Source organism: Schistocerca americana, chromosome 11 (genome assembly GCF_021461395.2).
Source record: "Schistocerca americana isolate TAMUIC-IGC-003095 chromosome 11, iqSchAmer2.1, whole genome shotgun sequence".
In the NCBI taxonomy this organism is placed as follows: domain Eukaryota; kingdom Metazoa; phylum Arthropoda; class Insecta; order Orthoptera; family Acrididae; genus Schistocerca; species Schistocerca americana.
This window is the reverse complement of record NC_060129.1, coordinates 89,474,259-89,546,347: the sequence shown is the minus strand read 5'-3', so window position 1 is coordinate 89,546,347 and position 72,089 is coordinate 89,474,259. Positions and strand designations below refer to the sequence as shown.

Below are 72,089 nucleotides of genomic sequence, written 5' to 3'. Positions count from 1 at the left end.
AAGCCGCCATTTTGATTGACGTGGCACCCACCATCTTGGACAACGTCATTACCTCCATCTTGAATGAATTCATCAGCGCCATTTTAGGTAATGGTACTTTGGGGTAGCAATGACCTTGATCCAGTACTACTAGTGAATGGTACATGAAGATTTTAGAACATGATTTCATCAACATTAACCAAAGTGATTCTGATTTCGACAAGGTCTGGTTCATGCAAGGCGGAGCTCGATCCCATCGAAGCAGGAGAGTGTTTAATGTCCTGGAGGACCACTGTTGGGGAATGCATTCGGGCTCTGGAGTAGTCAGAGACCACTGGCATGGGCCTCGAATGGCTGCCATATTATCCAGATCAGAACACATACGACTCCTTTCTTTGGGGCTGTATTAAAGACAGCAATAACCTCAAAACCATTGCTGAGCTGAAAACAGCCCTTCAGGACGTCGTCGACAGCATCGATATTCCAGCGCATCAGTGGGTCATGCAGAATTTCGCTATTCGGGGCGCCACATCATCGCTAATGATGACAGGCATGTCGATCATGTCATAAACTAAATTTAAAAAAAAAACTATAGTGACGTTTACATGGTGAATAAAGTGTGTGCATGCGGTTGTTTGAGTCCATTCACGTTTTTTTTTCAGGTGTCCTGTAGAAAAAAGCAAATAAAATACACTATGTGATGAGAAGTATCCGGACACCCCCCACAAACATACGTTTTTCATATTACGTGCAGTGTGCTGCCACCTACTGCCAGCTACTCCATAGGAGCAACCTCAGTAGTCATTAGACATCATGAGAGAGCAGAATGGCAGCTCCCTGGAGCTCACGGACTTCGAACGAGGTCAGGTGATTGAGTGTCACTTGTGTCATACGTCTGTACGCGAGATTTCCACACTCCTAAACATCCGTAGGTCCATTGTTTCCGGTGTGATAGTGAAGTGGAAACGTGAAGGGACTTATACAGCACAAAAGCGTACAGGCCGACTTCGTCTGGCAGAGACCGCCGACAGTTGAAGAGCGTCGTAAAGTGTAATAGGCAGATATCTATCCAGACCATCACAGAGGAATTGGAAACTGCATCAGGATCAAAGCGGCCATGTCTGACGTCACACTGGCAGGCGGATGCGTCTGGTATGGCTTTGAGAGGCGGTGGTGGTTTCTGACGACGGCGTAGCGACGTAGCGAGCATGGCAACCGGGGACTGCTTCTCACAGAGCAGCCCTTTCGTCTTCTACTCTAGTACTTTCTTCTTTAATCTTTGTTGTCCTGTCGTCCTTAATTGCGTGTAATGCCAGGTTCTTTCAATAACATAGAGACAAATTGGTCTGGGGAAAAAACTGTTAGTACGACAAGCTTGGTACTTTCATGGCTTTTGCTATGGTGGCAGATTCGAATCCTGCCCCGGCATGGATGTGTGTGTGATGTCCTTAGGTTGGTTAGGTTTAAGTAGTTCTAAGTTCTGAGAACATACGTTCACCGAGGAGTCAAGCAGTATATTGCTCCCTCCTACATGTATCTCGCGAAGAGACCATGAGGATAAAATCTGAGAGATTAGAGCCCACAAACAGGCATACCGAAAATCTTTTTTCCACGAACAATACGAGATTGGAATAGAAGAGAGGACCAATAGAGGTACCTCAGCCACACACCGTCAGGTGACTTCCGGTGTATGGATGTAGATGTAGGTCTAGAAGGTGAGCACTTCCTCAACAAAATTTTAAATTGTGGTGAAACATGCCTTCACTAATGTGAGCCAGAATCAAAATATACGTGGACTGGAATCCCACTAACTCAACTGTCAAGAAAAAATTCAAAACCTAAGCATCAGCAGGTCCAGTTTTTTTCTGAGAGCAGCGTACAATGAACAACCAATACTACTCGGAATTGCTTTTAAACAAGGTGAAGGCAGCCATGAGAGAGAGACGTCGTGGATCTCAGTGGAGAGGTGTGATTCTCCAGCAAGACAACGCACGTCGTCGTATTGCTCAAATAACCCGTGAAACCATCGACAAAATGGCCTGGGAAGTACTGCCTCATCCCCCTTACAGTCCTGATTTAGAAGCTAGGGATTTCAATTTGCCTAGGTGCGTTGAAGGAGGCGTTACGTGGGAAGTGGTTCCAGGACAACGAGACGTAAAAAAGTTTTTGAGAAATTGGGTCGCGACATCAAGATATAGAGTTCTTTGCTGCCGGAATGAAAAAGTTTATAGTCCATTGGAAAAAGTGCATTAATGTTCAGGGTGATTATACTGAAAAATAGAAAAAGTGTTCTTTGGTAGAGATAAACGCTTTTTCTCTAACCAGTTTGTTTCTTTAACTAGTGAATGACCCTCGTATTATGTTACTAATTGTCACATTAGGTCCCTTATATACAACTGGATAAATCAATTTCGTGGCTTAAATGTTTCGCCTATACTTCTTTAAAAGGCAGAGGGTGACAATTATGAAACAACATGATCAAAAACGTAAATTAGTTACAAACCACGACGTGCCCACGCATTATTCAGCATGTAAACGTCACTAAAGATATTCGGATTTAGGCTGTCACATGTTCCATATGCCTGCCACCATGGGCGATGATACGGCGCAGACGAATAGCGAATTTCTGCATGACCCGCTGAAGTGTCAGAACATAGATGCAGTCGATGACCCCCTGAATGACCCAGGAATGGTTTTGGAGTTGTTGATCTACAGCGTGTCATTAGTATAGGCCCACAAAGAGGAGTTTCATGTGTTCGGATCCAGAGAATATGGCGACCACTCTAGGCCCATGCCAGTGGCCTCTGGGTACCCCAGAGCCAGAATGCAGTCCCCAAAGTGCTCCTCCAGGGTGTCACTCTCCTGCTTCTAAAGGGTCGAAGGTAGTTTAGAAACTCGGTAACCTACCGTACAAGTTCAAAGAAATCTTTCGACTTTGTTGATTCAACTACGATCTCAGAGTTTTGAAGATAGAAGGAATAAAATGCGCCCAGCGGAAATTTGTTTCCAGCATGAACACAGACCTGACTGCACTTAATAGAGTCTATAGACACTAGAATGAACACGTAGATGAGAAGAGAGTGAGATAGTGTTGAGAATACTCCCGAAGTTATTCTATCTTCAGGGCGAGAAAGCTTTGAAAGAAACCAGTAAGCAACTTGTTAAGGAGATTAAAGTTCAAGATGAAGAAATATATACTTTGAGGTTTACCAGTAAGATTGTAATTATGTCAGTGATGCAGAAGAAGCAAAAGATTAACTAAATGGAATGGATACAGTTTCGAGGAGAGGTTACAAGATGAGCATCAATAAAAGAACTACAGGATATAGGAATGCTATTAACTAAATCAAGCCATCGTCAGGGAATTATGTTTGGAAAAGAAACTGTAAAGGCTGTATATATCGTTTGCTATTTGAGCTTAAGAGTAACTGATGATGGCTGAAGTAGAGATGATATAAATATGGAATGGAAATAGAAAAAGAAGCATTTCTGAAAAACAATAATGCTTTTAATGTATAATATAAATTTAAGCGATAAAAAATCCTTCATGAACATATTTGTCTGGAGTGCAGTCTTTTATGGAAGTGTATCGTCGACGATGAGCAGTCAAGAAGAGAACAGAAGCTTATCAAATTCAGTGCTGCAGAACAGTGTTGAAGATTACATGGATAGATCTAAGAAAAGATGAGGATACAATAAAGTGAATTGCGAAAAAAAATTGTAGTGCAACGTGACCAAATATTGGGTAATAACCAATGGGACTCGGGGCAAGTAAGGCTAGTAACCTGCTTCCCTGGTACTTTAAATATGATGCTGACAACAATCAGAGCAATATGCCTCGGATCTTCGGAGGTGACGGAGTCCCACCTCTAACTGACAAACCAGGGACTCCTAAGATATGACTTGGCAAACAAATGGTAATGAGATGGCGAGCTATTAATATCAATGGGGGCTACTCTGGGAAGAAAGTAGAGCTGACAGAGGCTGCAAGTAAGATGGGGTTGGACGTTTTAGTTGTTAGTGACATTCGGGTAAGGGGGTGAGAAAGAAGAGGAAGTGGGAGAATACAAGGTTTACCTGTCAGGAGTCAAAGCAGGAATAGCACAATGGGGTGTAGGGCTTTACATCAGGAAATAAATGGAATCCAGCGTAGTTACAGTAAGATACGTAAACGAACGACTGATGTGGATAGATTTGACAGTGTCTAACAAGAAAATTAGGATTGTGTCAGTACATTTGCAATTGTGAAGGGACAGATCAAGATAAGATGGATAGTTTATATGACGCACTCAGTGACATAGTTGTTAGAGTAAAGGACAAGGACAGTGTTCTCATGGGTGATTTTAATGCCAGGATTGGAAAATGGAACAGAAGGGTATGTAAAGGTTATGGGTAAATTTGGAGAGGATATGGAGGCCAACAGGAACGGGAAACAACTCTTGGATTTCTGTGCCAGTATGGGCTTAGTAATCACAAACTCATTTTTTAAACATAAGAACATTCACCGGTATACTTGGGAAGGCAGGGGAGCCAGCTCTGTCATTGTATAATAACAGACCAGGAATTCAGGAAGGCTGTGAGGGACACACGTGTATTCAGAGGATTCTTTGATGACACTGATCATTATTTAATCTGCAGTTATATTGCGATTGTGAGGCCGAAAATACAGCAGGTCAGGTCCATATGTAGGTGGATAAGAGTGGAGAAACTTCAGGATAAGGAAATCAGGCACAAGTACATAACAGCGATCTCAGAAAGGTACCAGTTAGTTGAATGTAGTCAATTACAGTCATTGGAAAAGGAATGGACAAGGTACAGGGACACAGTACTAGAAGTGGCTAAAGAATGTCTTGGAACTGTGTAAAAGAAGGATGAAGCAAACAGCTTGGTGGAATGACACAGTCAAGGCAGCCTGTAAAAGGAAATAGAAGGTGTATCAAAAATGGCTACATACTAGAACTCAGGTAGACAGAGAAAGTTATGTTGAAGAAAGAAACAAAGCCAAACAGATAATTGCAGCATCCAAGAAGAAATCTTGGGAAGACAGGCTGGAGACAATGGGTCAAACTGCTGGAAAACCATTCTGGAGTGTAATTAGCGGTCTTCGAAAAGGAGGTAAGAAGGAAATGACAAGTATTTTGGACAGGTCAGGAAAACTGCTGGTGAACCCTGTGGATGCCTTGGGCAGATGGAGGGAATATTTGGAAGAGTTGCTCAATGTAGGTGAAAATTCGATCAGTAATGTTTCAGATTTCGAGGTAGAATGGGATAGGAATGACGATGGAAATAGCATTACATTTGAGGAAGTGGAGAAAATGGTCAATAGATTGCAGTGCAATAAAGCAGCCGGGGTGGATGAAATTAAGTCGGAACTCATCAAATACAGTGGAATGTCAGGTCTTAAATGGCCACACAGGATAATTGAAATGGCCTGGGAGTCGGGACAGGTTCCATCAGACTGGACAAAAGCAGTAATCACACCAATCTTTAAACATGGAAACAGAAATGATTGTAACAACTACAGAGGTATCTCTTTAATCAGCGTTGTGGGTAAAATCTTCTCAGGTATTGTTGAAAGGAAAGTGCGAGTATTAGTTGAGGACAAATTGGATGAAAATCAGTGTGGGTTTAGGCCTCTTAGAGGTTGTCAGGACCAGATCTTTAGCATACGGCAAATAATGGAGAAGTGTTATGAGTGAAACAGGGAATTGTATCTATGCTTTATAGAACTAGAAAAGACATATGACCGGGTTCCTAGGAGGAAGTTATTGTCTGTTCTACGAGATTATGGAATAGGAGGCAAACTTTTGCAAGCAATTAAAGGTCTTTACATGGATAGTCAATCAGCAGTTAGAGTTGACAGTAAATTGAGTTCATGGTTCAGAGTAGTTTCAGGGGTAAGACAAGGCTGCAACCTTTCTCCACTGTTGTTCATATTATTTATGGATCATATGTTGAAAACAATAGGCTGGCTGGGTGAGATCAAGATATGTGAACACAAAATAAGCAGTCTTGCATATGCGGATGACTTAGTTGTGATGGCAGATTCGATTGAAAGTTTGCAAAGTAATATTTCAGAGCTAGATCAGAAATGTAAGGACTGTGGTATGAAGATTAGCATCTCCAAAACGAAAGTAATGTCAGTGGGAAAGAAATATAAACGGATGGAGTGCCAAATAGGAGGAACAAAGTTAGAACAGGTGGACGGTTTCAAGTACTTAGGATGCATATTCTCACAGGATGGCAACATAGTGAAAGAACTGGAAGCGAGGTGTAGCAAAGCTAATGCAGTGAGCGCTCAGCTACGATCTACTCTCTTCTGCAAGAAGGAAGTCAGTACCAAGACTAGGTTGTCTGTGCACCGTTCAATCTTTCGACCAACTTTGTTGTATGGGAGCGAAAGCTGGGTAGATTCAGGTTACCTTATCAACAAGGTTGAGGTTACGGATATGAAAGTAGCTAGGATGATTGCAGGTACTAGTAGATGGGAACAACGGCAGGAGGGTGTCCACAATGAGGAAATCAAAGAAAAACTGGGAATGAACTCTATAGATGTAGCAGTCAGGGCGAACAGGCTTAGATGGTGGGGTCATGTTACACGCATGGGAGAAGCAAGGTTGCCCAAGAGACTCGTGGGTTCAGCAGTAGAGGGTAGGAGGAGTCGGGGCAGACCAAGGAGAAGGTACCTGGATACGGTTAAGAATGATTTTGAAGTAATAGGTTTAACATCAGAAGAGGCACCAATGTTAGCACTGAATAGGGGATCATGGAGGATTTTTATAAGGGGGGCTATGCTCCAGACTGAACGCTGAAAGGCATAATCAGTCTTAAATGATGATGATGATGATCATGATGATGAACTAGACCAAATGAAGGGATCGGCTGGTAGGACACAGCCTGAGCCATCAAAAACTGGTCAGTATGGAAAGAGAAGGAAGTGTCGAGCGGGAGGGACAGGGAGGGCGGATAAATAGTAAAATTGTAGCAGGTGACAAAGCCTTGAATACAGTAAGCAGGTTGAAAGGTATGTAGGTTGCAGCAGTTATACAGAGATGATGAGGCTTGTCTAGTATAATGTGGTGAGTTGCTGTAAAGCAATCTTCTGACTGAAGACTACAACACTTTTATTTTATTTGTTCACTTATATATTTCTTTGTGCTCTGTAGAACCAGTATCAGCAAAGTTGTATGGATTTGGAACGAGTCATAATTATACATGAGAACGGTAGTCTACTTATAGATGCTGATAGATACAAATTGCAATATGTGTAAAGGAACAAAATGTGGTAACAATTACAAGCTTAGGCACTTCCTAATGTAAAACACAGGTATAACACAATACTATAATAAAGTACCATTATTCCATAATAAGCTACAACTTTTCTAGAAATGAAGTACATTCTTATTCTGACAAACACCATGTGATCAAAAGTATCCTGACACCCACAAAAACGTATGTTTTTCTTATTAGGTGCATTATGCTGCCACGTACTGCCAGATACTCCATATCAGTGACCTTAGTAGTCGTTATACATCGTGAGAGAGCAGACTGGGCGATCCAGGTTACTCACGGATATCGAACGTGGTCAGGTGACTGGGTGTCAGTTGTGCCATACGTCTGTACGCGATATTTCCACTCTCCTAAACATCCCTAGGTCCACTGTTTCCGATGTGATAGTGAAGTGGAAACGTGAAGGGACACGTACAGCACAAAAGCGTAAGGGTGGACCTCATCTGTTGACAGACAGAGACCGCCAAGGCAGACATCTATCCAGAACATCACACAGGAGTTCCAAACTGCAATACGATCCACTCCAAGTAACATGACAGCTAGGAGGGGGGTGAGAAAACTTGGATTTCATGGTCGAGTGGCTGCTCATAAGCCACACACCACGCCAGTAAATGCCAAGCGACGCCTCGCTTGATGTAAGGAGCGTAAACGTTGAGTGGACTGACGAATCACGGTACACAATATGGCGATCTGATGGTAAGATGTGGGTAAGGTGAATGCCCGGGTGAACGTTATCTGCCAACGTGAGTAGCGTCAACAGTAAAATTCGGTTATGGTGTAGTCGGGTTTTTCATGGAGGGGGCTAGCACCCATTGTTGTTTCACGTTGCACTATCTCAACACAGTCCTACATTGATTTTTTACGCATCTTCTTGCTTCCCACTGTTGAGCAATTCGGGGATGGCGATTGCATCTTTCTACACGATCGAGCATCAGTTGATAATGCACGGCCTGTGATGGAGTGGTTACACAACAGTAACATCCCTGCAGTGGATTGGCCTTTATAGAGTCCATACCTGAATCCTTTGCAACACCTTTGGGATAGTATGGAACGCCGACTTCGTACCAGGCCTCACTGATCGACATCGATACCTCTCCTCAGTTTAGCAGTCCGTGAAGAATGGACTGCCATTCCCCAAGAAACCTGATTGAACGTATACCTGCGAGAGTGGAAGCTGTCATTAAGGCTAAGGGTGGGCCAACAGCATATTGAATTCCAGCATTACCGATGGAGGGCGCCACGGACTTTTAAGTCATTCCCAGCCAGGTGTCAAGATACTTTTAATTACATGGTGTAGGTCATGATGTCATGTCATGGCAACAGTGAATATTAGAAATCCATGCGCCATATCTGGTTTACAATATAGTAGCGTTTATGAGAAAGAATTCAAGGGAGTAAAAAGAGGGATCAAGAAGATATTCTTATAATTTTGTGGTGTTACTCTAGTAAGATCTTTAATTTTCATAAAAAGTACATTATACACCTTTTAGTACGAGGCTCAAGTTTTTGCATCCACATGCAACTCGTGTTTTGATGTTGTGTGATAGTCATGATAGTCACTGTTAGTTTTGTGCATCGTTAGGTTCTTAACTAAACAGGACACGAGAGATATGAGATATTGTGAGGTCACTGTTAATATTTCATGTCTTTTAACAAGATTTCTGCATCTATAATTTACACTCACTCCTCTTAGAATTCCGATTGCCCCTTTCGGAGTGACATATATTTCATTTTCCATTGGTTGATTGCCCCAAAACATTATGCCATATAATAACAATGAATGAAAATAGCCAAAATAAGCACCATTTACAGCGTCAGTATTTTTCATCGCCGCTATAGAGCATAAGTCCTAATCTAAATCTTTTTCTCAAGTCCAGAATGTGGCACAAGGAATGTAATTCATTGTGGGCGTGGAGGCCTGAAAATTTAGAACGATATACTTCATGTAGATCTTGATCATTACAGCATAGGCGTGTGTCCTCCTGCACTTTCTGAGACCCAAGGAAATGACTGTACTGTCTTTTTTTTGCTTTATTTTATTTAAAGTCAGGCCATTGCAGGCAAACCATTTATAGAGAGCGTTGAACACGAAGTTGACAGATGATGCAATGTCTCTGTCAGGTGTCTTTTTTTCCAACTAAAAGAGCTGTATGATTTGCAAAGAGAGTATAACGATCAAAAGGCTATTAATGAGGACCCTACGATGCCGTGTGACAACAGATGAGACAGTAACATAATGACGCCTTGGCTGTTTGGACGTGCTTCTGACTACACTTGGATTGAAATTACCTAAATTCTCGGTGTATCAGCGTGGGCTGTCCAACGTGTCTACAAGGAATATTACGAGGGTGGTTTGAAAAGAATCAACACGAGAGGTCAGCACTAGCGTCATGAGTTCTTCACGTGATGTTCATTGGACTGTAGCCTGTACACACGTGCCACGTCAGTGCTCTCGGAAGAGAGCTGTGGCGGTGACATGGCTCTGTTGTTGTTTCCGTTTTGTGATTTGCGAAGATGGAAATAATCGAGATAAGAGCAGTGGTTAAGCACTTCGTTAAAAAAAGGTATGAAAGCAAAGGACATTCATGCCGATTTACCGAATACACTGGGGGACTCTGCTCCTTCATATTCAACTGTTGCCAAGTGGGCAAATGAATTTAAATTTGGTCGGGAGAGCTTAGACGAAGATCCGCGCAGTGGTCAGCCAAGACATATCACTACTTCACAAATCATTGCAAAATTGCACAAAATGGTCACGGGGGATCGCCGATTGAAAATATTGCCATATGTCATCTGAAATGTTATATCACATTTTAACAGAAGAGTTAGAAACGAAAAATTATCTGCAAGATGGGTGCCGCGACTCTTGACGCTGGATCAAACACGCATGAGAATGGACATATCGGAACAAATTTTGGCCAGTTTTACGAGAAACGAACAAGATTTTTAGCTTCGGGCTGAGACCACAGATGAAATTTGGGTGCACTGCTATACCCTAGAGACCAAACAACAGTCAAAGCAGTGGAAACATGTTGATTCTCTGCACGAAAGAAAGCAAAGACAATTCCTTCGGCGGGAAATGTTATGGCATCAGTGTTGTGGGATGCAAAGGGGATTCCGTTTGTAGATTATCTTCCCACTGATGAAACAATTAATGGAGAATACTATGCTAACCTCCTGGGCAAACTGCAACAAAAGATACGCGAAGAAAGGCCAAGTTTAGCAAGGAAGAAAGTCATCTTCCATGAAGGCAACGCCCGCCTGGACACATATATGTCGCCATGGCCAAATTACACGAACTAAAGAACGAATTGTTGCCACACCCACCTTATTCACCTGATATGGCTCCGACAGACTTACATCTCTTCCCAAAACAAAATTTTTCTTGGTGTACGAAGATTCACTTTAAATGTAGAATTGATAGTCGGAGTGAACAACTACGAGTATTTTGCTGCCCTGGAGGAAACTCATTTTCGGGATGGTATCAAGGCATTCTAATACCTATGGACCAAGTGCTTTAATCTACAAGGAGAGTACATTGAAAAATAAAAAAAGTTTCACTGATGTGAGTGCTTTTTTTCTATTCCGTTCCGAGAACTTTTCAAACCACCGTTGTATACCACCGGCAAGCACATAAGGTGACGTAAGACCAGTGATTTTTAAACGATTCTCACTGCAGGGATCGAAGACGAGAACCAATGACAGTCAGTTTCAAACCAAACAGGAATTTCTCCTGTCAGAGAATACTGAGCAGTAAGTTTCCGAGAGAATATTTCGGGTGTCTCGTGAAAGGACATTTCTCACAGGAAGACCTAATCCTGCGGGTCTCCAGTCCGCCAAACCACACAGAAAGTGGAGAGTAACAGGCTGGAGGCGTTTAGTGTGGTCCCCCGTGTCACGGTTTCGCCTCTCATCAAGCGAATGCGCGGCGCCAAGTGCAGCGATAGCGCAGTGACGCGCCCAACTCGTCAAGTATGGGGCAAGTGGCAGGGGCTCGAGGTGTTTCTGCGATATGTCGGTGGTGTTTTTTCGTACTATTACTATAACCTTTTCATTCGGGTTAATGCTGACATGAACCAAGAAGTTGCCCAGGAATTTCTCATTCTTTTGAATATTCGTCATGAGAATGTTGTGGACACACTGTCTTCCAAGATGACAGCCGTGTTCGCAGAGCTGCGTGGAACGTTCCTTGTATGATGCACACTCGGATATCCAATTCTACATCGACTGGACCGCTAAATCGACAGATCTTAGTCCCATAACCTCGGGGATAATTTAGGACAGCGTGTGAAATGTAGCAATTAGGAGTCCTTCAGTTTTGTATGTATACAAATATACACTCAAGAGACGATAGTCATGACATACCTTCTTTTCCGGCATAGTGCGGCTACTCGATGTGGTATAGGCCCAACAAATCATTGGACGTCTCCTGCAGCAATATTAAGCCATGCTGTCTCTATAGCAATCCGTAGTCCCAAAAGTGTTTCCAGTGTAGGATTTTGTGCCCCAATTGACATCCGCAATACAGGACATAAATGTTTTGTAGCATTCATACCGGGAGATATGGAAGGCCAAATAATTCGCTTGAATTGTGCACAATGTTATTCACCCCGGTGACATGACGCATTGTCGCCCACAAAAATTCCATTGTTGTTCGGGGACAGAGAAGCCATGGATGGCTGCAAGTAGTCTTCAGATTTCTTTTTTGAGTCATCAGTCTTCTGCGTGTTTTGATGAGGCCAGCCACGAATTCCACTGGCTTTTGCCCTCTACAGCTCCCACTAGCTCCCTGGTGTATTAACAAATGTCCTATCACCCTGCCCGTTTTCCACATATTCGTTTCCTCTCCGATTCAGCGCAGAACCTCCTCATTCCTTATCTTACCAATCCACCTAATTTTCAACGTTCGCCTGTAGTACCACATTTCAAATGCTTCGATTCTCTTGCGTTCCGGTTTTTCCATAGTCCATGTTTCACTTCCATACAACTCTGTGCTCTAAACGCACATTCTCAGAAATTTCTTCCTCAAATTAAGACTTATGTTTGATACTAGCAGAATTTCTTTCTCGCTGTTCTCATTTCTTGCTACTTCTCATTACCTCCGTCTTTCTTCTATTTACTCTCAATCCATATTCTGTACTAATTGTTCATTCCATTCAGCAGATCATCTAATTCTTCCTCACTTTCACTCAGGATAGCAATGTCATCAGCGAGCCGTATCACTGATATCCATTCACCTTGAATTTTAATTCCACTCCTGAACCCGTCTTACATTTCCATCATAGCTTCTTAGGTGTAGCGATTGATATGTGGGGGCGAAAGACTATACCCCTGTCTTAAACCCATTTAAATACGAGCACTTCGTTCTCAGTCGTCCACTCTTATTATTCCCTCTTGGCTCTATGGCATGTTGTGTATTACCCGTCTCTCCCTACAGCTTGCCCTATTTTCTTCGGAATATCGGACATTTTGCACCATTTTACATTGTCGAACACTTTTTCTAGGACGACAGATCCTATGAACGTGTCCTGATTTTTCTTTAATCTAGCTTCCATCGTCTAACACATCTTAAATTTTCTTTTCCATTCTTCTATATATTATTCTTGTCAGCAACTTGAAGGCATGAGGTCCATGCTGACTGTGCGATGATTCTCGTACTTGTTATCTCTTGCATTCTTCGGAATTGTGTGGATGATATTTTTCCGCATGTCAGATGGTTTGTCACCATACTCATACATTTTACACACAACGTGAATAGTCGTTTTGTTGCCACGTCCCCCAACTATTTTAGAAATACTGAGGGAATATTATCTGTCCCTTCTGCCTTATTTGATCTGAGGTCCTCGAAAGCTCTCTTCTAATTCTGATACTGGATCCCCTATCTCTTCTAAATGGACTCCTGTTACTTCTTCTGTCACATCAGTCAAATCTTTCCCCTTGTAGAGGCCTTCACTGTACTCTTGCCACCTATACGCTTTCTCGCCCGCATTTAACAGTTAAATTCCCTCCACACTCATAATGTTAACTCCCATGTTTTAGTTTCATTGAAGTTTACTTTCATTTTCCCATATGTTGAGTCAGTTCTTCCGATAATAGTTTCTTTATCGAGTTCTGCACGTTGTTCATGCAGCTATTTCGTCTTAGCTTCCTTGGATTTCATATTTATTTGATTTCTTAGCGACTTGTATTTCTGTACTCCTGAATTTCTCTGAACATTTTTGTAGTTCCATCATTCATCGATCAACTGAAGCATTTCTTCCGTCACCCATGGTTTCTTCGAGTTACTTTCTTTGTACCAATGTTTTTCTTCTGAAGTTCTGAGATTGCCATTTTTAGAGATGCCCTTTCTTCTTCAGCTGTAGTGCCTACTGATCTACTCCTTATTGCTCTCTGTGTAGCCTTAGAGATCATCGAGCAGATCCCATTATTTCTTAGTACTTCTGTATTGCACTTCTTTGCGTACTGATTCTTCCAGACTAATCTCTTAAACTTCAGCCTACTCTTCATCACTACTACATTTTGATCTGAGTCTATGTCTATTCCTGGATACGCCTTACAATCCAGAATCTGATTTCGGCATCTCTGTCTGACCATGATGTAATCTAACGGAAATCCTCCCGTATCACCCGACCTTTTCCAATTATACTTCCACCTCTTGTGATTCTTGAAGAGAGTATTCGCTGTTACTAGCTGAAATTTATGACAGACCCGAATTAGTCTTTCTCCTGTCTCATTCCTTGTCCCAAGCCCATATTCTCCTATAGTATTTTCTTCTACTCCTTCCCCTATAACTGCATTCCAGTCCCTTATGACTATTAGATTTTCATCTCCCCTTACATACCATATTACCCTTTCAATATACTCATACTTTCTCTATCTCTTCATCTTCGGCTCACGACGTTGGCACGTATACCTGAATTATCGTTGTTGGTGTTCGTTTACTGTCCATTCTGATGAAAACAACCGTATCTCTGAACTGTTTACATTGGCACACTCTCTGTCCTACATTCCTATTTATGACGAATCCTAGTCCCATTCTACCATTTTCTGCTACTGTTGATATTATCCTATACTCACCTTACCAGAAATCCTTATCGCCTTTTTATTTCGCTTCATCGAGCCCTACTTTATCTAGACTGAGCGTTTATATTTCCCTTTTCAAAGTTTATAGGTTCTGTACCACGTTCAAGCTTCTGAGATTCCACGGTCCAACTCGTAGAACATTATCCTGTCGTTGGTTATTGAATCTTTTTCTCATGGTCACCTCGTCTTTGGCAGTCGCCTCTTGGAGATCCGAATGAGGAACTATTCCGGAATCGTTTACCGATAAAGAGATCACCATGACACTTTCTCAGTTATAAGCAACACGTATTGTGGATACACATTATATGTCTTTAATGGAGTGGTGTCCATTGTCTTCTGTATCCTCATGCCGTTGGTAATTCCTGATTTTTCTGCCCGGAGGAGCAGTTTCCCACCCCAAGAACAAGAAGGTGCCCTGAACCTCTGTCTGCTGCTCCGCCCTCTTTGACAAGGTCATTGGCAGAATGAGGGTTACTTCCGATCCCAGAAGATTTTGGCCGCCAATGCTGATTATTAATCAAAATTTCAGTAGTGAAGTGTTTAGAACCCGAGATCGAACACGTTTTGATTACTGATCAAAGGAGCTACCCCTAGAAAGGCCTTCAGATAGCTGAACATAACGATGATCGGTTCAGTTGGAGTAGAGAACCCAGTCCGTTCCGTGTAAACATAGATCACATGCTAATGGAGCCACCACCAACTTGCACAGCGCCTTGTTGACAATTTGTGTCCATAGCTTCGTGGGGTCTGCACCACACACAAACACTACCATCAGCTCTTATCAGCTGAATCCGGAATTCATCCGACCAGACCACGGTTTTCCAGTCATCTAGGATCACGAGCCGAGGAGAGGCGCTGTAGGCGATGTCATGCTGTTACCAAAGGCACTCACGTCCGTCGTCTGATACCATAGCCCATTAACTACAGACTTCACCCCACTGTCCTAGTGGAAACGTTCGTTGTACGCCCCACATCGATTTATGCGGCTATTTCGTGAAGTGTTGCTTGTCTGGTGGCACTGACAACTCTTCTCCAATACTGATGATCTTGGTCGTTAAGTGACGGCCGTCGGCTACTGCCTTGCCAGTGGTGAAAGGGAATGTCTGAACTGTGGTATTCTCAGCAGACTCTTGAGATGGGTGGACTTTGGAATATTGGATTCCCTAACGACTTCAGAAATGGAATGTCCCGTGCGCCTGTCTCCAACTTTCATTCCTAATTCAAAGTCTGTGACTCCCGTTCTCCGACTATAACCTCGTCGGAAAGTTTTTCGTATGAATTACCAGAGTACAAATTACTGCTCCGCAAATGCACTGCCGTTTTATACCCTGTGTACGTAAAAGTACTGCCATCTGTACATAGTCCTATCCCCAGCCCACGACTTTTGTCATGTCTCGTGTAATAGTGAGTTACCGGTTGACAATTATTGAACAATAGGAAAAAATCGTATACTAGTTAGAAACAACGGTGTGCACTAAGTATATTCAACATTTAAACGTCACCATAGATATTCGAATTTACCTTACAACATGCTCTTTATGCTGCGATAATTTGCGATGATGTGGCGCAGACAAATAGCTAAATTCTGCAAGACCCGCTGAAGTGTTGGAACATCGATGCTGTCGATCACCTACTGTATGGCTCTGTTCAGCTCAGCAATGGTTTTGGGGTTATTGGTGTACACCTTGGCTTTAGTCCTTCAGTAGGGTGCGGTGTTTTACGCAACGAGATCGGCGCCGTGTATCAAATTGACTATATCGCTTATTCACGTGGTTAATTATTGAATTTCACTAACAAAACACACAATAAATTAAAAAATCTTCAAAGAAAGACAAAGAAAACATAATAGCATAACAGCAATTTAAGTATTATTAATTAAGATTTCTTTTCGTCAGTTTTGGATTGTTGCACCGAATGATAACATTGCCTTCTTTTCACTTGCTTCTTTATTACAATTCACTAGTTAAACTCATTATAAATGACAAATATCTCTACAGAAAGGCAAAGATGACGTTATAGGACAATGAGAATGGTAACATTACTTATTCAGTCATCGTAACTTTGGGGCTGCGGTAACACAAGAGGAATTTTACCAGTGAGAACGAAAAGGTTCAATGTGCATCAAGCAGATTGGCTTTTGACACATTTTGCAACGCTATTTTGTCATGTTTTCTTCACTGCGCAGGAATCACACCTTTTCCTCTTGCTTGCAGTTGTTTTTTCTCCTTTTCTGCTTCCATCTTCTGCTTCACCTTCACACGTTGACCTATATTGTTGTAGCCTCAGTTGCAGATCCCTGTGATGTCCAGACTTCTTCGAGCCAAGTGAGGTTGAACTAATGCATGAGACTGTTGTTTCAGGAATCCTTTTCTTATGATACAATTCTCATTGCTGCCATAGTAGATTACTTTTGCATTGATTCCATTCACATTGATCACTGAAAAAAATATAACCATCGGCCAACGGCGCATGTTTCTTGCAACATTGTACGAAGTGGTCAGCTTATCCATAGTGTCAACTCCACCTTTGGCGCCATTAATAAATGTTACAATCGATGCCTTTAGTTTATCTCCAGTGTCAGCACTTACTGATTTATCGTCATGCAAACTTGATCCTAGGATCAGATATTTCCCCTTTCTAGGAACGTAGGAAACTAGAGTACATCCATTCCGGAAGCCAAAAAGTGAACTGTTGGCAACCGTTTGTTTACTAGTAGCAAACTCCGGAGGAATCTCACGCTTGTTTTCCTTCATAGTTCCAACAAAAGAAACAGTTTTCCTCCATAACTCTTCTGTCAAGCAAATACTAGTAAGTCAGTTTTCTGAGGTCACATTTCGACCTGACTGATAAATAGGTTCACATAGTCGCAGAACATCATCGGAATGTTTATTGCTTACGTGATATAATCCTTATGGTCGTAACCCAGAGTATATTTCCAAATCATACAGGTAAAATACTTGGGAATCCACAAAATCATATATCTTATTCCCATATTCATTTGTTTTGCTAGATATCACAGAATCCTTCCAGTTTCTCATGTACTGTAACATTTTCTCCGATAGGATTACTGTCAGTTCGATACAAATATAGAAAATATTTCCCAAATCGTTGCTATCTTGTCTAATCGTCTCCCTTCATCGAGAGTTGCACGATTGTCAAATCTAAGACACCGCATAAAGAATTTGAAATGTTTTATGTTCATTACGAGGGAAAATTTCTCAGTGACATCCCCATTACTTCTCCACAGATCCTCTAAGCTTTCTCTGTTGCTTTTGTTTACTCCAGCTAGAAAGAAGTGACCGATGAAGGCTTTCAATTCAATTATGTCTATTTTTTTACGTCTCTTTCACGCTGGAATGAAGCTTTGACGCTCCCAATATACTGATTTGTACACAAAAATATAAAAGACAAAATTTTGTCATCTATAAGGCAATTCGAGAATTCCAAAGGTGTTCTCGCTGCATTTGCTACTCCTATATGTCCAGTAATTTCCGAATAATATTGAGAGCCCTGCGATGGTGGAGCTTCATTCCATTTTGTCTCTTTGTCCCTTCCAATATAGTAATGGCCGTTTTCCTCAAGTACTTCCTCATCTTCTTCACTGTCGTCTTCTCCTGTTCCTGAATCTTCCAGCCAGACTTCTATTACGTCATCACCATCTGTGTCCACTTCAAAATCCTCTTGAAATTCGTTAATATCCTCTTCGAATAGCATCTATTGGATTTGTGCAACATGATTTAGGTCCAGGAGTTTATATGTCTTACTGTAGCCTGAAGTCACGAAACATATCCCACCTAAAATCATAACGTTCTATAAAAAACGCAATCGGGAGCGTGTTATCAACTTGAAACGTGATTATCAGACAACTTAAAATACGACTAAACGCTCCAAAAAGAATATAAGTGCATTTTACATTCTCAATTAGCTTTCTACTACTTACCTAGTTAGGTTGATAATCAAAGAAACTACCTGTTGAAATGTAATGGGAATGGGCGTGGTGTATCAAACTAAGCAATGAGCAAATATCTCGACAACACAGCAGTCACGTTGATACTGAAGCGTACAACAACGGATAACGTCTGGGGAAGGGAAGCCACTAGCGAGAAGGTGCCGGTGCTGCCAAATGCTGACAAATAATTTACAGAAACTATCGACGTGTATCAATTTTAACGGCCCGCCCGACGGAAGGTTAATGTAGCCACACGAAAGGGAGATGCATGTGTTCACACCCGGAGAATATGGCGGTCAGTCGATGACCATGCCAGTGGTCTCCGGGTACCCCAGAACCAAAACGCGGTCCCCAAAGTGCTCCTCCAGGACATCACGCTCCTGCTTCCATGACGCCGAGATGCGTCTTACACGAACCACGTCTTGTCGAAATTAGGGTCACTTTGAACAATGGCGATGGAATCATCTTCCAGAACCTTCACTACCGTTCGATACTAACGATACCAGCAAGCAGTATCGCCTCTATCATTCCGTGACTGGACATTGCACACCACACAGCCACCCGTTTAGGGTGAAGAGACTTCTCTATCGCGAAACGCGGATTCTCAATCCCTCAAATGCGCCAATTTTGCATATTGACGAACTCTTCCAAATGAAAGTGGGCTTCGTCGCTAAACGAAACCAAAATGCGCATACTAATTCCCACCATGCCCTCCGGCTAACCGTGCATATTCAACGTCCTAACACAAACCGTTCAGAAGTTATGAAGATTTTATCTCACACAGTGCAATGATTGCCACCCTGCATATGGCTAATGTGAAGGACGTTGTTGTCTGTATGTTCCACGGAACAGAAGCCACAGACACGGGAAGAGACAGTGTCGACATTATAATGACCCTCCCTGGGCCACTAGAAAAATGAGCAAAAAGAACAGACAGTCAGGCAGCCTCGAAACTTTTCGTTGCGAAATTGATTGCTCTCGCTATTCCCTACTCTTACCGGGTCATCTTTCCTTCCTAGTATTAAATGATTCAATTAAATCTGTCCTTCGGTGTTACTTTTGAATATGAAAAGTGAAACTGGTTTTTTCAAGAAAAATAATATGTTTAGTGCTGTGGATCTTAATTGCTGTCTTCTTGGCTGGAAAAGAGTGCAATCAAGTAAATTCAAGGTTAAAGTTCTTCCTAACAGCTAGCGTAAGAAACAGTTTGTCAAGATCTGCGTCGTGATATAGGTCTGAAAATTTCTTGACGCTGTTATTGAAGAGCAAGTTAGACGGATACGATTCTGAACAACTGTGACAGTCTGTGTCGTTAGGGCAAGTTCCACGAAATTTCGCTTTTCATTATAGAGAATTTGTTCATTCCAAAAGATCGTGTTATTAAACAGGAATCGCACAGTAGTACCAAGCACTGAAAATCCTAAGTCTTCTGCTTGCATGCACTTTGTATCGTAATTACTATGAGGGAAGAGAGCATAGTATTCGGTTCGGAAAAGAGAAAAAATTTATCTTTTAAGATAATAATTATTATTTAATACACTACTGGCCATTAAAATTGCTACACCAAGAAGAAATGCAGATGATAAACGGGTATCACTGGAAAAATATATTATACTAGAACTGACATGTGATTACATTTTCACGGAATTTGGGTGCATACATCCTGAGAAATCAGTACCCAGAACAACCACATCTGGCCGTAATAACGGCCTCGATACGCCTGGGCATTGAGTCAAACAGTGCTTGGATGGCGTGTAGAGCTGCCGATGCAGCTTCAACACAATACCACAGTTCATCAAGACTAGTGACTGGCGTATTGTTACGAGTCAGTTACTCGGCAACCATTGACAAGACGTTTTCAATTGGTGAGAGATCTGGAGAATGTGCTGGCCAGGGCAGCAGTCGAACATTTTCTGTATCCAGGAAGGCCCGTACAGGACCTGCAACATGTGGTCGTGCATTATCCTGCTGAAATGTAGGGTTTCGCAGGGATCGAGTGAAGGGTAGAGCCACAGGTCGTAATACATCTCAAATGTAGCGTCCACTGTTCAAAGTGCTGTCAATGCGAACAAGAGGTGACCGAGACGTGTAACCAATGGCACCCCATACCATCACGCCAGGTGATACGCCAGTATGGCGATGACGAATACACGATTCCAATGTGCGTTCACCGCGATGTCGCCAAACACGGATGTGATCATCATCATGCTGTAAACAGAACCTGGATTCATCCGAAAAATTAACGTTTTGCTATTCGTGCACCCAGGTTCGTCGTTGAGTACACCATCGCAGGCGCTCCTGCCTGTGATGCAGCGTCAAGGGTAACCGCAGCCACGGTCTCCGAGCTGATAGTCCGTGCTGCTGCAATCGTCGTCGAACTGTTCGTGCAGATGGTTGTTGTCTTGCAAACGTCCCCATCGACTCAGGGATCGAGACGTGGCGGCTCGATCCGTTACACCAGTGTGGATAACATGTCTGTCATCTCGACTGCTAGCGATACGAGGCTGTTGAGATCCAGCACAGCGTTCCGTATTATCCTCCTGAACCCACCTGTTCCATATTCTGCGAACAGTCATTGGATCTCGACGAACGCGAGCAGAAATGTCGCGATACGATAAACCACAGTTGCGATAGGCTACAATCCGACCTTTATCAAAGTCGGAAACGTGATGGTACGCATTGCTCCTCCTTACACGAGGTATCACAACAACCTTTCACCAGGCAACGACGGTCAACTGCTTTTTGTGTATGAGGAATCGGTTGGAAACTTTCCTCATGTCAGCACGTTGTAGGTGTCGCCACCGGCGCCAACCTTGTGTGAATGGTCTGAAAAGCTAATCACTTGCATATCACAGCATCTTCTTCCTGTTGGTTATATGTCGCGTCTGTAGCACGTCCTCTTCATGGTGTAACAGTTTTAATGGCCAGTAGTGTAGGAATGTTCTTCTCAGTGCTCAACTATTACAATATATATTCAGCTTCTTACAAGAGCGTATATTGACAAAAATTAATATTTTCTGATATCTCGCATCAATGGTGGCTGTCGTTTCTTTTTCTAACAGTAGAGGTACACCTGATTTGAAAATACGTCCTTCGTTGTCAAGCCCACTATCAGGAAACAAAAATTGTTAGTTAAGTCACGCAGTCCACAAATTTGTTAAAAGTCACAGAACGCCAACGATTTTATTTACAATCTGCGCTCTCGCAGGTGAAAGCGATAATACTGGTTATTTATAACTAGCGCAGAAAAATGTTGTTCTGTGAAATAGGTTCCTACAGTGTTGCCAATGTTATATTAAGTATAATAAAATTCATTTATGTCCAGCAACCTCTAGTATTTCGAAATGTTAACTCGCAGTCAAATTATTACCACATGTAGAATGGCAACTCAATAACAATTCGGTGGCGGTATGTCAGACATTATTACATTTTAAACAATGTACAACAGGACTGATATTGTTCCTACAGTGTTGCCAATGTTATATTAAGTATAATAAAATTCATTTATGTCCAGCAACCTCTAGTATTTCGAAATGTTAACTCGCAGTCAAATTATTACCACATGCAGAATGGCAACTCAATAACAATTCGGTGGCGGTATGTCAGACATTATTACATTTTAAACAATGTACAACAGGACTGATATTGTTCCTACAGTGTTGCCAATGTTATATTAAGTATAATAAAATTCATTTACGTCCAGCAACCTCTAGTATTTCGAAATGTTAACTCGCAGTCAAATTATTACCACATGCAGAATGGCAACTCAATAACAATTCGGTGGCGGTATGTCAGACATTATTACGTTTTAAACAATGTACAACAGGACTGATATTGAGTTACTGCGTGAGTAGATTGTTTCATGACCTCTAGTTCGCCTGAGTTTTATTGTATTTTCAGTGATTATAAATTGGTGAAAGTTATGTTGTGATGGATTACATAATGGATTTACCGCAGAAGAAGAAGAAGCAGTACACTCAAAAATATCGGTATGCGTGGGAAGCAGAACCTGAATTCGTTGGAGACTTATCCAAGGCAAGGTGTCAGGTATGTGCAACAGAGTTTTATGCTAAATTGTGTTACATTAGAAAGCATTCGAAAACTATTAAGCATAAACCAAAAATTGATTTAAAAAAAAACGCAAACCACCTTACCTGTGAAAGTTGTTCCGAAAACTACAGTTAGAACAGCAAGCAGAGTGGAAGGCGCCCTTTATTTATTGCTGAACATTGTTCTATTTTAGCTGTAGATCATTTAGGAATACTGTGCAAGAAGGTGTTTTCCGGTGATGAGGGCGCTAAAAACATGCAATTACATCGTACAAAGTGCACTAACATTATAACTGAAGTTTTGGCTCCATATTTTACACAATCATTGGTTGAAGATCCAGGTAACCAAAAATACAGTGTACTAATAGATGAATCCACAGATGTATCAATATCTAAAATGCTAGGTATCATTATACGGTAGTATAGTGTAAACAACCAAACCATTAGATCAGCATTTCTCAAACTCGCTGTAGTAGAAACTGCAGATGCAAGAAATCGGGATGCTGTTCTTGTGAATTCTATGAAAGATCTCAAACTTCCAATCGCTAATATGGTAGGAATTGGCACAGATAAAGCTCCTGCAATGGTTGGAATAAACAATGCGCTTTTCGAACAACTCAAGAGAGAATATGGTTTGAAGCATTTGGTATTGATCCGTTGCATTTGTCACTCTCTTCAGCTTGCAGTTTCGCACGCCTCAGTGAATACCATACCTAGAAACATAGCGTTTCTTGTACGGGAAATCTGCAATTGGTTCTCCATTTCACCCAAAAGACAAGAGGAGTATAAAAAGGTTTATGAGACAATAAATTGTGGAAAACAGTCACAAAAAATTTGGACGGTCTGTGCAACACGTTGGCTTTCAATTGAACCAGCAATACGAAGAATTCTGGAGCAGTGGGAAGAACTAAAGCTACATTTTTCGCCTGCCATGGTTCAAGACAATTGTTACACTGCCTATCTTTTGTACAAGATGTGTCGTGATGACTCAAATCATCTTTACATGTTTTACCTTAAACATGCTTTAATAGACGTACAAATAGCAATAAAAGCTTTTGAAGAAGAATACAATGACCCAACTAAATTACTAAATACACTTATTTCTCATGCAGTCAGTAGGACAAAACATAGTTTTTCCAACTGTTGATTTGTTGACAACACCACTTCTAAGCGAATTTATGTACACAAATGCGAACCTTGGCTTTATGTTTGAACAGAAATTGTCTGAGTCAAGTTTGTCTGAAGAAAATAAAATTTAGTTGAAGAAGAGATGCATTCAGTTTAGTCTGAAACTCATAAAAGAAATTCAACAAAGACTGCCAAGTAACGTTACGATCCTGAAAAAAAGTCAATGCTGAATGTTGATGAAACACTAAAAGTGAATGGAAATAATGCTGTAACGGATGTAGCCAAAGAATTGGGTTTCAGTGGCGATTTCATAGACGGTATGCTGCAAGAATGGCATAATATCAACTTCATTACGTGGAATAACACTACTAACACTGTTCGATTTTGGAGTGAGGTTTTGCAGTGTAAAAATGCCGTAGGGGAGAACCCTTTTTCTTTGATTTCACAGCTAGCAATGACTGCTCTATGCCTACCACATTCAAATGCAGAAGAGGAAAGAACATTCAGTTCTATGAACACTATAAAAACTAAACAACATAACACGTTATCGTTAAAGACAATTAATGTTTTGATCATACTGAGAGACCAGCTGAAGAAACAAAATAAATATTGTGCATTTTTTGACATACCGTCAGACGTATTGGAGCTTATTGGAACGAACAAAAGTTACTCTTTCGCGACAAAACCAGTCGAACTGCATCATCATCTTTTGAGCGATAGTCAACCCTCTACATCAACTACAGTTCTGCCAGAGCATGAAACAGAAGAGTTATTCGATCTTCTGAGTGACGACGATAAATAGCTCACATACCGGTATGTATATATTTTGTAACCTAATTTGAGTTCTTGCATTCTTTGTTACAACTATAGTTTTATATTTCTAGTATATTTGACTACTGTGATTGAAGCAACAATTTATGTGTTGCGTCAATTATGATAACATGTTTATTTAAACGTTAGCATATTTTATGTTGTTGCAAGTGATGCGTCATTTAATTAAGACAATATAGCAATTACATGTGAGAATTTTTATTAATATTTTATTACCCCTACCTTTGAAAGTCAAACATGGAAGGAAATCTTTCAAGGAATAATCCACCGCTTGGCATTAACCAAGGAAGACTGCACTCGGATACGGTGGGCAGTCACCTGAAAGATAACTTGTATGAGTCGGAGCATCTGAAAATACCCAAAACGGACAGACGACCAAAACTCAAGACAGGACAAATAAACTACATTGCGACACACAATATAAATTCCCTCATACAACCGGGCAAACTCAAAATTCTGACGGATGAAATGGATCGCAAGGGGATTCTCATAACCGGACTTCAAGAAATGAGAAATACTGATCAGGAGCCGATAGAATCACAAGGATATAGGATTTATAAGGGAATACCAGGGAAAAGAGTCATGAAACAGTGTCCACAATTTGGAACAGGATTCGTGGTGAGTCTGAAAATAATAGAGTCCATAATAGAATTTAAAGCACAATCGCCCAGGCTCTCAACATTAACTCTAAAAGCTGCAAATAAAATGTACACAATAATAAATGCCCATGCCATGACAAATGATAAAAATAATAAAAAAGAACACAGAGAAGAGGTAGAAAAATTTTGGGAGCTCTTAGATCAAACGACGAATAACATTAATAAAAATCACATCAAAATTTTAATTGGAGACTTCAATGCCCAGTTAGGAAGGGAAAAGAGATATAGAGACATAATAGTGAAATGGACAGCACAAAGAAGAACAAACAAAAATGGCATAAGACTAGTGGAATTTTGCAGAAACCATGACATGATCTCAAAGTCGACGTATTTTAAGAGAAGACCAAGTAAACTAAAACCTGGGAAACATCCAGACTGGAAAAAAGGAGAATGGCAACTGGACCATGTCTGCATGGATAAGAATTACCACAAGGAAATTTACATTGTGAAAATACTGAGAGGGACAGATACCGGATCAGATCATTACATGATAAAAATTAAAATTAAATTAACCCTATTAGCAAAGAAAAAATCCCACCAGAAGAAGAAGAGAACCTATGACCCACATAAACTGATACAAAATGAGGATTATGAAGCACAAACCAGGGATATAAAAATAACAGATGATCTGGAAGAAATAATTCCCAAATTGAAACAAATAGCTGAACAAGTTGCCCCTATAAATCCAAGGAAAAAACACCAGTGGTGGAACGATGAATGTGATGAAGCAGTGTTGGATGGACACCAAGCCTGGTTAAGGCATCAAAATGAAAAAACAGAAAAATCATATTTGGAACTCACAAAACAAAGGAAGACAACACAAAAAATAATAAGGAGAGTTAAACGTCAGTACCAAAAAGATATACTTCTAATGATAGAAACAAATAGTGAAAAAACAAACTCAAGAGACTATTACAAAATATTTGGCAGACAATTACAAAGATATGATCCTCCAACATTAATGTTAAAAGATAAAGATAATAACCTAGCCCATAGCAATAGTAAAAATACAGAAATTCTAGCAGAAACATTTAACAAGTTACTAAATTGTGAAGATACCCCAGAACTTCTTCAGATAAACACAGAAACCCCAATTAAAACACCAGCAGAAAATATAAATCCACCCACAATTAATGAGGTCTACAGAGCTTTGAAAGAACTCAAAAAGTACAAAGCAAGTGAAGAAGATCAAACATTTGCTGAACTTTGGAAATATGCAGCAGAACCAGTAAAGATAGCATTACACCAATGCATAGTAAAAATCTGGAATGAAGAGAAATTACCACAAAATGGGACTACTGCTATAATACATCCATTACATAAGAAAGGAGAAAAATCAAATCCAGACAACTATAGAGGAATTTCCCATTTGGACTGCACGTATAAGATCATGTCAAGAATACTATACAACCGCTGTAAAGATCAACTAGAACTGGAACTGGGAGAATATCAAGGAGGATTTAGATCCTGGAAAAGCTGCCCAGAACAGATAATCACCTTGAAGTTAGTTATGGATGTCTACAAAAGAAGGCAAAAACAACTAGTCATAACCTTTGTAGATTTCAAAAAGGTGTATGATTGCATCCATAGATCTTCAATGATGAAAATATTAAGGAATTTTGGACTTCATCCTAAATTAATAAAAATGATACAGTTAACATTAACAAACACCAAATCCAAAGTAAAATTTAGAGGAGAAATATCTGAACCATTTACGATTAAAACAGGGTTGAGACAGGGAGATTGTTTATCACCATTGCTATTCAATTGTGCTCTTGAATATGTAATGAGAGAATGGTAGAAGGAAAATCCTATGAATATTAAAATTGGAACTAAGAAAGATAAAATAAACCTAAATTGCTTGGGATTTGCTGATGACCTAGCATTACTAGCTAATAATATTCAGGAAGCCACGAAACAAATAACAAGCTTACAAAATATAGCACAAAAATTAGGACTCCAGATATCATTTGAAAAGACTGAAATAATGGTAACGGATCCACTTGTAATAGATCACATCACAGTGAACAATAGGGAAATTAAAATAGTGAAACAATTTAAATACCTGGGTGAAATTATAACACATAAATTGGACGAGAAACCTGCATGGCGAGCAAGAACTAATAAAATGATAAAAGCTCAAAAACTAACATGGTCTACGTACAATAAAAAATGTCTATCAATTAAAACAAAATTAAAACATTACAAGACGGTGGTTCAACCAGAGGTTACATACGGAAGTGAAACTCTTTTTAAAGTCACCCAGAAAAACAGAATTGACAAAATTTTAAAGGTAGAGAGAAGAATTGCTAGGACACGCATAAATAAGAAATATCAAAAAGCTGGGCAATGGCGGATAGTTCCAAATGAAGTGGTATACAGAGAACTGGAGCCCATCACTGATACTATTTGAAAGAAAAGGATCTCTTTTTGTGGTCACATTCTGAGGACACCAGAAACCAGATTATCAAGGAAAATTATTGAGAAACTCTGGAATTTGAAACAACAAGGAGGATGGCTTAAGGAAATAAGAGAGGATATGGAAGAACTGGAAATAACTCTGGATGATTTGCAGAACAAAACGCCAAATTTAAAGAAGTTGAGGGACACAGAAATAAGATTTAAACCAAAAATTGACAAACGACATACAATGAAAAGGGTATTTACAGATAAGGAACGACGAAAAGCATCGGAACGAATGAAGAGATACTGGGCCACTCGGAAGGGGAAAATACCAAAGAAGAGGACCAGAAATGATTGACTGAAGTGGTCCAATGAGGCCATAAAAGCAGAAGAAGAAGAAGAAGAATTTTATTACCCCGTCCCCTCCCCACTGGCTTATTGCACCATTCACAGCACGAAATTTTCAGTACACCCTTAGTGAAATCAGTTTTAGCGACTTTCTACCGACTTTTGATATTGAATCTAGCGACTTGGGTTTTTTAGAGTTGGCAACACTGGGTTCCTATACGAGTTGGTAAACAGAATATTAATATTTACAAATGTGTATCTAGCTGTCTTACCTCTGAGCATTTACATTCATATCGCAGTTTGCGTTACACGTTATGAAGTGATACTGTAACTTCATGTACATGACTTCTTCTATGAGTATTCCTCAGCCTGGCGTATGTATTTCAGAGGAGAGGACTGAAATGCACTAAAAATAAGTTCGTGGTGGGCAAGTCTGTGGCCGCCACGGAGTCGCATCGGCAGAGCCCGCCGGTTCACAATGCGGAGGAGAGCAATTGTAGTAATCATCAGCGTGGCCTTGGCGGCTGTGGTGTGAGGTGTTGCTCAAACGCGCGATGCTGGAGGCCGTGGGGGGGGGGGGGGGCGACGGCTGGAGCAGGGGGCAGGCAGCGGACGAAGGAGGCGGGGGCCGGCCCAGCCGTGGCCAGGGTAGGAGGAAGGAGGACAAAAGGCGGGAGTCGCGACCGACCGCCACTGCGCTGGTTGCTGCATCGCGGGACGTGTCTGGTGAGTGGCCACGTACTTCTGTCACCACCGTGCGCTGTGATTGCCTCTCACTTCACTCGACTTAGTAGCCTCCTGTTTCCTGTTCTCTATGTTACACACACTTAAAAGTGGTGACAGTGGAACTGAGGGAATCCAAAGAAAGAATGGAGATTTTTTTCTGTTTTTCTTAACTTCTCTCCACGACCTGTAGCACCACAGCTCTTGTGATTGATCCCTGTATCCTTTCACTTCTGGTCGTGCAGTTTTAAAGCACAGTTTAAATAATAGCGCCACTAGCAATATTCACGTGTCGCATGTTTTTCGAACAGGTTTCTAGGCGAATGTTATTTTGATGTAAGTTCGTGCGATATGTAACGCTCTCGCGATGGCTAAATGTACCAGTCACGAACCTTGCTGCTCTTCTTTGGACATTATCAATCTCTTGAATCAGGCACAGCTGGTAAGGGTCCCACACAGACGAACAATAAGACCGGACGAACTAACGTATTGTATGCTATTTCCTTTGTTGAAATACTGCATCGGTTCAGGATTCTACCATGGAACCGCAATCTAGAGTTCGCCTTGCCACTTACTTGTGTAATCTGATCATTTCAGTTAAGATCATTTCGAATAGTCACTACCAGATAATTGATGGATGTTACCGCTTCCAAAGACTGGACATTTATTTTGTACATTAATGAGGATTTTCGCCTTGTTATACACAGTAGGTTACACCTACTAATATTCAGAGATAACTGCCAGTCATTACACCAAGCATTTATTTTCTGCAAATCCTCATTGATTTGTTCACAACTTTCGTGTGACACTATTTTTCTGTAGACTAAAGCATCATCGGCAAACAGTGTAATGCCGCTGTCAATACCATCAACCAGATCCTTTATGTAAATCGTAAAAAGCAGTGAACCTATTACGCTGCCCTGGGCACACCTGATGTTATACATATTTCTGTTGAGGTCACCCGTTCAGGACGACATACTGCTACCAATCCGTTAGAAAACTATCTATCCAACCGTATATATCATCTGATAGGCCGTAAGCGCTCACTTTTTGGAGCAAGCAACAGTGCGGAACTGACTCAAGCGCCTTTCGAAAGTAGAGCCGACATCTATAGCCTGTTGTATATCATGCACAAAGAGGGCCAGTTGTGTCTCGTATGACCGCTGTTTCCTAAAACCGGGCTGGTTTCTGCAGATGAGCTTCTCAGAGTCTAGAAAGTACATTATGTATGAACGCAAAATATGTTCATGATTCTACAACAAATCAATGTCACTGAAATTGGTCGGTAATTATGTGTATCCGATTTTCTACCCTTTTTATTGATTGCTATGACCTGGGCCTTCTTCCAGTCCTGTGGAACGTTCCTCTGTTCCAATTATCTCTGATATATGATGGATAAGAATGGTGCTACTTTTGTAGTATAGTCAACATATAATTTTACTTGGGTACCGTCTGGGCCAGATACCTTCCTGGCGTCTAAGGATCTTAACTGTTTTACAATCCCAGATACACGAAACACTATGTCAGCCATCCTTACGTTTGTTCGATTATTGAAAGGGGGAATGGTGCTGCAGTCCTCTGCTGTAAATGAGTTTTTGAAAGCTAGGTTTATAATTTCGGCCTTCTGTTTATCATCATCAGTTACACTACCAGCACTGTCAGCAAGAGAAGGTATTGAATTATTTGTAGCGCTCATAGATTTTACGTATGACCAAAATTTTTTGGGGTTATTTTTAGAATTTCCAGATAAAATATTGCTTTCGTTAAAAGAATCTCTCATTGACCTTTAGACAGCTGCTTTCATTTCGCATAATTTCTGTTTGTCAGCGGGGCAGTGACTACATTCAAAACGACTGTGCAAAATTCTCTGCTTTCTCAGCAACTTCCTAATTTGTTTGTTTGTACCAAGGTAGATCCCAGTCAATGGATGCCAGATTAAAGTCTCCACCTATAACAAATGGATAATTTGGATATTTATTTCCTATGTACTCAAGACAACCAACTGAAAATTTATAGTACAAGATTTACAGTAAATATTCCTTCATCATTCATTAAATATCTATGATCACTATGTTCACAAATACACAATTTCAAACCATTTAATGATCGGACTCTACTTGTTGCTGTATATAACGGACCATACATAAAAATTGCTTGTCTTAATAAACTCCCAACTACTTCGATTGCTTGTCCTTGTAATTTATTAACAGTAATATCAAATGCAGGAATAATTCAGAATCATCTTCTTTGAAAAGGTCAAATAGTACCCGAACAGCCATAGATACACGTGGACCAAAATTTGCTTATTTTCTGTGATTCCAAATAAAACTTGTCAGTCAATAGCATTATTATACATATAAACATTTGGCATGCATTTTTCATCCCTCAATTACTCATTATTTTGTATTTAGTTCAAATGAGAAGAGCAATGTACTTAACTTTAACTGTAATTTGCATCATAGCAAACCACTTAAAGAGGGAAAATTCAAAAACTGTACTGGTTAGTAGTTATTAATTTTGTATTCATTATCAGAAATCTTTATCATAGATGTGATAAATCTTTGCTTCACCTAGCATAGCACTGAGTATATCATTATTTACTATGGGACAGTATTAATTTAATGCTGAAGCTTAGATGGGTAGATCACATAACTAATGAGGAGGTGTTGAATAGGGGGAGAAGTTTGTGGCACAACGTGACTAGAAGAAGGGATCGGTTGGTAGGACATGGTCTGAGGCATCAAGGGATCACCAATTTAGTATTGGAGGGCAGCGTGGAGGGTAAAAATCGTAGAGGGAGACTAAGAGATGAATACACCTAGCAGATTCAGAAGTATGAAGGTTGCAGTAGGTACTGGGAGATGAAGCAGCTTGCACAGGATAGAGTAGCATTGAGAGCTGCATCAAACCAGTCTTAGGACTGAAGACCACAACAACAACAACAGTATTAATTTTTTGTGGTAGAATTACTGTATTTAAGATGGATTGCAATCATCAATCATCAATGAAATTATATTTATCAGGGACTAATGACTGTGGTATACCAGTAATATTGTCATATAACTTATTTGGTACTTATCAGTTTGTTTCAAAAAGTCCAGGAACTCTAATTCATGTAGCATAGCCCTGATTACAGGTGAACCATGTGGAACACCTGGAAAAATTTATTGAAAATCACTACATAAGACACAGTTCAATCCCGCATCCGGCCATCCAGACTTAGGTTTCCCTTGATATCCCTAAATCGCTCCATGCAAATGCTGAGATGGTTCCTTTGAAATGGCACAGCCGACTTCCTTCCCCATCTGTCCCTAATCTGATGATAGTGATGACCTCACTGTTTGGTCTCTTCCCCCAAACTACTCAACCCTACCACATAAGACAATTGTTTTACCTCCTAAAGCTTTATGATTTTTACACACATCTGTACCACATCTCTAAATAATGCATTATAAGGTTCAATACTTGAAGTCAACACATGGAAACCTTACAATAAACATGAATTAATGTGTTGATCACAGTTACTGTTTGATATTGGATTGGGCACTGAATTTTCCAAAATTGTGTTAGATAGTTTGAATGTATTGTACTGGGTTCTACCTCCAGTTAGGAGAGCTGAAGCTATGCTACTTAAGGCTGTTGTGGTGCAAGGAAGATTCAGGAAATGCAATTTAGGAATAATTTCAATTTGTGTGATCATTTTACCACAACCTACAAGAGGTCTAGGCAAAACACATTTGATCCAGTGTCATGGAACTAAACATCACAAATAACACATGCAATTATAAAATGCTACTAACAGTTAGCTCTTTTGTAAAGTTCACTGAATTGTAGCTTTTTAAGGATCGGATCTCAGATATCTACATAAGGAAATTCTGGTATTAAAGTTGGTACAAAAAATTCAAGTAATTGATATTTCCAGTTGTAATCATTCACAATATCATTAATTTCTAATTGTACTCTGCTGTAAGAACTTTCTTCATTGTACTCCTTTAAGCAGTTTTCGCAAACAAATATTCTAAATTCAAGCCATAGTACTAAAGCATTTGCTGCTACTTTCAGTGCACAAATTACACCAAATAAGTGATGTGTTTGCTTTGGTGGTTTCAACTCCTTTTGCTTCATTTAAACATTCATGCCAGTTTCATGCAAGTTATGGGATATACTACATACATTAAAATATTTAAAATTAACTCACGCCATCCACAAACCACAATTGGCTATGATGGTTTTCGATGACCGGAGCCGCTAATATTTCGGTCTAGTAGCTCCTTAATTGTCATCACAAGGCTGAGTGCACCTCCGAAAAATGGCATCAGCGCATTTCAACCTAGATGGTCACCCATCCAAGTGCTGGCCACCACTGACAGTGCTTAACTGCGGTGATCTGACGGGAACCGGGGTATCCACTGCAGTAAGGCCATTGCCATGCTTCATACATGCAGGCAATAATTTTATCACCCCCATGTACTTTTTCCTTCCATTTCTTCTATATCAAACTGAACATAGTGCATAGGAATGTCAGTAAAACAGTGAACATTCGCTGGTGAATCAGTTTCATTAAATGCAAGGAATTATAATAATCTGTTTTCGCATTTTCAAGTGCATCCCGTTCATGTCCGAATCTCAGGTAAACATTTTGTGCATGTTGTAAATAAATAGCAAGCCTAATGCAGGGTGCAACTGAAAATGGAATGGAAATTCACAATTACTCTATACCACTTCAATTGCTCTGACATAACAGCAGTTCACAAAATCGCTCACTTCACCAATCTGAACTTCTTCATTTCTGTGAGTTCTTTGACTGCCTAATTCTATAGCTGCACTATCATACACTTTATGCACATATTTATAAATATATTTAACAATTTTACTATAGCGCAAACTTCAGTATTCACATTGCAATCGAATTTGGCTAGTGAACATGGATTAAATAATACAATGTCACGATTGTCAAGAGATTACTCTCGAAAATTAACACTAACACCATTATCACACCATCTGTGCAGTGGATATCCATTAACTGATTGTCAAGTGATATCACAGAAATATTTAGGAAATTTTTTTGTGCATTTGCCACCTGTCATACAAATAGAACCTTTATTATGTGCACCATATGGTCCATGCACCATATGTTTTGCAATATGTTTAAATAGTTTACAGTGTGTTTGAATATCTGGAATTTCTGCAAGTATAACTTTATCAATATCGCCAGTCTACTATTTTATCAATTTCACATAAAGTGATTAAAATACAGGCATGTGACAACCATCTATTTTTAATTCGCTTGTGTAAATGATGGTCTGAACTTTGCAGAAAATATGTTTCATTAGTATTGCATCAATTAATTTTTAATTTAGCCTTAAATAATTGCACAACTTTTTTAAAGAAATTAGCAGATTCATGTCGATCAATGATATAAATAATTTCTGACCATTTAGGAAGGAAAGTCATTTTAGCAAATAATGAAAGTTTACCGAAATTTTGAACAATGGACATTGCACCAAAATAGTTGTGATCGGTATTTTTTGGAGAACCATTAAATAAAAAAGGCAAAATAACTCTTCTACCACTATTTATTGTCATTCGGATTTAGTTATATGTGATCACATAACTTATTATAAATTTTGCCTCATGAAATGGAGTCTCTTACCTTCAATATATACATACATATCAACAATTCACTATTAAAGTAGTTCTTGTGAGTGATGTGAAAGACAATATAGTAACTTTATTTCGAGGCTGTCTCACAGTGGACGTATTTGGGGTATTATGGAACTAATTAGTATACCATTCAGTGCCCCCATTACGAAATAATAATGGATGTACTAATGGATCCAGTGATGCATCTAGAAATGAGATTGTTTTTCTTTTTACAATACACACAGTATTTCTTCCGAACAGTGGCTCACCATTTGCTGTGGTAAAAACAGCAGTCACTTGAGTCTGAACTGCGGCATTGAAACACCAGAGGTCCAAATTCTTATTAACTGTAATATTTTCATCCACTGTTTCACCCCCTTTTGAGTCGAATTTCGAACAACCACTTCCTACAATATGAGATCCATACGCTCCCCAAATTTAAACTTTCTGTCCTTAGTGGTTTGGGCTGGGCAATGATGGGTCAGTGACTCAGTCTGGTCCTATTTCACACCCTTGTAGGTTAATTTCCAAAAAGAGTGAAACACGAATTTTTGTGACTTCTGACTGAGAAGTCAGATACAACTTTTCATAGATTTAGCTTCCAAAATTACTGCATTGTGAAATATTTCCATAAAAGCTTCCATCCTCTCTGTAGCCCCCTATGGGTTAGTTCCTAGAACGATAAAGAGGTTGTTTTGTTTACAGCTGAGTATCTAAATTCATGTTTTCGTATATTTATCTTGCAGAAATTAATTGTGAAACACACCCTGCCGCTGTTGGATAAGCAGCAGCCAGCAGCAAGTCGTATACTCTTAGCTCACTTATTTCTATCATAGTTTCTTAATTTATTTTTGGGTAGTTGCATAGTTTAATTCACAAATTGCAAACTTATTATAGTATTTGAGAGTTCTAGCATAGCAATTTGTCCTTTTATTTGGACTGTTGAGCTCCGTGGTCGTGGATAATGACATTTCACTATAAAAATACAGGAAAGTGGCTGGTTGCTGTATTTTTATAGTGAAATATCATTCTAGCATAGCGTTTTAGTACCTGTATAGTGTAAACTCGCGTAGTCGTCAGTCATCTGTTTGTTCTGAACGGCTTGTGAGGTAAAAGAGAGGAGAAAATTGTTTGGGATTGACAGAGATTGCGCCTGTTGTGTACGGATTCAGTGAGAATTGGCCACTGTCCGTAAACAGCTGGAAGCTGTGTTGGCCATGGTCGACAGGCTCCAGGCTGTTGCCCTGGGCCGCGGTGACATTGAGACACACTAGGTGAGAGCTTTGGCGCCTCTGGAACCTGTAGCATCCCCTGGGATCTCTGATGCCACTGCTCCCTCGGATTCGGAAGTCCCTGCCGGTCGACACTTGCCTGACGATGATTGGCGAACTGTAGCAGGGTCGCGAATTTCTGGGCGGAAGGCAAAAGTTGGTGTAGGCCACAAGGCTGTACCCTTATGCCTCCCTAACAGGTTTGAGGTACTGCCCACTGCTGAAAGTACTTCTGAGCCAGAAAGGGTGGCCTCGCCTGTTGTAGCAGTGGCTGGTCTTCCTGAGAGGTCCGGACAAGCGCAGAGGGTGGGACTGTTTGTCATTGGGAGCTCCAATGTTAGGCAGGTGATGGATCCCCTTAGGGATATGGCAGTTAAGGATGGGAAGAAAGCCACTGTGCACTCCGTGTGTATGGGTGGAGTCATTCTAGATGTGAAAAGGGTCCTACTGGATGCAATGAAGGGTACAGGGTGCAGCCAACTGCAGGTGGTGGCTCATATCGGCACTAATGACGTGTGTCGCTGTGGATCAGAACAGATTCTCTCTGGTTTCCAGCGGCTATCTGAGCTGGTGAAGACTGCCGGTCTTGCTAGAGAGATGAAGGCTGAGCTCACCATCTGCAGCATCGTCGACAGGACTGATTGTGGACCTTTGGTACAGAGCTAAGTGGAGGGTCTGAATCAGAGGCTCAGACGGTTCTACGACCGTTTAGGCTGCAGATTCCTCAACTTGCGCCGTAGGGTGGTGGGGTTTCGGTTTCCGCTAAACAGGTGTCCACTACACACAAGAAGCAGCTACACGGGTAACGGGCCTGTGTGGCGTGCACTGGGCGGTTTTTTAGGTTAGACGGTCTCGGGAAAGGTCAAAAAGGGCTCCAGTCTCAAAGGATAAAGCGCAAAGAAACGACAAGAATCGACCAAGCAACAGTCGGTATTGTAGTTGTAAATTGTTGTATCTTTGTTGGAATAGTACCAGAGCTTCAAGCGCTGATAGAAAGCACTAAAGTTGTAATCGTTATAGGAACGGAAAGCTGGCTAAGGCGGAGATAAATTCTGCCAAAATTTTTACAGAGGCGTAAACCGTGTTCAGAAAGGATGGATTAAATAAAGTAGGTGGTGGTGTTTTTGTGTCTGTTGGTAGTTGTTTATCTGGTTGTGAAGATGAAATAGATAGTTCCTGCGAGTTACTATGGTTAGAGGTTATACTCAACAGCCGTACCAAAATAATAATTGGCTCCTTCTACTGATCCCCGACTCATATGATATAATAGCTGAACGGTTAAAAGAAAATTGAATCTCATTACAAATAAGTACGCGACTCATAGAGTTATAATTAGTGGAAACTTCAATCTACCCTCGATTTGTTGGTGAAAATACATGTTCAAAGCCGGTGGCAGACAGAAAATATCTTCCGAAATTCTACTAAACGCTTTCTCTGAGAATTACTTTGAACAATTAGTTCATGAGCTCACACGAATTCTAAATGGTTGCGGAAACACTCTTGAGTTCTTAACCACAAATAATTCAGATGTATTAGAGAGCGTCATGATGGATACAGGGATTAATGGACACAAGATCATTGTAGCGAGGCTCAAAACCATATCACCCAAAAACCACTAAAAATAAACGCAAAATATATCTATTTAAAACAGGAGATAAAAATTCGCTTGATGGCTTCCCAAGAGAGTCTCCATTCCTTCCAAGCTAATTATGTAAGCGTAAACCAGATATGGGAGAAATTCAAAGATATAGTATCGACAGCAATAGATACAGTCATACAGTATAATTGAATAAGAGACGGGACTGATCCACCATGGTACACATAATACGTCAGAACACTGTTGGAGATGTACCATAAAAAGCATGCCGAATTCAGAAGAACGCAAAATCCCCAAGACTGTCTAAGTTTCACGGAAACTCGATATTTAGTGGGAACGTCAGTGCGAGATGCTTTTAATAGTTTCCACAATGAAAAATTGTCTCAAAATATGAAAGAAAATCCAAAGGGATTCTGGTCGTCTGTGAAGTACAACACTGGCAAAAAGCAGTCAATACCGTCACTGTGCGATAGCGATAGAAATGTTACCAATGATGATGCCACCAAAGCGGAGTTACTAAATGCAGTTTTCTTTAATTCCTTCACGGATGAAGATGAAGTTAAGATTCCAGAACAGCTGTTAGTATGAGTGACATAAAAGTAGATATCTTAGATGTAGCGAAACAACTCAAATCGCTTAAGAAAGGCAAGTCTTCCAGTCCAGCTGGTATACCAGTCAGGTTCCTTTCAGAGTATGCAGACACAATACCGCCTTTCTTGGCAATCACATACAACTGCTCACTTGACGAAAGGTCTGATCCTGAAGACTGGAAAGTAGCACAGGTCACACCAATACTCAAGAAAGGAAATAGGAGTAACCCATTGAGTTAACGACCCTTATCACTGACCTCAATTTGCAGTAGGATTTTGGAGCATGCCTATACTGTACTCGAACACTGTGAATCACCTTGAAGAAAATGACTTAGTGATACATAACCAAAACGGATTCAGAATATATCGTTCTTGTGCAAAACAGCTAGTTCTTTATTCCCTACCAGCCGAGCGGTTCTAGGGGCTTTAGTCTGGAACCGCTCGACCGCTACGGTCGCAGGTTCGAATTCTGCCTCGGGCACGGATGTGTGTGATGTCCTTAGATTAGTTAGGTTTAAGTAGTTCTAAGTTATCTAGGGGAATGATGACCTCAGGAGTTAAGTTCCATAGTGCTCAGAGCCATTTGAACCATTTTCTTTATTCACATGAAGTAATGAGTGCTGTCGACAAGGGATCTCAGATCGATTCCATATTCCTAGATTTCCAGGAGGCGTTCCTCACAATCGACTATTAATCAAATTGCGTGCATATGGAGTATCGACTCAGTTGTGTGACTGGATTCGTGATTTCCTCTCAGAGAGGTCACATTTCGTAGTGAGACACCGCAAATCATCGAGTAGAACAGAAGTCATATCTGGCGTTCCGCAAGCTAGTGTCATAGACCCTCTGCTGTTCCTGATAATCTGAGCAGGCCCCTTAGATTGTTTGCAGGTGACGCTGTAATTTACCGTCTAGTAAAATCATCAGACGATCAATCCCAATTACAAAATGATCTACAGATGATTAGTAGCAATTGGCACTAAACAAAGAAAAGTGCGAGGTTATCTACGCGGGTACTAAAAGAAATCCGATAAATTTTCGGTATACGATAAATCGCACAAATCTAAGGGCTCTCAATTCGACTAAACACCTACAAATTACAATTACGAGCAACTTAAATTGGAAAGACCACATAGATAATATTGTGGGGAAGGCTAAACAAAGACTGCACTTTGTTGGCAGAACACTTAGAAGATGCGACAAACCCACAAAAGCGACAGTCTACATTAAACTGGTCCGTGCTCTGCTGGAATATTGCTGGGCGGTATAGGATCCTTACCTGGTAGGATTGACGGAGGACATCGATGAAGTGCAAAGGAGGTCAGCTCTTTTCATGTTATCGAGCAATAGGGGTGAGAGTGTCACTGATACGATACGCGAATTGGGGTGGCAGTCACTGAATCAAAGGCGGTTTTCTTTGCGGCGAGATCTATTTACGAAATTTTAATCACCAACTTTCTCTTCCGAATGCGAAAATGTTTTGTTGACACCCACCTACGTAGGGAGAACTGACAGATTTAGGTTTTCCTTTGTCCCACACGCCATTCGAGAGTGGAATGGTAGAGAAGTAGTATAAAAATGGTTCGATGAATCCTCTGCTAGGCTCTTAATTGTGAATTGCAGGGTAACCATGTAGATGAAGATGTAGGTGTTTATCCCCTGTATTTCCTAAAACACTGAAACACTTATTTGTAGCTAAGAAGTCAAATACCAATTTTCATAGACGTAACTTCAAAAATACTTTAGTAGTTCTTCAATAATGATTTATTTTCAAAAAATTATTCTCCCCACTATTTCATCATTATAGGGGATACATTTCCAAAATGCTCGGAGACACATTTCTTTATTTCTGTTTGAGACACCAAACACCAATTTTCGTAGGCCTAGTTTCAATAGTGCTTCGTAGCCCCATATTTTCCAAAAACCATTCGTCCTCTACTTCACACCCTTAGACACGGATGCAACTGCGAACAAATTTCAAAACGCTTGTCTTTGTCGTCTTCATTGAGCTTCTGCAGTAATTCCAACTTAAGTGGGTTCATAGACAGCTTCTGTCGCAGGACTTTCCACGCTGTCATTGGAGCCGTTTCGAGTTCACGGGATGCACGACGCACCCATTTATTTGGACTCTTTATGAATGTCACTACACATTCACTTCACGCAAACTGGGACGTCCGCTTCGCTTTTCCAGGCACAAGCAACCCGTCGTAACGAATTTGTTGTGCCAGTGGTAAATGGCCCTTTTTGTTGGTGGCTTCTTACCGTACTTGGTTCTAAACATCCGCTGAACAAACGTAGCACACTTGTTTTTGTCGAGCTCCAACACACAAAAAGCTCGCTCCGCATCTGAACTCGTCATGTTTGAGACTAGCGCTAACTATCGGCAAATTATACATGAAAATAAACTTTCAAAGTATCTGTTCAGGATGACATATGTATGATATTAGTTAAATGTTTGGTTATTGTGCAATAAATAACTCAAAGTGTGCCAGGAATTGGCTGGTGCAAATGGCTCTGAGCACTATGGGACTTAACTTCTGAGGTCATCAGTTCCCTAGGACTTATACTACTTAACCCTAACTAACCTAAGGACATCACACACATCCATGCCCGAGGCAGGATTCGAATCTGCGACCATAGCGGTCGCACGGTTCCAGACTGAAGCGCCTAGAACCGATCGGCCACTCTGGGTGGTACCTTGACTTGATGTACAACCTGTTTATATATACAATGTGTGGTCAAAAGTATCCCGAAACCTGGCTGGAAAGCAGATACTAGTTCGTGGAACCCTCCAACGATAATGCTGGAATTCAGTATGGTGTTGGCCCACCCTTAGCCTTGAGTATAGCTTCCACTCTCACGGGAACACGTTCAGTCAGTTGCATGAAGGTTACTTGTGGAATGGCAGCCCATTCGTCACGGAGTGCTGCACTGAGGAGAGGTGTCGATGTCGGTCGGTGAGGCCTGGCACGAAGTAGCGTCCCAGAGCACCCCAAAGGTGTGCTGTGGGATTCAGGTCAGGCGTCTGTGCAGACCAGTACATTACAGGGATGTTATTGTCGTGTAACCACTCCGCCACAGGCCGTGCATTTTGAACAGGTGCTCGATCATGCTGAAAGAGACAGTCGCCATCCCCAAACTGCTCTTCAACACTTGCAAACCAGAAAGTGCTTAGAATATCATTACAGGTCAGTGCTGTGATAGTGCCACGCAAAACAACAAAGGGGTGCAAGTCCCCTACATGAAAAATACGATCACACTATAACACCACCGCTTCGGAATCTTACTGTTGGCACTAAATAGGCTGTCAGAGGTTCACCAGGCATTCTCCATTCCCACACCCTGTCTTCGGATCGCCACATTGTGTATCGTGATTCGTTACTTCACACAACGTTTTTCCACTGTCCAGTGGTCCAATGTTCACGCTCCTTACACCTAGAGAGGCGTCGTTTGGCATTTACCGGCGTGATGTGTGGCCTACGAGCAGCCGATTGGTCGTGAAATCCAAGTTTTCCCACCTCTCGCCTAACTGCCATAGTACTTGCAGTGGATCGTGATGCTGTTTGGAATGTGATGGCCCACATAGATGTCTGCCTATTACACATTACGGACCTCTTCAACAGTCGGTGGTCTCTGACAGTCAATAGACGACTTCGGCCTGTACGCTTTTGTCTTGTACATGTCCCTTCACGTTTCCCCTTCACTATCACATGGGAAACAGTGTACCTAGAGATGTTTAGGAGTGTGGAAATCTCGCTTAGAGTCGTATGGCAAAACTGATACCCAATCACCTGACCACGTTCGAAGTCCGTGAGTTCTGCGGAGCGCCAAATTCTTCGCTCTCACTATGTATAAATGACTACTGTGGTCGCTATGGAGTACCTGGCTGTAGGTGGCAGCTCAATGCACCTAATACCAAAAACGAAAAACGTATGCTGTGTTTAGGAGATTGCAACAGTCATATTCGAGTCAGCACTCAGTAGTCGCTGTTATATTCCTAAGACCGTAGTTTCCGCCGTCACCACTGTTGGAGGTACCCACTGACCCGTCTTTGCCTCCGTAAGGCTCGTTTAGCCAGTAAAAGCCGACGTCTGGGGCACACACTCACACTCTCACACTCTCACCCCTCTCTCGCTTTACACGACACATCAGCTCTTAGTGTCATGAACAACAATTTCGTTCGTTAAATCGAAGTTGGTACTGATCCCTCTAAAATCAAATAGACAGCACTTTCTCGTACTTGATCAGATGTAACAGAATTACGATATCTTAGAGGTTTTTGAAATATTTTAAGGAATTAACTTAGCTGAATGAGCCAGTATATACATTTAACAGAACGAAGTGATATCAAGATGATGCTATCCACGATAGATTGGAACATTAATTTACACATTATAGATTGGAGCAACAAAATTCGTTTTGTATTATATTTATTTACAAAATATTTGATTGTACAAGTGTCTGAAAATTTTATGATTTTTAGGAAGAAGTTCTTTACTTCGCCTAATTACTGCATCCCAGCATTATGTCGTGCAGAAGCTGCAGCTGGTTTATCTGCTTCTTTGTGGCGGTAGTCTTAGCTGCTGGCTCCAGTGACACAGATTCCATTACAGGTACAACTTTTACATTTTGTTAACTAAAATATGTATGGTATGATCATGAATAACTATTTTATAATCCGTAATGAAATACATGTTCTATCTTTCCATTGAGATTTGAATCAATTGCTTTTTCAGAATCCGATCCTGAAGTCACAGTCTACAGTTCAGAAAATGACAATCAAGGTAATATTTTATTTCATTAATCCTAGATACATCGAGAGAGGGTATATTAACTTGGGGTCGAATACGGCTCTGTACTTCCATTTAAAATTCCTGACACTCTAAGTACCGGGAAGGAGAGTTCTATTTAGGTATCATTGGCTTCGCCTGATGGGAGGATACGTCGTTCCCAGCATGTACACGGGTCGTACAGGATCCTGGTTTACTGAAGCAAAACGTCAAGGCCGTACATTTGGTGCATGATGCGAGCCAAACATTAAAAAAAATAACAAGGCTCATTTAACTGGAGCAGGACGTGAAACGGGCCTATTTGGAGCAGGAGAGGCACCACAGGACATTTTATTTTCCACTATCTGTACTTTTATAAATACATTCATTAAAGTTTGTCAGCATGACCAGGAAGGATTCAGGATTCACATTCATAGCAGTGGAAGTTCCAAAACATAATAAAATATTTTTTTTTGCATCCGAAGATTCATCATTTTTTTCACTTTCTATTGGCTGCATTTGTTGCTATAGGTACACTTTTCTTAATAAGTAAGAGATTCTTCGATGAATTTTGCACAGCATACAAACCATATTTACAGGTGCATGAAACTCTAGAGGTTTCCTAATCTATTAAAAACTGTGGTAAAATCTGACATAATTAACTACAAAATTTGAGGTTTTTTTCTAAACATGAAGTTTAAAATGTAACAGCTCACTCATTTTCTCATAAATTAAGTAAATTGAAGGGTTTCGTTTACCTCGAAGTATAGTATGTATGCTGTCCAAAATTCATCAAGAATCTCTCCTACTTACGAAGGAAAGTGTACCTATAGCAACAAATGCAGCCAATAGTAAGTGAAGAACTGATGAAATATGACATGCCAAAAAAAAAACAATGGAATGAGCACGAATCCTGAATCTTTCCAGGTCATGCTGACAAACTTGTATGAATTTATTTGTAAAAGTATAGACAGTGAAAATTAAAATATCCTGTGGTGCCTCTCCTGCTCCAAGTCATCCGTTTGACGTCCTGACCCACTTAATAGATACGTCTATATCTACATACCTACTCCGCAAACCACATTACGGTGACTGGCGGAAGTTACTTTATGCCACTACTAGTCACTACCACTTGCCAATAGAACGAGTAAAGAACGACCGTGTAAAGACCTCTGTGTGAACCAAATATCTCGCATTTTATCTTCATCATCTTTACGCGAAATTTATGGTCGTGTTACTGGAGTCGTTCTCTAAATTTGTGCAACAGTGCCTTGCAGAAAGCGCGTAAATTACGTATTTTCTCTTATATAAACCAATTTTGTCAAAAGTAAATGTGAGAAAATTTGAGTAATCGGCTAATTTACTGGCAGTTAGCATGACTCATTCACATGATATTGTTGTGGAACGAAATGGATGACCAAATCGCTGATTTTAAAGTTCACTACACTGTGTCTAAGTAGCCACTGAAACAAACACAAGTGAAAGGCTCGTCAGATACTATCATAAAAACATCCCAGTCTCCATCATGTGATCTGTGGTGGGAACATGTTGGGGGACTTTTTATTGTGCCAACTGGTTACAATATCTTTGAAATGAGCAAACGATGCCGGTGTTTACATTATATGGCGTGAAGAGCCAATTTCGCAGTGCGCATGCAAAAAGCCGGATTAAATAAGAATACATAAAATGGTATCATGCAAGATACCATAGTGACACATAGTCAATTATAAAAGACGAGTTATAAATTATTGTGAATCACAATCATATTTAACAATTGGCCAGTTATATAAAATAAATTGTGGCAAACATCGTTGGAATTTAAAACACTTTACATGACAGCATCATTGATTGTTATAAAAGACCAAGCGTAGAATCATACAAAAGTGGGGGGAGGGCTGGGCAAGTGCATAGTGAATATCTGAGTTCAGGAAGCATCTGCGTAATGCTGGCATTCTGCTCGCACCTGCCGGAAGAAAATCTAGCAGACCGCCTCTCAGTTGCGTCAGTGTCTTCCCCCAGTTGGACCTGGTGGGGATCACTCAATCGGAATTCAAGAATAGGTTGCACTAGCGTTCTACACGCCGTCTCCTTTATAGACGAGCTTCACTTTCCCAATATTATCCTAGTAAGAAGATCACAGAACCAACACAAATTACACGAAAAAACTGGGAAGAAGGGCAGCTTTCAGGAGGGTGGGCATCGGCACTAACACATCCTATACAAAATAAAGGCGATAAGACGGAACATGGAAACTGCAGAGAAATTTCTTTAATACCTGTGAACTATAAAGTATTCTCGAAAGCACTGCTAAATACACTGGAAGATCAACTAAATCCACAAATTGATGAGTACCAAGGAGGCTTCAGAAAGGGGAGATCATGTGCGGAGCAGATCCTGAATCTAAAACTGACAGTCGTTTATTAAAACAGAGGATCAAAAAGTTCATGCGTACATTCGTATTCAAGAAAGCCTATGATTCTGTAGACAGGTACACATTGTTCCAAATTTTAGGGGAGATGAGTTTGTATAGGAAATCCAGTGAACTGGTGAAAGAGACCCTAAGCAACCCAACACCCAACGTCAAGTTCAGAGGAAATCTGTCAGAGGTCTTTAAGATGAAAGCCGGGGTAAGACAGGGAGACGGACTCTCCCTTTTGCACTTTAATTGTGTGCCCGATAAGGTGATTAGTGAGTGGCGACAAGAAGTGAAAGGACTGGGTGGAATACGATTGGGGTGTAAGAATAAAGGTGTACAGGTAGACTGTCTAGCATTCGCAGTTGACATTGTGATCTTGCCCGAATCATTTGATGAGCCAGTGAACCAAACCAAAGAACTGCAGAGATAGTCAACTAAAGCAGGACTATAGATCTCTATCGAGAAAACACAATATATGACAAACATCACGCCAGCTCCTAGATGGATGACCGTATGAGGAGGGAAAATTCAGAAGGAAGGGAGTCCAAATACCTCGGAGAATGGATAGAAATTGAAGTGACTTAAAAAGAAACAATCGGAGCACGAATAAAAAGAATGAACTTAGCATATAAACTAAGTATCAACACCTAAAATAAGAAGAATATTTTGATAAAAGCAAAAATTGAAACATTACCAAACAAGGATCCGCCCTGGAGCTCTCTATGCAGCAGAAACAGCAAGAACTGGAGTGATCAAGAGGCTAGAAATGATAGAACGAGAGATTCTCACGAGAATACTAGGACCTCGAAGAACACAAGACGGTCAATTTAGAAATCGAGCGAAGCAGGAACTGTATAAAAAGAGAGAAAACAATTTCTGACGTCATTAGAAAAAGAAGGAGCATATTCTGTGTCCAGAGCTCAAACCAGTAGCAGTTAAATTATACATTGAAGGCAACAGCAGCGGTGCACAGAGTCTGATTGGTATCTCCTCATCCACTGTATTCTCACTTTTTCCATGCAGTATCAACTGAGTTTTCTGTGATCCAGTACTGACCCATGTCATGCTGTTTAGGATCGCTTGTGCGCTTCTGAGGGTCAAGGCCTGACTTGGTGTCTTCAGTCATCAATGACAGCTCATTCTCCTGCCCCAACAAGCTGACCAGCTGTCTGGCAAGATCCCAGAATGTTGCCACTGCTGGAGGTCCCGACACGGGTCCCAACATGCCGGATGGTGTCACTGCTGCAGGTTATGACAGGCTGGAGGACGCCGCATCTGCTGATAGGCCAAGAATAAATTAATAGCGACAATAGCAGAACAAAGACTTCGTCTTTCTCACAATGAGAGCTAACATGGACATTAAGAAAATGTCACTTACTCTTCCGCAGCTTCTTCCTGTTCTGCTGCTGCTGCAGCTGGACAGCGCTGTACGTTCTCAGCTGGTGCTTCATGCTGCCTCAGTGAATGCAACTGATGCTGCAGAGATGCTGGGCCCAGCTTATATCCCTGATATGATCTGCTGTGGGTTCCTATTGGCTACTGCCAATTTCGAGCCCAGTTTGTGGTATAATTGTGAATTCGACCAGTTGCTTGATCCTGTGGATCAAAGGCAGACATCTTGAGTGAGGTGGAAACTGCTGACTGTGATTTTCAAAAATGGCAAGCAGTTATAATAACAGCAACAGTCTGCATGACTTGCAGAATGCATCTTGGCAATATTCTGCAGCACAGCCATTACCTGCTGGACAGTATTACTCTTCTTCTTCAGGCATTCATCCAGTACAACTCTTTTCCATTCTGCATGTAGCAGGCTATGGGCGCAATACTTGGCTGCGTGCTTTCCTGAAACATGGCTGTTAAACTCCTCCTGCTCAGACACCAGCAGCTCTTAGATAGAAAAGGATAAGCAGTTGATGCTCATCATTGTAATACAGGGTGGCCCATTGATAGTGACTGGGCAAAACATTTGACGAAATAAGCATTAAACGAGAAAACTACAAAGAACGGAACTCCTCTAGCTTGAACGGGGAAACCAGAGGGCGCTATGGTTGGCCCGCTAGATGGCGCTGCCATAGGTCAAACGGATATCAACTGCGTTTTTTAAAATAGGAACCCCCTTTTTTACTACATATTCGTGTAGTACGTAAAGAAATATGAATGTTTTAGTTGGACCACTCTTTTCGCTTTGTGATAGATGGCGCTGTAATAGTCACAAACGTGTAAGTACGTGGTATCACGTAACATTCCGCCAGTGCAGACGGTATATTTGCTTCGTGATACATTACCCTTGTTAAAATAGACCGTTTACCAATTGCGGGAAAGGTCGATATCGTATTGATGTATGGCTATTGTGATCAAAATGGCCAACTGGTGTTTGCTATGTATGCTGCTCGGTATCCTGGACGACATCATCCAAGTTAGCCGGATAGTTACGTTATTTAAGGAAACAGCAAGTGTTCAGCCACATGTGGAACGTCAACCACGACCTGCAACAAATGATGATTCCCAGGTCGGAGTTTTAGCTGCTGTCGCGGCTGATCCGCATATCAGTAGAAGACAAATTGCGCGAGAATCGCGAATCTCAAAAAAACGTTGGTGTTGAGAATGCTAAAACATCGATTGCACCCGTACCATATTTCTATGCACCAGGAATTGTATGGCGACGACTTTGAACGTCATGTACAGTTCTGCCACTGGGAACAAGAGAAATTACGGGAGGATGACAAAATTTTTGCACGTGTTCTATTTAGCGACTAAGCGTCATTCACCAACAGCGGTAACGTAAACCAGCATATTATGCACTATTGGGCAACGGAAAATCCACGATGGCTGCGAAAAGTGGAACATCAGCGACCTTGGCGGGTTAATGTATGGTGCGGCATTATGGGAGGAAGGATAATTGGCCTCCATTTTATCGATGGCAATCTAAATGCCGGAATGTATACTGATTTCCTACGTAATGTTCTACCGATGTTACTACAAGATGTTTCACTGCGTGACAGAATGACGATGTAATTCCAACATGATGGATGTTTGGTAGATAGCTCGCGTGCGGTTGAAGAGGTATTGCGTAGCATATTTTATGACAGGTGGATTGGTCGTCGAAGCACCATGCCATAGCCTGCACGTTCACCGGATCTGAAATCTTCGGATTTCTTTCTGTGGGGAAAGTTCAAGGAGGAGGAGGAGGATATTAGTGTTTAACGTCCCGTCGACAACGAGGTCATTAGAGACGGAGCGCAAGCTCGGGTGAGGGAAGGATGGGGAAGGAAATCGGCCGTGCCCTTTCAAAGGAACCATCCCGGCATTTGCCTGGAGCGATTTAGGGAAATCACGGAAAACCTAAATCAGGATGGCCGGAGACGGGATTGAACCGTCGTCCTCCCGAATGCGAGTCCAGGGTGCTAACCACTGCGCCACCTCGCTGGGTGAAAGTTCAAGGATATTTGCTATCGTGATCCACCAACAACGTCTGAGAACATGCGTCAGCGCATTGTCAATGTTTGTGTGAACATTACGGAAGGCGAACCTCTCGCTGTTGAGAGGAATGTCGTTACACGTATTGCCAAATGCACTGAGGTTGATGGACATCATTTTGAGCAATTATTGGATTAATGTGGTATTTACAGGTAATCACGCTATAATAGCATGCGTTCTCAGAAATGATAAGATCATAAAGGTACATGTATCGCATTGGAACAACCGAAATAAAATGTTCAAACATACCTTCTTTCTGTATTGTAATTTAAAAAACCTGCCTGTTACCAACTGTTCGTGTGAAATTGTGAGCCATATGTTGGTGACTATTACAGCGCCATTTGTCGCAAAGCGAAAAAAGTAGTCCAACTAAAATATTCATATTTCTTTACGTACTACACGAATATGTAATAAAAAATGGGGGTTCCTATTTTTAAAAAACGCAGTTGATATCCGGTTGACTTTGGCAGCGGCATCTAGCGGACCCACCATAGCGTCATCTGGATTCCCCCTTCAAGCTAGATAAGTTTCGATCTTTGTAGTTTTTTCGTTTGGCGCTTATTTCGTGAGATATCTGGCCGGTCACTATCACTGGACCACCCTGTGTATTGCACATACAGATACGCTTCCACTGATACAACTGAACCTGCCACATCCATTTTGGATGACTGAATGCTTCACATGGAATATCTCAACAGTCTGCTCATGCAAATGAGCTCTATCATTTGAAACATCCACCTTGGCTCCACCCCACTATGCTGCCACATTCTGCTGAAGCGAATTCTTTTGCTCCTTCCTTCTACAGCCTTAGATTACCATAGTCTTCTCTCCCCTTTGTAGTGAACTGTGGCTACAGTCCTACCTCGAATGCCTACATGTAATACAGCTATTGAAAGCCACTCTGTCCTTCACATTGATCATATTGATCAACCACATCATGATGCTTCCATAATGGCAGCTCACCAAAGACTGATCTTGTCTCACCAATTATGTTCTCGTGAGTTGAGAGAAAAAGATTCCACCCAGATTTGAATCTCCCACCAATTGATGGAGGAGGAGTTGGGGTGTGGCTTCAGCAAAGCCTTAGGGCAATGAAATTCCTACCATTTTTCTGAGTTTCCCGCCAACTTTCGAAGTTCTCACAGAAAGGGCAGGTGGAGATGGGCAAGGAGAGTGGGTGGGGATGCATGAGCCAGGTGGGGAAAACCAATGATGTTATCTGGGGATGGGAATGGGCGATATAGGTTATTAATAGATCAGTTTCATTGACTTAGATATCAGATTGATATGAAAGGTGTCCAACGCACCCCATTATCCCACTACTTACCATCACAAAAAATTTTACATTCGAAATCGCATCATGTGGAAGTGTTGTATTTCTTTTGGGTTGGTGGCCAAACACCACATTTAATGTAGAACTTGCCACTGAATATGTCCCTGGGTCGTCACCACACAATATCAATAAGAATTCTGTTACAGGTAACGTACTCCATCCACCTCAACTTGTTGTAAGGAACGAATATAGTACAGTCCACAAGTATGCATTGTAAGGTATTCATCGTTCATTAAAAGATCTGAGGGGAAGCGAGCAGCTCTTAGATTGCACATCCATCGATAAATCCGCGTAGCGTATTACAGACGAAATGACTCACAAAGTTTTCCTTATATCCAAGCAGAGTTACCAAAATCATCTGTGATTCAGTGGACATGGCATATTAGCAGCCAAAATCAACGATCTCAGTGCCAAGAATTTCATCACTCAAAACGAAATATCATAAAAAGTGGCAATGCATACAAGTATACATTGTAAGGTATTCATCGTTCATTAAAAGATCTGAGGGGAAACGAGCAGCTCTTAGATTGCACATCCATCGATAAATCCGCGCAGTGTATTACAGTCGAAATGACTCACAAAGTTTTCCTTACTTCCAAGCAGAGTTACCAAAATCATCTGTGATTCGGTGGACATGGCATATTAGCAGCCAAAATCAACGATCTCAGTGCCAAGAATTTCATCACTCAAAACGAAATATCATAAAAAGTGGCAATGCATCAGTCTTTTTATACTGTAATGAATCAAGACTAGGTTGTCAAAGAGCCAACTGAATTCTTGATTTCGTTTTATTTGCTGGGAGTCCATTGCATCGGTAAACACTGGAATTCGTCCTCCCTGTCGTTCTCCATAACCATTTTAGTAACGCCATCAGGCATCCTATGAAACAGACGAACAATATCGTTGAAGCTACAGTTCTAAATGGAAAATTTACAGGAGAATATTTGCTCTTGCCCACAACCCAATGATTCAGGCAGATATGCCTTATAAAATTCTAACGTTTACTGTTCCCATTGCAAGTCACATTTGCAGTGGCCATCAACGAAGCTCAGGGGCAAATTTCGCAGATCCTTGCTTCTCACATGGATAGCTGTTTGTGGCCTGTTCACAGGTAGGAAAATATTCATGCACGCACCACACGGAAAACAAAAAATATTATGTCTCCGCAAATACTTCAATAAACATAATTTGAACACAAACACCTTCATTGTTTGAGTGGGACTACAGTGCATACTTGATATTCAGCATAACTCGAAAGTTCAACCTTAAGTAAGTAACGGGGCTACGAAACGTAATGCTTTGGAGGGTGCTTATCCAGGGATACATATGAAACGAAGGCAACTATAAGACAATATTATGAAACACGTATCTCTGAGCTCGTAGGAAGACAGGAACATTTAAGGGCCAAGCACCACAAAGCATGTCTACTAATATATGTAGAAAGAGACATTTAAATCAATATACTTCACAAAACGCCAAAATAACTTCGTTTGTGAGTGTAATTAAGAGACATAAAAACTTGAATAAACTAAACATATCTGATAAACACTACAGTGCCGGACAAGTATAGGTAATTATATTAAGCATTAATTAAGGTGACAGAAAACTGCTAACTAGAGAAATGTTTTATTTATACAGCTAACATGGCTGTCTCCACTCAGGAATTTAGGCCAGGTATTATACAGATATCCTGAAGAAATTCAAAAATTACATACAACAGTGAAACGTTCGTATATAAAATACCGCACCCAAGCAATTTCTCGATTCTGCTGACCGCACAGATCACACATCACTGGAGCAGAACAACAGGCTGTGGGAAAATGGGAAAGGGTGTTACACTTTTTTCTCTCTAGAATAAATGGATTTGTAGTCCCATGACAGATTTGAACTGAGAGGAAAATAATTCCCCATCCATATCTGTCCAGGAACCAAATCGTTATGGCATGGAACAGGACGACCTGCCCGAGATTCTTGGTCGGAGACAGCCTTTACGCTTTTCTGTGTTGACATACTTGAATGCCCTACATTCATAGCAGCTGCGGGTCGTTATTTAACAAATTTTTCACTTATCTACGGCCTATTTACCATTTACCTGTCTGACTAATTACATCAGGGGCGAATTTATTTGTTTTATTTTAGAAGCGCACTGAGAGAACCTGAGTTGAAGTGTCATCACCATGCAGAAAACGAGAGCCATTGTGACTTCGTTTAGTTTACTTCAGCTCTTCTTGTTGCGTAGTAGCAGACTGGTCCCGAAAATTCGTAGCGGAGGAGGAAGTGGTTCAGTATCTTTTCTCTTCAGTAAGAATTCTGTAGTAACCATGAGGAAGTCCTGATTCTAAATCCTCAGGACTCATAGGTTTATTTGTTTGGAATGAGATGAGGGTCGGCAGAAATTTGTTTGTTTTGACAGTGCATTAGAGCACTGTAATTTGTAGTTTAATTATACTTTCTCTCTTCTTTATTTCACTGACAAGAAAAAGTGTGAATGCATGTAGTTAATTGCCATAATGCGACCATTAACTAGGTACGTCGGTGTACTGTTTTTCAACAGAAAACCAAACTTAAATTAGGCACTCAGTGTTAGTCTGAAAAATCTGTATCAACATAGACACTAATATTAAACCTAATTTTACTGTTGTGGAGTTTGAAGAGATACTTTCTTTACACACTAAGTAACGTTAACAGAGTATTATAAGAGGCCGGCGCAGTTTTGACACTGTGCAGTAGTTTTTCTCAGAAGTTCCTATTAGGCGGTCGTTAGCTCATGGCGGTGTAAGTACAAATCTGTTGATACACTGAAGAGCCAAAGAAATGGGGACACCTGCCTAATATCGTGTAGGGGCCCGCGAGCACGCAGAAGTGCCGTGGTAGAGAACCAAACCTACGTCTGAAGTAGTGCTGGAGAAAACTGACAATGAATCCTGCGGGGCTGTCAATAGATCCGCAAGAGTACGTGGGGGGAGGGGGGATGGAGATTTCTTCTGAACAGCACGGATATGCACAATGATGTTCATGTCTGGAGCCTTTGGTGGCGAGAGGAAATGTTTAAACTCAGAAGAGTGTTCCTTTAGCCACTCTGTAGCTATTTTGTACGTTTGGGGTGTTGCGTTGTCCTGCTGGAATTCCCCAAGTCCATAGGAATGCACATTGGAAGCGAATGGATTCAGGTTCTCGGACAGGAATCCTACGTACGTGTCACCTGTCGGAGTCGTATCTAGAGGCATCGGGGGTTCCACATCACTCCAACTGCACACGCCCCACAACGTTACAGAGCCTCTACCAGCTTGAACAGCCCCTGCTGACATGCAGGATTCATTGACAGATAGACTGCATACCCATACACGCCCGTCCGCTACATACAATTTGAAACGAGACTCGTCTGACCAGGCAATATGTTTCATCAACAGCCCAATATCGGTGTTAATAGGCCCAGGCGAGGCATAAAACTTTGTGTCGTTCAATCATCAAGGGCTTACGAGTGGGCCTTCGGCTCTGAAGATATCGGTGATGTTTCGTTAAATGGTTCGCATTCAAATCTGCAGCAGTTTGCGGAAGGGTTGCACTTCTGTCACGTTGAACGAGTCTCTTCAGTCTTCGTTGGTCCCATTCTTGAAGGATCTCTTTCCGGCCTCGGCGATATCGGAGATTTGATGTCCTACCGGATTTCTGACATTCACGGTACACTCTTGAAATGGTTGCACGGGAAAATCCACACCTCGTCGCTGCCTCGGAGATGCTGTGTCCCATCGTTCGTGCACCGACTATAACAATAAGTTCAAACTCACTTAAATCTTGACAACCTGCCATTGTAGCAGCAGTAGCCGATCTAATAACAGCGGCAGACACTTGTTGCCTTATATAGGCAGCGCCATATCCTGCCTGTTTTCATATCTCTGTATTTGAATAAGCATGCCTACACCAGTTTCTTTGGCGCTTTGGTGTATTTTCCGTTGTGATTGTTGACTACGCAGAACAGTAACAAAATCTTCAAATGGCTCTAAGCATTGTGGGACTTAATATCTGAGCTCATCAGTCCGCTAGACGTAGAGCTACTTAGACCTAACTAACCTAAGAACATTACGCACATCCATTCCTGAGGCAGGATTAGAACCTGTGACCGTAGCAGGCGCGCGGTTCCGGACTGAAGCGCCTAGAACCGCTCGGCCACAGTGACCGGCTCAGGGCAGCAAAGACTGCCATGTTGTGTAATTGGTTTATGATGCGAAACAGTGCACATAAACATAGTTCCAGCTGTCAAAGGTGTGAATTACATGTGCTGATAAAATACCACTGGCGGCAATGATGTAGTAAGAAGAAAAGCATTAAGCAGGGAGGCTGTGTGGCATACAATGAACAACCGTGTGACTGTTAGAGACACGTAGATCACCAATGTTCACATGACATGGCTGAGAAATTTTGAGAGTTGTAAAGGAAACTGCGAAGGGGTAAAGTATGGTATTTGCTAACTCGTTTCTTCTACAGTAAATGTAGGGACTTTTTCTTCATTGGCGCTCAATTCTAATCTCAAAATTTCGGGTCTCTCTGGCTTCTTCCACATTTGCTTTCGGAGTTGCTGCAGATAATGAAATGTGTGACGAGGGCCTCCCGTCGGGTAGACCGTTCGCCTGGTGCAAGTCTTTCGATTTGACGCCACTTTGGCGACCTGCGCGTCGATGGGGATGAAATGATGATTAGGACAACACAACACCCAGTCCCTGAGCGGATAAAATCTCCGACCCAGCCGGGAATCAAACCCAGGCCCTTAGGATTGACAGTCCATAGCGCCGACCACTCAGCTACTGGGGGTGGACACTGCCGATACATTTTATAGTTTTAGCTGCATACTTCAGTCGTAGTCTTTCTCTGGCCCTTTTTACATTGATGTGTCCGTTTATTACTGCTTTTAATAGCACCTTACCTGTCAATAGACATACAGTCATCTTTTTGTTTTATAACAGTATCCTCTTATTTGTAATTTGCTACTTTATCAATTAATTTTATTTTCAGTGTTCACCTGTAACACCTCCCCTCGAAAAATTTCTCTTCGTTCCCCGGTCTACAAAGTCTCACTGTCATACAAGGCCACAATCTTCATATATGTGTACAGGAAACTTTTCCTGATTTGTGGCCTGTTACTTTTAGAGGTTAATATCGTTTTCTTTTCCTGAAGGGACTTTTTCCTTGGACGGTTCTGTTTGTTATTTCTTCTTTGCTTGTTTTACCTCTAGTAGTCTTCTTTCCTAAGTAAGTGAGCCAATTTGTTGCAGTTGTTTATCACATATACATACCCAGACCCCCGTTTGTCGTCATTTGTCACAATCCATCACCTTTGATTTAGATACATTTTTTTCGTGTTACACTTTTTCGTCATAACTTTATCAATATAATAAGAGTCGAGATCTTGTTCACTTTCAGGTAAAACAGCAGAGGCATCAGCCCATTTATTCTTTCGTCCAGTATCACTAAAGGTAAAGGTGGATAAATGGGCCCCCACTTTGTTTTTTTTATATAACACCTTTTATTTTTAGTACAATCACCTGAAATTAACATAAAACATTTCTCTAATATGTCCTGCAAATAGTTACGACATGTTTTGGTTCAACTTTTTAATATTTAAAACAAAATGTTACTTTTCCTGATAGTCTACATTTTGTTGCGTCAAGAATTTGTGATGGTAATATGGGCCCCAAGGTAGTTTGAAATAAAAAGAAACAAAAACTTGAAAAAATTATTTTATTTAACTTTTGTGTATAATGAAAGAAACGTTCACTCTGAACATTGTTAATCAGTCTACTGGTGGGATGATTTTCACAGCCTATGTCTAGTCTACTCACAATAGTCACACACATAAGCATCTTTTTACACGTTACAAGTGATCCTCTTTCAGCTGCAGATAATGCACCAACCCGGCTTTTTCCCCTCAGGCCGATGACACGAGAAATTTTTCTTTGAACGACAGTAAGACCTGACTCGTCTGCCGGCCGCAGTGCTCGAGCGGTTCTAGGCGCTACAGTCTGGAACCGCGCGACCGCTATGGTCGCAGGTTCGAATCCTGCCTCGGGCATGGGTGTGTGTGATGTCCTTAGGTTAGTTAGGTTTAAGTAGTTCTAAGCTCTAGGGGACTGATGATCTCAGCAGTTAAGTCCCATAGTGCTCAGAGACATTTATTGACTCGTCTACATTAAAAACTCTGTCCGCAGGATCTTTGTAGTTACTGAACGCAGCTTCAAGTAAACTGAAGAAATTGTCGACAGCTTGTTTTTAAACCCATTAGCACGTGAATCGAAGTTGCAGATGGCTTCAAAATAGACAGAATATTTTTTGTGCCGTGACATAAAATGGTCAAAGCAAGTTCGACCAGAAACTTCGCCCTTTACAAATGGACGAGGGATTTTATTTCTTGTGCAAAGCTGATAGGCCATGCGCCTGACGTCATTTCTGGTAAGGCTGTAGAATTTGGGTTCCATAATGAGAAGATATTTAACCAGTTCGTCCTCAAGTCCCTGTGGTAAAAACCGGTGGACGGCCCAGTTTAATATTAACTATTTCTTCGACCGGTTTATCGATTCGTGAAAGCCTTTGGAGCGTACAACGAGGGACAGAGTACACTTTAACCGCTTTTTTAAACCCTATTTTTTTTTCTCTTTAATAGCTACAATAGCATTTGACATATTTGCTTTGTCCCACGATTGCCGTTTCGATTTTTTGATGGTAGAAGATGTCTTCGAGGCATCTGAAACATAAAGAGTAGCAATATTTGTAAATGGTCCCATAAAATCTGATTGATTTTATGGGGCTCATAATACCGGCAGCAAAAGGGGCCCATATATCCACCCTCGACATCTTGGGAAAAACGATTTTGTCTACGGTTAGTTTGGTTCGCAACCGACGTCAATTAATGTGAAACGGCATCCTAACAACAAGCCAAATACGTGCCTTACCTTAGTTTTAGTAATAACATGTTAGAAATTTGAGTTTTATTCAAATAAACACCAACCTTTCAAACTTTTGATGACAGCGAAAAAATTCACACCACAACTAACTCACAAACCATGACAGCTACTGCGTCTGCACACTCTGCAGTGAAGTTTGGCAACTAGTTCATGTGCTCTCAACTAGAATTAGTGGCCTGTACTTACAAATGTGTAGGGCGCCCATAATACCAGCAGAGGCCCATTTTTCCACCTTTGCCTCTACATCTACTGTACCTCTACCATTATCTCACATTTTTAAGTGACTGCTCTGTCTATAGGTTAAAAATAACAGTTGATAGTGCATACTCTTGGTGGCCTCGCTTCTGACTATGTGCCTCCACATGCATAGAGCAACCATCAGTAACTACCGTTTATACAAGAGTCACCAATCTCTGTATTTATTTCCTAGTTTATTCAGTAACTCAAAATTTACTTTGCCATTTTATGTTATAAAGTACTTCCTGTACTTCTACAAACCATGAACCATGTACCTTACTGTTGGTGGGGAGGTTAGTTTCAGTAGTTGCAGGGGCAAGGGTCTGGATGATTGACTGATCTGGCCTTGTAACACCAACCAAAACGGCCTTGCTGTACTGTTACTGCGAATGGCCGAAAGCAAGGGGAAATTACAGCCATAATTTTTCCCGAGGGCGTGCAGTTGTACTGTATGGTTGAATGGTGACGCCTTCCGTAGGAATGATGCCGTACATAGGAATTAAAATCCATGGAGAAGAAATAAAAACTTTGAGGTTTGCCGACGACAGTGTAATTCTGCCAGAGACAGCAAAGGTCCTGGAAGAGCAACTGAAAAGAATGGACAGTGTCATAAAAGTCTAATCAACAAAAGGAAAGCGAGGGTAATGGTATGTATTCGAATTAAATCAGGATCGCAGAGGGAATTAGATTAGGAAATGTGACACATAAAGTAGTAAATGAGTTTTGCTATTTTAGGAGCAAAATAAATGATGATGGTCGAAGTAGAGAGGATATAAAACGTAGACTGGCTATGGCAAGGAAAGCGTTTCTAAAGAAGAGAAATTTGTTAACATGGAATTCAGATTTAAGTGTCAGGAAGTCCTTTCTGAAACTACTTGCACAGAGTGTAGCCATGTATGGAAGTGAAACATGGACGATAAACAGCTTAGACAAGAAGACCACAGAAACCTTTCAAAAACGGTGCTACAGGAGAATGGTGAAGATTAGATGGGTACATCATGTAACTAATGAGGCGGGACTGAATAGAATTGGGGAAAAGGGGGATTTGAGGCCCAACTTGACTAGATGAAAGGATCAGTTGGTAGGACACGTTCTAAGGCGTGAAGTGACCTTCAGTTTAGTATTGGAGGTACGTGTGGAGGGTAAAAATTGTAGAGGGAGACCAAGAAATGAATACACTGAGCACATTCAGAGGGATGTAGGTCGCAGTAGTTATTCAGAGATGAAGAGGCCAGCACAGGATAGCGTAGCACAGAGAGCTGCATGAAACCAGTCTCTGAAATGAAGGCCACAACAGCAGCAACGAGTATTAATGGCAATATTTCTCCTCTGATTCATTTGTTTGTAGGAAAGGCAAATTAATTTTCTAATGACATGGCGCCAATTGTTCGAGGTAATTAGGTGTTGCATTCTGTGAAGGGTTTAGAACTAAGCTATGAGTTCGATAGTTTTCGCATTTTGAGACATTTCCCTTTTTTGGGATGAACATTATCAGATTGTAACAGTACTGTACAAATGTTGAATTGGTCACTTACTTAAATGGTATCAGGTGGTTAACGAATAACGTTATTATTATGCGTTTCACGATAACCATCATCAGGTATCAGATACATCGAGTTGTACAGGTGAACAGAAATTATATGTTACATACGTTAACTGTCAGAAGCAGTCTGCCTTCGACAGTTACGTACTGGAATTTTCATACAATCTCACTTCTTCTGTACAACACGATGCATGTGAATTATGGAGAAACGTGTAATATTAACGTCATTCATTCAACACGTGTTGACGTTACACTAACAAGGGGAGGTCCAGACTTTGGGATCACAGATTTACTTCAAATTTTGTACACGTTTAGTAGGGCATTAAAACAACGTAATGTGCGAATAGTGACATGCACTACTTTGGCAAGTCCGAGAAAATCGCAAGAGAAATTTTACGCGTCAGTTATGTAACTGATATACCTGTGCGTAGGTATTGAAAGTTAGGGTTCATGGCGGACAGGTGGTTAGCATTCGAGCTCCGTAAGACGACCGTATAAAAGGCGACGGCTGGACTCCCGCTGAAACTGAATTTATAACCTACGTTTGTTTAATCATGGGTCATGTTTTCTAATTTATATGACATCTCAGAGGTAATATAATTAAAAAACCACATGAACTTATATGAAGTTTAGTGAATTTCATGTGGTTGGACTATAATATTTTAAACTAAATTTAGTTATTAGAACGAACATATTTATAACTGTCGGCAAATACATGAGGAAACGCTTAGAGCTTTCTTGAAAATGTATGGCTGCCGTGATTTGTGGAATCAGTTATTCATTCAATCCGGTGCGCTACCCGAAACTACTTTGCACCTTGACGCTTCGAGTTGCAGACACAGAGGCAGGCCCCATTTGGCAGATTACCTACGTAGCGGTGAGATGTTGCTAATGTAGCAAGAACGAGTAGTGCGGGTGCACATTTTTTCAATGTCACAGAATTTACGTTTGTGTTGCAAAAGTGAAGATTTGAGTGGGAGGTGAACCGTTGCCTCAGGCACGTTCGCATTACGAAGCTTGAAAGCTCACCACTTTTTCTTTTTACTATCAGAGTGACTTGCTACTATCATGAAACCTCAAAAGACCATAGTCAAATCACCATGTGATATAAGCTACAAATGGGAGAAAACATTAATTATCATAACAAGACAATAATAAAAGGAGAAAGGACAAAAAAACGAGAACATAGCCCAAAAACCACCACCAATGCCACACGATATGTATAAACAACTTTATTGTCGCTATGTTTATTTAGTTTTCTTAATTTTTATTTATTATGTATATACGCTCGTGTGTGTATATATATACTTCATCTATACACGTTTTACAATAGAAATGCTGCGATACTGAGTCAAAACACTAAAGAAAACGAGCAGGTAAGCTAGGAGAGAACAAACCGAAGCAAATCAGATGGGAAACATACATAACAAAGAAAACACCTATCATCAGAAAAATGAAATTAAGCAACACCTTGCCTGCGGAAAAGCAAATTCAACATGTTGGCGAAGAGGTCTCGATATCGAGGCATTCGCATACATGTCCAATAGGCCGAGACAATCTACTGCATTAAGTTCATGTGATCTTCCTCTTCGTCATCTACAACATATTGAGCGAAGTGTCCCAGCAACCACATAATTGTATGGGTTTTCTACCGTGGAAAAAAGGAAGAATCTGGTCGCAATATGATGTCCGTAGTGTATCAAGTCTCAGAAGATCGAACACGGAAAGCTAATTGTCTCTTAAACCAAGTTCAGTTTGCCATATGACCTCCACAAGTAGAGCGATGTCGTACCGTACCTGTTGACGTACAACGACTACATAGATCCGTGTCGCTATACCTGATACGGGAAGTCGCTCGTTCGTTGGCATCAAGTTATTTACCACCTTATACCAACAGAACGCTACGCGCATCGGCCACATCGGAAGACTGATACTGCACCATACTGTACCCCAGCTTGTTTGCGGCGATCGTCTTTTAACGAGGTTCGGGCAAGAGACTGCTTTCCAACGAGTCTGTAGGAATTTCGTAGTGAGGATGGGTCTCCATAAAATGTCAGCCCCTAAACAGCTACCGCAAGATAGAAATCACGAACGTGTTTTAACTTATAATGTATGCGACCAACATCAATAGGGGATTCAAGAACAGCAGGACGGACACAGAGAAATGAAAGAGACGTGAATGTTTAAGTTTCTTGAGTTATCAAAACAGTACGTCGCACATATAGCATCTGCATCTTCCTTCGTATGTCAACCAGCCCAACGACCAAAGGAACGAGGCTTCGTGACCACCTCATACCGTAAGCGAAAGATATGTCTTGTCAATTGCTGTAGTTTCTTCGCCATCATCGAGGTAACCGGATAAACTTGGGCCTCGAAATAAGCTTTGCATAGCACATATGTAACCAGTACTCGGGATTTCTGGAGCAGAGTAAGAGAACGCCTTTCATGTTCTACAGTCATGCTCATAAATTAAGGATAATTGTAGAATGTGGTGCCACACAATGTGGCACAAACAAAACTGGCGCTAAGTGAATAGGCACATAGGGAGCACGCACGACACAGATCTGTAAGTCCGCGGTATTGGTGATAAGTTGAAAAAACCGTCCCGAAATACATGTGCTATAAAACGCCACTGTTTCCTGCGCATGTTCCCCGACAGCAGTTTGGGATATGATCACCACGCACACCTACACAGGTCGCACAACGGGTTGGCATACTCTGGATCACGTGGTAGAGCAGCTGCTGGGGTATAGCCTCCAATTCTTGCACCAGTGCCTATCGGAGCTCCTGAAGTGTCGTAGGTGTTTGAAAACGTGCAGCGACACGTCGACCAAGAGCATCCCAGATGTGCTCGATGGAGTTTAGGTGTGCAGAACCGGCAGGGCACTCGATTCGCCTGATATCTTCTGTTTCAAGGTACTCCTTCACGACGGCAGCTCGGTGGGGTCTTGCATTATCATCCATCAGGAGGAAGGTAGGACCCATTGCACCCTTGAAAAGGCAGACATACTGGTGCAAAATGACGTCCCGATACACCTGACCTGTTGCAGTTTCTTTGTCAAAGACAAGCAGGGGTATACGTGCACCAATCATAGTCCCACCCCACACCATCAAACCACGACCTCCATACATGTACCTTCCAAGGACATTAAGGGATTCCTGGTTCACGCTAGATGAAATCCCGGCGATAATCACTGTTCAGACTATATCTGGACTCGTCCATGAACATAACCTGGGACCACTGTTCCAATCTCCATGTTCTGTATTCTTGACACAAGGCTTTACCTGCTCTCCTGCGACCAGGGTCAGTGGAATGCACCTTGCAGCTCTCTGGGCGAATAAACTGTGTCTGTTCAGTCGTCTGTAGACTGTGTGTCTGGAGACAACTGTTCCAGTGGCCGCAGTGAGATCCCAAACGAGGCTACCTGCAGTACTCTGTGGCCGTCTGCGGGCACTGATGGTGAGATATTGACCTTTTTGTGGTGTTGTGCACTGTGGACGTCCCGTACTGTAGCGCCTGGAGACGTTTCCTGTCAGCTGGAATCGTTGCCATAATCTTGAGATCACTCTTTGTGGCACTCAGAGGGCCTGTGCTACGACCTGCTGTGTTTGACCAGCCTCCAGTCGCCCTAGTATTGTACCCGTCATAACGTCATCAATATGTATTCTTCGAGCCATTTTCAACTCCCAGTCATCATTAGCACGTCTGAAAACATTTGCACACTTACTCGCTGCACCGTACTCTGACATGCGCCAACACGCCTCTGCACATGTGGACTGCTGCCAGCAATACCGTGCGACGAACGCAGGTCAAATGCACCGCATGGTCATACCTCGAGGTGATATGAACCCGCAGACTGCCCACCAGAGCATTGTTTCACCATGTATCAACATTATCCTTAATTTACGATCATGAGTGTAGTATCGCTCTCTGATTTTTTTCCGCAACAGACTTCCAGTTGAGCGTCGCCATATTGAGTGGGCAACGATCAGTTATGATATTGAGTGACGCATACCAATCCACCATAGTAGCCCACGGAGTCATCCAAACCTCGCAAAGCCTGCAATTGCCTTCACTGAGCAGTGTACCTGAACTCCGACAATAATCATCGACTACAGCTTTCAGTCGAGGTATCTCTGCATAATATCGGTGCAGAACCATCAGGTCATCCGCGTATGCACGAACCACTTGACCACCACGAACTCTTAACGTCCGGCACCCACGCACAGGTACGTCAGTTACATTATAGACGCGTAAAACTTCTCTTCAGGATTTCTTTGAATTACCACGACAGTGCACTTTACTACTAGCACATTACGCTTTTCTAATGGCCAGCTAAAGTGTACAGAGTTTGAAGTAAATCCGTAATCCCAACGTCACGGCCTCCCCTTGTAAGTAACCTTCTCATCATTGCGCAGTGCTGCTCCAGTTTTTTAATACGGCCACATGCTTTCTGTACGACTTCTTGTCGCATGTCGCGGATTACAAGGTCTCTGTGAAATCGGTGGGCAGTTTTCGCTGTTGGCGTACACTGGCCAAAAATAAACAAATAAAAATTAATACTTCCACTTAGAGGTTCCAAAGTCGCTCAAGATTTATTGTTGCAACAGTGCATATGGCACACATGAAGTGATTACAGACGAGTAGCACAAGCGGTTCTGAAGTGCGATGTATCGACCAATGCTGAAACACCAGCCTTAGTGCGTGATGTAGTCTCTATGGGCGTCAATGTAGGCTCTCACTCTACCAGCCAGTCGATCGTACAGGTGACGAACACTGTACTGCGATATGTTATGCCACGCATGCTCAGCATGTTGACGTATTTCTGTCAGAGTTGTTGGTTAACGAGTCTCACGAGTGAAATCTCGTCCCACCATATCCCACACGTGGTCGACTGGAGACAGGGCCAGAGATCGTGCTGGTCAGGGGAGTTGCCGCACGTCTTGCAGACCACACGGGCAGAGTGTGGGCGAGCATTATCCTGTTGAATCAACACACCACATTCCTGTCGCAAGAACGGCAAAAGAACATATATAACAACACTCTGCTCATACCGAGCGGTGTTTAGCGTACCCTCCAGAATTACAGCCTGTCTCACCCCCACAACATGAGGCCCCAGGTGTGTCCAGTGTGTCTTGGACAAATGCACTCTGAGGGACAGCGACGACAGAGACTAAGTCGTATGCACAAACGACCATCACAGGGTGCTGGAAGAACCCTGTTTCATCGCTAGAACCCATGGCGCCCCATTCCATCTTCCGACGGCACCGGTACAGACGTGCGCGTCGATGCTGTGGCGTGAGTGGAAGACACGCTAGACGTGTGCGTGTCTGTAGTCCCACTGCTATATAACCAGTCAGGAACAGTTCGGGATCAACATGTCTGGACTCACAAGCCCTCCTATCTGGGCTGTGGCAGCTGTATGGTCTGCCACTGGCGCCCTTACAGTACGATGATCCTGGTGAGCTCCTGAGCTGCGACGACAGCCAAAACCTCCTCCAAAGGTATGAGAATATTTCCGTGACCACTGGTACCGGCACCGCTGTACAAATGACGTACCGTATGCAACTTGTGCCGCAATTCTCCGAAAGGACCGTCCCGCCAGTCGGAAGGCCACATGGATTCCGCAAACAGAGATTTTGCGAAACTCAGCTAGCTCTGTTCCTCCATGTGATCCACAGTGCAGTGGACAACGGTGCTGAGGTTGATGCCGTATTCCTTGATTACAGTAAGGCATTTCACACCGTCCCGTACTGCCGTTTAATTAGAAAGATATGTGCTTATGGAGTATCGGAGGAGACTTGCGATTGGATTCATCACTTTCTTGCAGACACAACTCAGTGTGTCGGTCTTAATGGAAAAAAATCGATAGTTTTAAAGGTAATATGCGAAGTACCACAGGGATGTGTTGATGTTTACAATATATATATATATATATATATATATATATATATATATGAGAAAGTCTCAGCTGCTGTTTGAGGTTGTTCACTGTAGTGCAGTTGTCTACACCGAAGTAGCAAGGCCGGAAGATAAAGATTTGGCATAACGACCTGCAGAGAATTGATTATTGGTGCAAGCTCTGGCAGTTGACCCTGAATGTAAATAAATATAACATATTGTAAATACATAGAAAAATAAATCAACTACTGTACAGCTACACTATTGACGACAAACAGCTGGAGACAGCGTCTGCCGTAAACTATCTAGGCGTAGCTGTTCAGAGCGACGTTAAGTCGCATGACCATATAAAACAGATAGTGGGATAAGCAGACACCACACTCAGAATCGTCGGAAGAATATTAAGGAAATGTAATTCATCGAAGAAAGAAGTGGCTTATAAGGCGCTTTTTCCCCCGATTCTTAAGTATTGTTCATCTATCTGGGATCCCTATTAGGTAGAGGGGATAAAGGAGATAGAGAACATCGAAGGAAAAGCGGCACGTTTCGTCACGGGATCGTTTAGCTGGCCTGAGAGAGTTAAGGAGATGCTAAACAAACTCCGCTTGCAGACGTTACAACAGAGGCGTCGTGCATCACGAAGAGATTTACTATTGAAATTTCGGAAGAGCACTTTTCAGAGGGAGTCGGACAACATATTACTTCCCAACACACACATCTCGCTTATTGACCACGAGGACAAAATTCGAGAGATTAGGGCCAATGCAGAGGCTTCTTGCCACGCACTATTCGCGAGTGGAACAGGGTTGGAGGGATCAGGTAGTGGTACCGAAAGTACCCTCCGCCACACATTAGATGCCTTGCGGAGTATGATATAGAAGCAGATGAATTTGAGCCCGCTAAAACTCGCTCAGTAGCTTGTATGAAGCATAGGAAGCACGTGTGGGTCTCCGTGGCATGGTTGCCTGCTCTCTTCACATGTTTGCATCACACTGAGCCTTCTTCCTGTGACCATCCCCCGTTAGAGGGTACACACACATGCCACTCTGATAGCTATCCAACTCTGCTATATGTTTGCGGATGACACTGAAACCATTATCAGACATTTTCCACCCTCTAGATGGCAAATCTCGACATCAGCACAAAACTTACGTCGTCTTTCGAGGTGCGTTACTTTTTTTTCTGGCAGTGTATTTGATACATCCATTTCCCCATTTACGGGAAGTTTGGCTGTTACATTCCCTTTCCCTGGGCTTTGTTACTTCTCAGGAGTTTTACATTTAGTTACAGAATTAAATAGTGGTGTAACATCTGATTTAAGGGCTCAAACTGACCCTCTAATGTAGGCGTTGTAGACACTGAGTATAAAAGGAACTGGGAATACCTTCAGTAATAACTGGCCCTTATAACTGAGATATTATATCAATGAGAATTGTCGAAATTAAAACTGTGTGCCGGACCGAGACCCGAACTCTGGAACTTTGCCTTTCACAGGCAAATACTCTATCATGTGAGCTACCAAAGCACGACTCACGATCCATCCTCATAGCTTTACAACCGCCAGTACCTTGTCTCATACCTTCCAAATTTCACAGAAGCTCTTCTGCGAATCTTTGCAGAATTAGCACTCATGGAAGAAAGGATATTGCGGAGACATGGCTTAGCCAAAGCCTGGGGGATGTTTCCAGAATGAGATTTTCACACTGCAGCGGTAGACCACTTGCGTGCTAAAGTCAAAGGTCCCGAGTTAGAGTCTCGGTCTGGGACGCAGTTTTAATCTGCCATTCTCAGTACTGTGCCGGAATTGAATTTTACGTGACTTCCTGTGGAAATACACTGATGCACCAAAGAAAATGGTATAGACATGGGTATTCAAATACAGAGACATATAAACAAGCAGAATACAGTGCTGCGGTGGACAACGCCTATATAACTGCCTGGTGCAGTTATTAGATCGGTTACTGCTGCCACAATGGTGGGTTATCAATATTTAAGTGAGTTTCAGCGTCTTGGTATAGCCGAGGCACGAGCAATGGGACACAGCATCTCCAAGGTAGCGATTAAGTGGGGATTTTCCAGTAGGACCATTTTGACACCGGTGCAGCCAGAAGAAGATCCTGCTAGAATGGGATCAACGACGAAAAAAGAATTGATTAGCGCGACAGAAGCAAACCTTCCGGAAATTGCAGCAGATTTCAAAACTGGGTGATCAACAGGTGTCAGTGTATGAACCATTCTACGAAACATCATCTATATGGGCCGAAGGCCCACTCGCGTACCCATGATGACTTCATCAGACAAAGCTTTACGGCTCGCCAGGGCTCGGCAACACCGACACTGCACTTTTGATGACTGGAAATGTGTTGCTTGATTGTACTAGTCTCTAATTGTATCCAGCAGACGGTCACGTCCAGGTATGGAGACAAGCTCATGAATCCATGGACTCTGCATGTCAGCAGGGAACTGCTCCAGCTGGTGGCGGCTCTTTAATGGTGTAGGGCGTGTCCAGTTGGAGTGATGTGGGTCCCCTGATATGGCTAGATACAACTCTGACAGGTGACAATACGTAAGCATCCTGTCTGATCACGTGCATCCATTGATGTCCATTGCGCATTGCGACGGGCTTGGGCAATTCCAGTAGGACCATGCGATACCCCACACGTCCAGAATTGCTGCAGAGTGTGTCCAGGAACACTCTTCTGAGTTTAAACGCTTCCGCTGGCTATCAGATGTAAACATTATTGAGCATATCTGGTATTCCTTGAAACATACTGTTCAGAAGAGATCTCCACCCCGTCGTACTCTTACGCATTTATGGAGAGCCGTGAAGGATTCATGGCGTCAGTTTTCTGCAGTACTACTTCAGACATTAGTCGAGTCCATACCACGTCGTGTTGCTGCACTTTTGCTGGGGCCGTACGCGATAATAGGATGGTGTACCAGTTTCTTTGTATGATCTCGACTTAGTTCTTTTTTGTGCAGATTAGGAAGAAATTCCTTAACTGATAGCATTAAAGATATGGATCTATTCAACCTTGGCATGAATTCTACCCAGTAAGGATATCGTTTTGCTGGGACAGACCTACGATGGACAACATTTGCCAGCTTTTGCTTGACACAGACCTACTTGTGGCTGATACAAGTGTGGGGGCCGCTGAGGCTTGCTGAGTGGGGCCGTGTTCCAGAGCTGTCCACAGTGGAGCCGGCGTGCGAGCAGCTGGCGGCTGCGCAGCTGTCCGTTGAGACAGCGGCCGCCACCGCCGTGTCCGCCATGCGGCACTCCTGCACCGGCCTCACGCGGGCCGCCGTCGCCTTCATAAGCGCCCGTTTCCTCAGGGTGATGGCCACGGAGGGCTGGGTTGACGCTGCACGCAGCTACCCGCGCACTTTTGTGGAGTTAGTTCGCCTGCTTGCAGAGGCTCAAGCAGACACCAGGTAAGCACGAGAGAGGCAACTCTTCTGTGTTGCACAGGTGTACATGTGTGTGATTAGCCAGCTGTATAATTTCTGGCATTCAGTTTCATTAGATATACCCATGCGAGGAAATACGCTATCATTAACTATCGCTTTCTGATATTCAAACAACTTACAGGAATTCAGTCAGGTAATATGTACAGCGACCACCGATATTTCGGCGGGAGTACACCCCACCATATTCAAGGCACAAACTGTAACGGACAGGCGATGTACAAACAATTTTAAACACTCGTTCTTGGAGTAATTCAGGAAAGATGACTCACACTAGTGCCCTAAAAGATGACAGAAGTCAGAGGTATCGATAGTGAAATACTAGGAGTTAGCATGTGAGGTAATGTTGACTCTGTTCCTCTGTTTTTTGACAAGGGAGAGAGCAGGATTACAAGCAGATTTTAAACATAAAACCGCAGTCTCTGTTTACAAGGTTGCTCGCTAATTCAAACAGCCTCCTGAATAACACCGTCCCAATTGTTGGACGTGTATGCCAATACTTCGGTATTGTTATATAATATAGGGTTACCAAACAATGTTCGCCAATAGCTGATCTACTTGGCTACTGTAATCGTGTGTGGCGTTTATGCTCAGTACATATGTCCTCCACGCTCCTGATAGCCGGACCAATATATGTCATGTCATAGCTACAAGGAATGCGATATACACCCGCCTTATGCTAACGAAGATCAGCCGTAACAGAACCTAAAAGCACTGTGATTTTAGATGGAGGTCGGAAAACACATTTCACATCGTATTTCCGTAAAATACGACCGACGCTGTTGGAAGGGCTTCGTAAGTAAGGCAAAAAGGCAGTAGACTCAGGTGTCAACACAGTATTATCATCAGTCACCCGGTGCACAGTTGGTCGATAGCGCAACGCACCTTCAATCTGTCTTGCACTATAACCATTTTGACGAAATGTAATTTCACGATGGGCCAGATCAGCTGGCAAAGTCTCAGGGTCGGAAATAACATGTGCCCTGTGTACCGAGGTACGGAGTACCCCTTCACGCTGAGCCAGATGGTGTCAACTATCAGCCTGTAAATACAAGTCAGTGTGAGTACGTTTCCGGTAAACTGCATGTCGCAATGGTCCATTAACCTTCCTCCTAACCAAAACGTCAAGAAAGGGAAGGCAACCATCATCTTCCACCTCCATAGGAAAACGAATTTTCTGGTGGATCCAGTTCAGATGATATAAATTAGAGTGCTTTTCTGTTCTGTTAAGGATGATCTTGGTTTGCATAAGGTGGATGTATATCGCATTCCTTGTAGCTGTGGCATAGCGTACAATGGTCGGGCTATCAGGAGCGTGGAGGACAGATGCACTGAGCATAAACGGCACACACGATTACAGCAGCCAAGTAGATCTGCTATTGCCGAACATTGTTTGCATACTGGTCACCCTATAACGAAATATTGAGATGCACGTCCAGCCACTGGGACGATGTTATTCAGGAGGCTGTTGAGATTGAATTAGTGAGCAACCTTGTAAACAGGGGTGGAGGTTTTTGTTTAAACTTTGCTTCGAATTCTGCTCTCTCCTTGTCAAAAAACAGAGCGACAGAGTCAATGCTACCTCACTTGCTAGTTCGTAGTATTTCACTATCGATATCTCTCACTTTGGTGACCTTTGGTGACACTAGTGTTCAGTGTGTGTGTGTTATCTTTCCCGAGTTACTCTTAGAACGGAGGTTTTAAATTTGTCTGTACACCGCCTGCCCGTTACCAGTTTGTGCCTTGAAAATGGCGGGATGTACTCCCGCCGAAATATCGCTGTAAATATTACCTGCCTTATTTCCCGTAAGGTGTTCGAAAATTGTACTCCCGCCGAAATATCGCTGTAAATATTACCTGCCTTATTTCCCGTAAGGTGTTCGAAAATTGTATACAGTACAAGAAACTCAAGTCTCACACTTTCTGATAGTGCGCGATGCTTTCATTCGCTTCTTATGAATATAATAATTAGCATTAGATTGTGCAGCTAATAATATGAATTTTAAATATGCCAGAAATTTCGTAATTTCAAATATTTTTAAAAGAATAGTGATTTTAACTGTTAGTACATATCCATTATAAAACATTAATTTGTTTTTATACAATTTAGCCTGAAATATAATACATCGCATAAATATCATATGAATTCATTTACTAGACAAGCTGAGATAATTTTAAGCTATGCAAGAATCAATAGAATACATGGCATCGATTATCTCCATAAAAGAAGGTAATGTTGGAGGAGGCTGACTCGTTATAGGGAGCAGCATGAAAGTAAGGTAATTCTAAATGTAAATAATAGTTTCTAGGTATGGCAAGGTGATGAGCTTACGAATATTAATCTATTCAAATTGAAAAGTATTGCAATCGAGATAATCTTGTCAATACTGCATTTCATAGTCTGCATGTTACAATACTAATCTACTTCAGACCAGTACTTTGCAAGTGAAATAGATTTAGAATTAGTAGAATGAAAGATCAGTTACAAGTGACAACATTTTGTAATAGAAACTATGGGCTACTTAAAAAAATTTTGATTATATCAAAGTCTGAAAGAACAGACACGTTGGATTCATATAACTGATGCGCCTAGCTGGGTAATGGATCCACCTTCTTCAGTGCAGATGCATGAATACATCGAATCTCCTGTGGAAGTCTCAGAGTGGCGAACACAGAGTCACTGGACTGGGACTGCAGGCAGGCGGTGCGCTGTGGGAACCTGGATCGGCTGTGAGGTGTTCCGAGGTAGCCAGCGCAGCCGTGGTAGCTGTGACCTCGGTGGCGCAGTGGTTGGCGCACCTGCCTAGTAAGCAGGTGATCACAGGTTCAAATTCCAGTCCTGTACACATTTTCACTTATCGCCACTCATTCCGCATGTCTTGCTTCACCTGGAACCAGTGATCCCTTCACTTACTTAAAAACTTCCTGTTTCAAGATCGCAAAAACTGTTAAGAGATTAAACAAACTGACTTCATTTGGAAATATCCCACGTGCCATCAAAGAAGAACATCTTTTACAAGGTACAATATGGTGCATGATAGATGAGGTGTACCGTAACTGCCCATACGTTACATAACTCTGTTTGAAAATGAACTGAATTTAATTCACCATAAACCTCTGTAAATGAGGAATTCACAAAATTCCCCCAAAACTTTACTAGCACTAAAATGTACAGAACTGCTGTAATTTCAAACGTTGTACAAAACACAATCTCACGTCTCACAAAATGAAAAAGAGTGGAAGATGCTGAACCAGCTTAGGTGTATAGAGTGCGTTGCTTCACGCGAATGAAAATCTTTCACTAGATTGAAACGCCCGATCAGGAAATGATGCGCATTCCTAAGTACGAGGGTCATTCAATAATTAAAGAGACAGATTGGTCTGGGAAAAAACTGTTGGTAGGACAAGTTTGTTACTTTTATGGTTTGAAGTTGGCATCACTGGAACGAGCCCTTTTCAGCTGATGTACCAACATTGTTTTGTTTATAGCATCAAAAATACAATTCAAGATGCCGAGTGCGTTTGAAACCTCCCCACTAGTTGAACAATGTTCTCTTATTCGGTTTTTACTTGCTGAAGGCGAGAAACCAGTGAATATACACTGTAGAATGTCTAAAGTTTATGGTGAAGGTTGCATGAATGGTGTAAAGTTTTACAAGGGGGTAGGGCAGTTCAAAAATGGTCACAAGTCAGTGACTGACGAACACAGTTCTGGCCGACAAGATGCAGTTTCAACTCCCTCACTTAAAAGTCGAACTGATGACATTATTCGTGCCGACCGCCGTGTGACTGTCGAAATGGTGGTTCATAAGATTCAAGTTAGTACTGGTATAGTTGATAACATTATCTGTAACTAGGTGTTAGTACCTCGAAACATGTGCAATATGGGTCCCAAAGCACTTGACTTGGCTACGCAAGGAAACAAGACTGAGAGTGTGCACAGAGTTAAAGGAACGTTGTGAAAGAGAAGGTGAGCACTTCCTCAACGAAACTTTAACCTGTGATGAAACTTGGGTTCAGTATTATGAGCCAGAATCAAATAGACAAAGCATGGATTGGAAGCACACCAACTCACCTGTCAAGAAAAAATTCAAAACCCAAGTCTCAGCAGGAAAAGTAATGTTGACAGTGTTTTGGGCTGCTGAAGGTCCAATTTTTTGCGATTATCTCGAAGAGCAGCGTACAATGAACAGAAAATACTACTCTGATTTGCTTTTAAACAAGGTGAAGCCAGCCTTGAGAGAGAGATGTCCTGGATCTCAGACGAGAGGTGTGATTCTCCAGCAAGACAACGCACTTCCTCATATTGCACAACTAACCCGTGAAACCATCGACAAAGTGGACTGGGAAGTACTGCCTCAATCCCCTTAGAGTCCTCATTTAGCACCTCGTGTTTTGCATTTGTTTCCTGCACTGAAGGACGTTTGTGTGGAAACAGGTTCCAG

General features: G+C 41.8%; 1 protein-coding gene across 1 annotated transcript; it reads left to right on the top strand.

Moving 5' to 3' along the window:
- The first annotated feature begins 28,350 nt into the window (after positions 1–28,350).
- LOC124553282 (protein roadkill-like) lies at positions 28,351–67,615 on the top strand. Its single transcript, XM_047127164.1, has 4 exons — positions 28,351–28,445; positions 42,027–42,156; positions 42,280–42,327; positions 67,362–67,615. The coding sequence occupies exons 2-4, from the start codon at positions 42,069–42,071 to the stop codon at positions 67,613–67,615; spliced, it is 390 nt and encodes a 129-aa protein (XP_046983120.1). The 5' UTR covers positions 28,351–28,445; positions 42,027–42,068.
- The last annotated feature ends 4,474 nt before the right edge of the window (positions 67,616–72,089 follow it).

Coding starts and splice junctions, on each gene's coding strand:
- LOC124553282 (XM_047127164.1), top strand. CDS start 42,069: ATGTCGTGCAGAAGCTGCAGCTGGTTTATCTGCTTCTTTGTGGCGGTA. Junction 42,157..42,279: donor TGACACAGATTCCATTACAG/GTACAACTTTTA, acceptor TTGCTTTTTCAG/AATCCGATCCTGAAGTCACA. Junction 42,328..67,361: donor TTCAGAAAATGACAATCAAG/GTAATATTTTAT, acceptor GCCGTGTTCCAG/AGCTGTCCACAGTGGAGCCG.